Raw genomic sequence first — 72,089 nt, forward strand, 5'->3', positions numbered from 1 at the left:
CTCTCTGGGTCGCAACCATTTTTTTGGTCCTGGTCCCTCCCTTTGCATTCCATCCTTCACTTCCTCATTCGCAGCCTAGAACTCCATTGAGCAGCACAGAGCACGATCAATTACATTTTTCGCATCCACTTTCTTCCCTTCAAAAATCCACGCATTCCTTCGAAGCCATACACCCCATAGCAAGCACCAAAACAATTCCCACCAAATATCCTCCGTGATTGTCTGCGCGAGCTTCTCACACCATTGGGACACTTTCTCAGACTCCTGTTCATTTAATTCCAACCTCAAAGGAGAAAGTCTCCATATACTATGCGCATCCCGACATAAAAATAAAGCATGCTTAAGTGTTTCATCACCATCACCACATACCGGGCACCGCCTTTCCTCTCCCATACCTCGATGAACTAGATTCTCCTTTACAGCAATGCCATTATGGAGCACTCTCCATCCAAAATTTTTAATCTTTGTTGGCAACCTCGAGTGCCACAGCCTCTTCCATATGACCCCACCGACACTCTTCGAAGTCGGCGCGGCCTGGGTGTTCTTCGTCTCCATTGCCTAGTAATAGGCACTCTTTACCGTGAATCCCCCATGTTTGGTCCAGTTCCATGCCCATTTGTCCTCGCCTACAGCACGCGAGATTGGAATAGATATGATAGCCTCGACTTCCCATGGCAGGAAGAGGTCCGGCAACAGGCCCATATTCCAGCTCCCATGTAACATGAGGTCGCTCACCTTCCTCGGTCCCTCTGAGATATCCCTATCCGGCGTCCTCGACCGAAATTCAGGTATGTTGGGCACCCACGGGTCCTTCCAGATATCCATGCTATTACCCTTCCCCACAAGCTTTCGTGCCCCCTTCTTCAGTAACTCTCGTGCTGACAAAATGGAGCGCCAAGTGAAACTAGCTAACGGACTCACCTTGGCATCCATAAATGTAGTATTAGGAAAATACTTATCTTTTAAAGTCTTTGCCATCAATGTATGTGGGTATTTTAAAATTCTCCAGGCTTGTTTAGCTAGGAGTGCTTCATTGAAGGCTTGTAAGTTTCTCATTCCCAGCCCACCCTGCTTCTTCGCCGCATACATCTTAGTCCATCCCACCCATGCCGTCTTCCTTTCCTCTTTTTTTTGACCCCAAAAAAAACTTCGAAACAACCCTTCAATTTCATTGAGCATCATCACCGAGAGTCTGAAACATTGCATTGCGTATGTTGGGAGAGCCTGCGCTATAGCTTTAATAAGTACTTCCCTTCCCGCTTGTGATAAGAATCCTTCTTTCCACCCTTTTAACTTTTTCAGAACTCTTTCATGAATGTGGTTGAAAACTTTTTTCTTCGATCCACTAACAAAAGTTGGTAGACCCAGATATTTTTCGTGACTCTCAACAGCCTTACATGATAACTTCATCTGAAGAATTTGTTGCTTTTCTTGTGCTATATTTCGGCTAAAAGTCACCTCCGATTTCTCCATATTCAATCTTTGTCCCGAAGCAGCTTCATAAGTGGCTAGTATCTCCAAAATCTTTTCAGCCTCAACTTCATTAGCGCGTGTGAACAATAAGCTATCATCAGCAAAAAACAGGTGGGAGATAACATTCACTTTTTTACCTATCTTGATTCCATGAATTTCCTTCCGAGCTTCAGCATCTCGTAATAAAGAAGAGAATCCTTCCGCACAAATAATGAAGAGGAAAGGCGATAGTGGGTCGCCCTGTCTAAGCCCCCTAGTTGGCCGAAATTGCCTCGTGGGTTGTCCATTCAGAAGTATCGCAAAAGTAGATGTGGTAACACACCCCAATATGAGTCGAACAAATCCCCCTGGGAACCCCAGCTTCAATAACATCTCCTCTAAGAAGGTCCACTCCACTCTATCATAAGCTTTACTCATATCCAATTTGAGCCCCATGTACCCTTCTCTTCCTTTCTTTTTTTTCCTCAGATAATGAAAGCATTCATAGGACACCAGAATGTTATCAGTTATGAGTCTTCCCGGGACAAAACCGCTCTGGGACTCATTTATAATACTAGGCAGAACTCTTTTAATCCTATTAGCTAAAACTTTGGAGGCAACTTTATAGATAACATTACACAAACTTATTGGTCTAGAATCAGCAGGGGACTCACATTCTTTTTTCTTCGGAATTAAAACAATATAAGTTTGATTTAACGCACCAATATTACCTCCATTATTCAAGTAGTCCAGGATTGTTGTTGTTACATCATCACCCACCGTATCCCAGTATTTTTGGTAAAACATTGCACACATTCCATCCGGTCCCGGAGCCTTGGTGGGGTGCATTTGATTTAAAGCTTCAATGACTTCCTCCCTCCGGAAAGTTTCGCTCAGCATGTTTACCATCTCATTCGAGAGTTTTCGTTGCACTTTGTCAATCACCGGACTCGTCTCAATCTCCCCATTTGCACGAAATAAACTTTCGAAGTGTTGCACCAACACTTCCGCAATTTCCTCCTCTTCTTCATGAATCGTGCCAGCCGCATCCTTCAGTCGATTTATTTTATTCCGACGCTCACGCTGCTTTGCTTTAGAGTGGAAAAATTTGGTGTTTTGATCCCCATGTTTCAGCCACTCTTGACGGCTTCGTTGTTTCCAATAGATCTCCTCCCTTGCTTCTAATTCATCCATCCGAGCATCAATGTCCTTCATCTGTTTAATCGTGTGAGGTGACGGTTCCATCTCCATCAAAGAGCTCATTTGAAGTTTACATTGTCGCATCTCCTTAGCAAAGTCCCCAAATCTCACTTGACTCCATTCACGAAGCTCTCTTGCTGCTCTCGCCACCTTACCCATGACCTCCGTCTCACCCTCCCACGCCGCTGCTATCACCTCCCCACAATCCGCCTCCCGAGTCCACATTTCTTCGAAGCGGAACAAACGCTTCTTTTTCTTCCCACTCACCAGTTGGAGATGTTTTCGCGCACTAAGAATAAGTGGTAGGTGGTCAGATTTGCGTTTTTCCAGGTGAGTGACATAAGACCCTCCATATATCTCCTTCCAACTAGGATTAGCCACAAACCGATCGAGGCGCTCTTGAATGTTGTCCATGCCTCCCTGGTTGTTCGTCCAAGTATACGGATATCCCACAAAATTTAGATCTTCGAGACTACAGTATTCCAGAGCTTCCCATAGTACAGCCGACTCAGCAAAATTGAAATCATTACCCCCTTTTTTTCCATCGACCACAGCATCATGTTGAAATCACCTCCGCACACGGCACACCCACGGCTTATCCTCCGTGGTCCTCAGATTCTTCAGTAACTCACCTGTTTTCTTTTTATTTTCCGCTTCGGGGAAGCCATAAATACCAGTAAACCTCCACTCCGGATTACCCCCTACTTGTATAAGCGCGTCAATGTGGTTCATGGAAAAAGTTTGAATGTTCACCTCACACTCCTCCATCCATAGTAAACTAAGACCCCCCCTTCTGCTCCGTCCATCTCCCACGCAATCTACAACCAGCATCCCCTTGCACTTAAGTTTTTGTCTGACTCTCTCCATCCCAGTTTGATGTAACCTTGTTTCTTGTAGAAAAATAATTTGAGGTCTTTCATGTATCACAATGCGTCGTAACGCATTGACTGTCGGCATGCTCCCCAATCCCCGGCAGTTCCACACTAGGGTGTCACTCATTGTTCACCGAGAGCCCTATGAGTGGGGCTCGCCACTGTCTCATTCAATGCTAGCATCACATTGGGGCACGTCATTAAACTACCATCCAGCCCAATCTTTTTCTTTATTCCACAAGTTTCCCCTTCGAGGGGTTCAACATTCCTGTCCTCCCCTTCTCTTCATTTCCTTCGCTCTCCACTCACCTTCATCCCCTCGTTTCTCCCTTCCTCCCTTTCTCTCGCTCTCCTTTTCCATCCTTTTCGCTTTGATATCTCACTCAACAGCCCTGTGTCACTCTCCTTTTCAGTGCCTCCATACTCCTTATTCGCATCACTGGCCTCCTCAGTAAGGTCATTAATTGGTTCCTTTGTTTGGATTACGCCGTACTCTCCTTGGTTAACACCTAGATGTTGCTCACCACTATCCTTTTGGTTTATGGGACCCGTGTGCTCTACACTTTCCAAACCACAAACACTCAGCCTGCCTGCCATTTCGTTCACCTTAGACTTCACTTCCACATCCGGATTTTTCTTCGGTCGAGTAATAAACAATTCCCTCGCACAGCTATTACCTCCTCCAGAACCTCCACTTTCCATCCCCTCCCTCATTCGCTTCCATGGTGACGCCTTAAGCCACCCCCCATAATTCACTGGTGGGTCCTCTTCATCTCGGCAGTCGGGGCAATCTTTTGCGCCATGCCCCATTAAACCACAATAGTAACAAAAGAGAGGAGGCTTTTCATATTTAACTTCAAAGGATTCCTCCTCTCCTCCCCACATTTTGACTTTAATTTTCTTCGTCAGGGGTTTACGCACATCAACATTAATGCGGAGTCGGATCGATTTGTCAATGCCTACAGATCCCGAGACATCCGCTTTAATAAAACGCCCTATCTTTTTACCTAGGGCTTCCACATTCTCCCGTTTCAATCGCCCTTTGAATGGAAGGTTGTAAACCCTAACCCACATGGGCAGTTCATACAATTCCATGTTGGAAGGTTTAGTGTTACCACTGATGTCACTCAGCAGTATTGCGTGCCGATCGAAATGCCAAGGCTGCCCCTCGACCACCCGCAGTTTATCCTTCCAGTGGTGGAATTGAAATACGTACGAGTTCTCTCCTATGCTGCTAATGTCCAGACCATGTATAGGTTGCCACACCTTCTTTATTGTAGCCATGAAGGCATTGATATTTATGTTACATTTAGTCCATATTTTGCCAACCAGCCCTAATTCAATACGCGCCTCCTCGTCCTCCCCATCATCCTCATGCCATTCAATCACCTCCTCATTAGAGGTCTGGTTGTCTAGAATCCCTTCGTCATTCTGTCGATTAGGATCCGTCTCAGAGTTACCACTACTATTTTTCACCTCTTCCAACGAAATTAGGGTTTGGTTTTTTGTACCATCCCCCTATTCTCGCTGTTGTCCACCATCGAATTCTGCTCACAATTCTCGAGCCAATCTCGAGAACGCCACCACACGGGAAACCCTAGACAATCGCCTAGAAAACCCTCCCAAGGAAACCTAACTGGAAACCTAGAGGGAACTTTTTTCGTTATATGTACTTTTAAACGAATCTATTAAAATATGGACTTGTCTTGCGTTTGCTATTATATTCTTTATTGAAAAGTACGTCAAATATATTTTTGTCAAATCATGCTTTAATAATGAATGTTTTGTAATCTAACACGATAACTTTTTATTTATAATCGAGAATCTTTATAATAGACTTGGTTGTACCATGCTCATGGTACACCCAAGGCTATTTTCAGCAAATGAGCAAAATCAGCAAAGAGCAAAATGAACAAATGAGTAAAATGGGCAAATGAGTAAAATGAGCAAATGAGCAAAATGAACAAGCATTTATACTCATTTAAGAAAATGAGAACACTTTTACCCAAACTCTGTCATTTGCTCATCATCATCTTCCTCAATTTTAGATCTGGAAATTTCCTTTTTTTTCGCAAATTTTGGATCTCCATTGTTGTGTTTGGAAGGTTTAGAAGGAGGAGAGAGAAGAATTGAAACAACAACAACTGAACAATTAAACAAATGAAGAACAATGAGCAAAATAACAAGAATAGAACAAACGAGCAACAATGGCATCGTCGAAATTGTGGCTGCTTCCTCGAGTTTTCTTCCATGGCTGACATCTCCATTTTTATGGGTTTTGTTTTTCTTTACTTTTTGCCGGCGGTGAGAGATAGAAGAGTAGAAATGAGCAGCGGCAGCATCGCCAGGAAAAATGGCAGTGAAAAGCACACGGGAGAGGAAAACATGGGGAAGAGGAAGAGGAGACAGTAGGCGAAATTACGAACGTTCCCCTGAAGTTGTAGTTTATTACAAAAATACTTGGGTGTACCATGCTCATGGTACACCCGGGTGTGCCATGAGTGAACTCTTTATAATCAAAGTAGTTACTTCAAATCTATTTTTAAAATTAAAATTTCACACATTTTTCTAAAATTATGGAGTTTCCATATCTGTAATTTGTTTTTCTGTATTAGGTCACACTTTTTTTTTCCTCTTAGAATTCATCATCCTATTAACTTCTTTACATTCTCTTAGTCTTTACTCTTTACTCTTTACTCTTTACCGGGCTTTCACGCACTTTATCAATCATGAATAAACCACAGCTGGATTTGTTAGTTTGTGTGTGCAATAGTTTAATTTCTTGCAACTGATTAAGCCAGTTTCAAAGGTTTAAGAATTTCCACTGGTTCCACAGTAACCTTCATTATCGATTGCGATGAATATGTTTTAAACTTTTAATAGAATCATCGAGTTATTAGGCCTTCCTAGAGTTAATCATATACTAGTACTAGTATTGGAATCCGGGCAAATGTCTATCCTCTTTGTGGAGTAGATGTAAACTTTTGAAATTTTCACAATCCCTGTTCGAACGTATTTTTATCCGACGTACAACAACCAAAGTTATAATGTAATAACTTTGAATATTCTAATTCTAACATGAATGAGTTTTGTAGAAAAGATATAATTCTAATTCTACTTATATGATTATAAACTAAATTTAACAAAAAATAATAATCTTTATTATATTATTTTAAACGAGATCTTGCCTATAGTCCCTAAGATTTTAAAGTATCCAAAATTGTGTTATAGTTTATATGATGACTAGAATGTAGCATATTAGTTAATAAAAATATCCGAGAATGAAAACCTACTTAATGGGAGGATTCAAGTCAGGAAGGATGTATATACGTACGAGGCATTGCTCAAGGCATGCTGCAAATCTGGGAGGATGCAAAGTCATGTGGCGGCCACAAATCTAAAATTGTTTCAGCATATTAGTGTGTATTTCATCATATTCTTAAAAGTGCGTGTCATATCTTAGCAGAAAAAACTCTTTGTGCTATTTTTTCATGAGAATAGGAGAATGGTCATTAATAAAACGACATACTGGATCTACAATAATAACCCTTATATTAAAGATAATATAAAACATCAATCTACATGTTTAAAACCAAACTACTAGTATAGATGCTTCGTGAACGCTGTTGTCATATGATAATATTCCATATAGTTCTTTTTCAAGAAGAGAAGGAAAGCAGGGGAGAGAGTAAGTTCGAACCAAGCAAAGGATGAGCCAAAACTGAGCAAGTGAGAAAGGAGATTCACGAAAAATAAAAGGATAAAATCATTCAAAAGAACAAATTAAGTGCCATATAATTTTTTTGAGTCGTTAAATAGGTTTCTTATCTTTAAAAAAAAGATATGTTTCTTTAAGTCATTGGATTAATTTTTGAAGACATGTCCCATAATTTGTAATATTTCTAAAATAATTCAAAGTGAGAATTACTAAAAGTAGTCGATCATAATTTCGATTATTGTGGTCAATTTCCATACACTATTTTATTTTTTTAATTGCCAAACTACAATACTTCGAAAATAGTTGAAATTTAGAATCATACGCATGCTTTGTAATTGCTTCAGATTTCGTTTAATATGTCTTTCTGTATTTTTTAAAAGTAAATATATGTCACTTTGACATCATATTTTAAATAGATTTTTTAATACATAATTATTGTTGGCATTATATATATATATATATATATATATATTATGATCTTGAGTGATTTTAAGGTAATTTTTTAAATATATATAAGTATTTTTTTTTCGTTTATATTTTCCTGCTAATATGATTGTGCGTATTTTCCACTACACTTCTTCGACCTTAAATATCTTTCATTACCTATTAGTTCAAAATTTTAACAATTGATTTATAATAGAGTATTCAATGAGAAGAATCAAACAAGATCCCTAATAACCAATGTTATTAGGATACGGATCCTACTTTCAACCGTAGAATCATAAGATCCGGATAGGAATTCTAACAACAATGTACATGACTATATTTTTCAAAATATTTTTTTTGAAAAAAAGGTTGATAACGTGTTCTACTATAATACCAACTACATTAGTCACTAAAAGCGCACGAGAGTGATTTTCCAGCTTTTTTAGCATGTTAATACATGATGACAGTAAAAATTTTTAAATCATGAACTAATATCACTCTCGACATTTTTGAAGAGAAACATTTTTAAAATCTAAAAATTATCAATATGATCATGAATTATGGATTTAAAATTTACAAGTGCAACTCACGGGTTGTAAGCAATAAGTAACAAGTCATACTTATTCAACTCACGGGTTGCAAGCCAATTTCACCATAATCAACCCGATCAATACTAATTATTACAAATAAGTCAAAAGTCATAATTGTAACACTCACGGGTCGTATCGATTTCAAATTATTCTGAATTAATTTTACATTTTTTACTCTTTCACCTTTATATGCATGCATTCTAATAATAATGCATTTAATAGATTTGGAACAGAAAAAACTACTTAATAAATTAAAAAAATTACGTGCATTATGCACGAGGGGCCCGTTTTCAGCCACAGTCAATTTTATGTTGCCTTTTTCAGAGTGACGAGCAAAAATGGTATGAAATTCCTTCCGTTTGATAAAGAACACCGTGTACGTACAAGTACAACAAATGTAGTTTACAAGGAAGCGTTTGAAATGTATAAATTGATTTGAAGATTACATGTGTAATTATTGTTCTTTAACCAATCTTTCTTTATGATTTTATAATTTTGTGTGATACGGGAAGCTAAGTGATCTTTATTGTGTGACTTTTAAAATATACTCCATAATAAAGCCAAAAACACTCCCGTGCATTATACACGGATCATAAAGCTAGTTTCTTTAAAATGGTAGTAGAAACGAGCACACTTTTCTAGCCTCTCCCCAACCCTAACCCTAAAAGCAGAAAAACACTCGTTGGTGGTCGGCCTAAACGTCGTGCCGCCTGCGAGCCTGCACGACATCAAGTTAGATAGTTTGTAAGCTTCGGGTTTCCCTCCTCGTCCTCCGTTTCGTGTCAATGCTCCGTCGTACCCTCCTTTGTCTGTTTCTTCTCCCCCCTCTCCTCCCCTGTGCATCCCTCCTCCGTGCCCCCCTCCGTCGTATTTCCCCTCCCCGTTTCACCCGTGCTCGTCGTCTTTTGGTTGGCCTGTTCGAGTATCCCCTTTCATCCCCGGCTTTCCTGTTAGGTGTATCGTGTCTCCCCTCCTCATCCCCGGTTTGTGGTCAAGTCTTCCCCTCCCCCTAGTGTTTCGTTGGTCGTGTTGTGAGTCTTCCCATTCCCTTCCCCTGTTTTACGTGGTTCGATCGTCCCCTCGGACCCATTCCCCCGTGTTGTTTCGGTACTAGGTCTCCTTCCCTGCCCCTCTTTTAGTTCAAAATGGTTAGTTTAGTTTCCCTTTTCTCGTTCCCCTGCTGGTTTAGCTTCGAGGTTTCGAAGCTCGCTGTTGGTTGTGAGTTGTTCGGATCGTGAACGAGATTTCTTTTTCCGCCACTTCCATCAGCTTGCCTCAATCATCACAATCATTGAACACCGATGACCTCCAGCACATGCGACTCCTTATCAGTTTTACTTATTTTTGCTTTATATGGTTTGTAAGAGCTAATAAAGATCCTTTAGTTTTGTCTGCTTGGTTTTTTGTTTGGTTGTATTAGCATTAGACTGTACTTTTTTTTTTAATTAATGCAAAATTTTTCGTTGTCAAAAAAAAAAAAATCTGAAATTATTGTACTCAATATTGAGATAAGTAACCAAGTAGTAGTCCAATGTCTTATTTAATTGTCCCATTTCTCCCTTGAAGATCCTAGTTGGGAGGTTGCATCTTAGATTGAGGCTCAGTTTCCTACATAGAAATCCTTGGGACTTTATGCAATCTCGCAGCAACTATTAAGTGTTGGTGTGGAAAAAGATCATGGTGGCAAAGCACTTAACAAAAATGCAAGAAACTAAGTTACAAATTATCACTAAAATTCTCCCAGCAACATTTAGCATATCTACATAATCAAAGTTAGAATTTGTTTTTTCTTCCTTGTATTACTGACTTACTGTTCCTAACTTTTCATTAGTATATCTCCTCTAAAAGAAAGGAATCCAAGTAGATAATTCATGGGTCAACGAAATAAAATTTGGGGAGTAGTAGATGAATATATACTTGGGTGAGTTTGTCTTGTAAGAGACTGCTTACTTTAAATTAAAGAGAATAAGTCCAATAGTGACTAGGTTAATTTCTTTCGATGGCTAGTTTAATTCATTTAGTGATTAGGTTTACTTCTATATTAAAATTAGACCGTTTCTTTTAATAATTTTTGTACTTGGGGATAAAGTAGTGAAGTGAAGCTCAAAATAGCAAAATGAATCTAGCATTTGTCTAACCTTTTGATCACAACATTGAACAAGTCAATAATATAATACTATAAAAGTATTATTGGGAAGTCAATTAAAAATTGTGAACCATTGGTAAAAGTCACTACTTGAATGGTACCATTTAGAATTTTCCAAAAAAACTTAAAAATTTGGTAAAACATAGAGTAATTCGTTATTCTTGAAATTTGGTGCCTGATTTGCACACTCTACGTAGTAGATAGAGGCAAATTAGGGTTTTAATTGTTAGGGGAAGGAAAGGTATGTCGGATTATTTGATTTTTTGTTTTTTAAAAAAAAATCAATTAATCCCAATTATAAATAAACAATATAAGATTGGTTTACTGTTCCGTTTTGTTTTGGATATTTGGATCTAATGATCCAATCCGGTTTGCAAATCTGATTTTTCAAAAAAAAAAAAAAAAACTCAATCCTAATCCAATGTGAACATAATTCGGGCCCATCTAAATTATGATTTAGTTTCAACTCTATCTAGAAGTCTGGATAATCTAAACACTACATGTAACTATATAATTAAAGGAAAAAAATAATTACGAAGCGCAAAAGAAATCCGAATATGTCTAGATTTACATAAATGAGTAGCTATAAATAATGAAGAGGTACAATAAGCCTTCAAGAGAGAGAAAGACGGTGTCAGAGAAAACTTGAAACTTGAAACTGTACGAGGACTCGAGGAGTTTCAAACTTAATCTAAACCTTGTAACTGGTAAGTGCTACTCCTGTATTTGTAGCAGATTGGATTCTATGCAATTTTATAATCTCTATTTTATAATGGTCGTGGTAATGTGAACTCCTGTATTTGTAGCAGATTCTATGCAATTTTATAATCTCTATTTTATAAAGAACAGCATTTTGAGTCATTACGTGATTCTGGTGAATTGAAATTGATTATTTTGGTTTGTGTTAATCGCCATATATGATATATTCCCAATTTCACTTAGCCTTTTGCAGGTCACTTGATGGCTGATTGGTCTATGTTGCCTGATGATGTTCTGGGTGAGATTGCGTTGAGACTAAGTTGTATCAAAGAATTTATATATTTCTCCGCCGTATGCCATTCATGGCATCATGCACATGGTATGGTTAAAGAGTTGTGGACCTTCGGAATGCCATGGTTGTTGCTAGCCGAGACTACTGAAGATAACCCAAATCACTATAGGAAACTATTTTGTCCTATTAATAAAATATGTTACCAAATTAAGCTTCCTGAAACTTTTGGGGCAAGATGTTGGGGTTCGTCTTGTGGATGGGTTGTGACATTTGATCTTAATTTAGAGTTTCATTTACTTAACCCACTAACTAAAGCTCGAATTACTCTACCACCGCAACCGACCATGCCTCAGTATGATGTCTTTGATGGTAATGACTCTCATTGGATGAGACAATATTATGTCGATAAGGCGCATGTTGTCATTGATGCTGAAAGGGATAGTGATGATGATTGGATTGTTATAGCTTCACATGGTTGTTTTGATGGGTACATAGCTTATGTAAGGCCTGGGGACCAAGCTTGGACACCATTAGTAAATTCGGAGATAAATAAAGGAGATACTGTTAGAGCTCGCGCACATGATGTTGTGCAATGGGGTTCACAACTACTAATCATGTTTTATGAGGGAACACTTGGATATTGTGACATGAGTGCACTTCGAGATTCACAGCCTGCGATGATTATGGAATATCTACCAGCTCCATTGGAGATTTTGGAGGAGCTTAGATTAGGGCTTTATAGGATATACTTGGTGGAGTCATTTGGTGACCTTCTTATGGTTCTTCGATACAAGGAGGAAGTTCACGATCCAAATGATCCCACTGAGTGGGATTATACTGTTTGTTATCGAACAGTAGGTTTTGAGGTGTATAAGCTTAATTTCGGTGCCAAAACATGGGAAGAAGTCGATGATTTGGGTGATGTAGCTATATTTGTGGGAAACAACTCTTCTATGTCTGTCCATGCATCAGCTACTTATAATTGTAAATGTAATTGTGTCTATTTTACAGATGATGAATGGCAATTTTGGGGAGAACCCACACTTTTTGGGGGGCATGATATTGGACTTTATGATATGGAGAACTCGGTTATCGAGAAAGTTTATGATGGAGATGATGTGCATTCTAGTTTTTGTGCTCCTTTATGGTTTATGCCAAAAAAGATTTAGATTATGGTTTCTTTTCATTATAAAGTCATCATCTATACGAGGCTCAAGGTGTATTCTAAATAATGTAACTTTTAATAACACATTCATTTGGAATAATATTTATTTTGTTGGATAATGTTTTTATTTGATTTGATTTCTATTGTAAATGAAGTTTCACTATCATTCACCTTGTTGCCGTATAATTTCTCTAATCATACATGGATAATTTTTCGTCGTTTAGAGTGTCCATCATAATTTTATCTATATTATTATCTAAAATAAAATCTTAACTCCTATGTGGCATGCTTATCAACTTATAATCACCAAGTAATTCTAGAGCATTGAAAATTAATAACTCTCTAATAAGGTGTCCACTTGACAATACAGATTATAATTAAAAAAATATGAAAAAATCAGCCAAGATTATGGTAGTGCTGTGATTTATGCTTATAATTTTGGCAATTATCATCATCAAATCTTTATGTACATAATCAATATTAAATTATTGTCAACTTAAATTAGTTTGATTGATACAAAAACGTCAATTATGGAAAGTATTCAAATTCTCAATCAAACTTTATTTTTTAACTTTTAATTGTTAATTAACCTTATTTTTCGAATTTAATAAAAATTATGCTTGCAAGTATAAATAGATATGAGACGATAGCTTACCACTAAACTAAAACACCCTAACAAGGTAGCAGATAAAGAAGCAACAACTACAACAACCCAACTGCAACAATAACACAACGAAAGCATAAACGGTATAGGCAATTTTATATACATCTCCACGCCGAAATGCTTGAGGGTAGGAGTTTGCTATAGGATTCATTTTGTTGTCGGACTTGCAACATTGGGAAAAATAAAAGTGGAGATTGATTATAAGCAAGCAGGAACTATGTGAATCAAAAAATAATAATTAAAAGTTAGAAAATGGAGGAATTAACAACCAAGGCAAACACTTATCAAGACGTAGGTTATGATTGTTTTGTCTACTTCAATTAGTGTAATCTTGCTCTATCTCCCTTCTTCCTTCTTTTTTTCCTTTTCCACCATCTAGATATTTTGCACACACTATCAAATCGTTTTGTATATTCGTTATTCTTATGGTTGAAATTATAACTTATATTCTGCATCATATATTTATTATATATGTGTGTCATTTTTCATATAGTATGTCACAAGATTTTAAGACAAGTAGTTAGTTGACGATTTGAATTATGTGGACTTAGTATAAATTAGTTGTATATTTGTATAACGTAGTATATGTCCTTGAACCACCTGCCAAGTCCATTTGCAATTGCACATTTTCAATTATTTTCATATTTGTATTCTTCAACCTACAATCATGGAGATCAAAATCAGTTTAATTTAGCAATTACTGAGCATAATTTGAGGAGATGATTTGTAATTTTAGGAAATGAATCATAAATAAATTTATATGATTTGATTTAGTTTAGGAAACTGTAATATTTTCAAGCTCATTTAATTTTAATAATTCAATTTTCACTTTTTTCAATAAATATAGGCAATCAGTTGTATCTGATTGTCACCTAAATTATAATTTTCACTAATTAGTGTTGTTTATTTATTTAAAGTTTTAATATACTACAAATAATCCAAATTGGTAATGTTTTATCTGCTATAATTTATTTTGAAGGATTGTTAATAATTCCAATTAACAAGTACAATAACATAGAATTGATATTGGCTAATTTTTTTTGGAGTTAACATATTGGAATATACTAGCTATTAGGTAGATTTCCCTTTTATGAGCGTAGTCCGAACCATCAGGTCCATACTCCTCTGCGCCAAATGTTACCACCTCCCCTCCATCGATCATTTTTTTTAGTACTTTTTTTAGTTTAATTGCAATGTTTTGTTTTGTTGTAGTTGTAGTATGAAGAAGATGATGATAAAATAGGGGGTGGAAAATTGGGAGATGAACTATCATAATTTATTGAAATTGATTAATTAACATAAAACTAATCATCAAATAAATATTGATATTGGCTATTGATTGGTATATATCTTCTATATCTATATTATTATTTAAAGTAAAATCCTAAATCTTATGCGGCAAGCTCATGTTCACCAATCAAATGTAGAGCACAATCAAATCAAAGTTATCACATAGTTTGTCCATTTGTCCACGTGTATTTGTGATTTAGTGCATCTGAAAATTTTAAGTTTTAGGAATTGATTTGCGTAAATTATGGAATAAATATGACAAGTTTATATCATGATCCCCAATCCCTATTTAAATTGGACTGAAAATCATTCACTCCCATATTGACTATATTTTGAATTTCTAATTAATTCAAATATGCGTAATGAAATTAATTTATCTATCAAAATGCTCTATGTTAATTGTCAATCAATCATAGTTGCTTTCTATATTCAAGACCTCTAAGGTAGTGTAGCAACAACATGCACCAAAATAGAAATCGCGAGATTCCAAGTGAAGGACATAGGATAAGGTTTGACCAAGATTATGGCAATCTTTTTTTTTTTTTTTTTTTTTTTTGAAATCCAAGTTTATGGCAATCTTTGATACTCTTATTGTAATTTATTATGTAGTTATATTTTAGGAATTAGTTTCCTTGATTCTCCTTAATTATAGTCCATAATTATAGCTTCTACTAAGCACTAGCCGTGTAATCCTACTGTAATTCCTATATATACTTGGTATCATCAATGAAATGAATACATTTTTCTCTTCTCACTCACTATATACTGAAATCTCCGGATGCAATTTCAGCCATTTCCTCACCACCTGTAGATGAAACTTCACTTTCACTAGAAATTCGGACTCTTTTAACAATGTCAACTAATTCTTATAATACACTGAGAATAAAGGCCTCTATTTTGACTCATTATATTCTTCATGAATGTTAAGATTTTTTTTCTAGACATAGTCGATGATACCATGAAAGAAGATAATTTCGTTTGTTTTGACCTCTAAGGTAGAATCCTAACAGTTTTTGCAATGAACAGAGAAGAAGATATTGATCCTTACTATTTACACAATGTCGGTTCTATGCTATTGTTCGAGGCCATTTCTTGGTGTACTATGTGTACCTATATAAAGAAAGTTCAGTAAAATTACATTTCTATGTATATCTAATGGTTGTTATTGATGCACCTTCAAACTTGAATATTATCATTTTAGAAATTGATTAATAAAAGTCTAAATTTATCATGATTTTATGCAAAAAATTTGCATTTCGATAAATTTTGTTATATAAATGTTTGTGTATTTTGCTATGATTAAACCATAATTATGTTATTATTGAGACTATGATAAGATCATTAGATGTATATGTACATTCAATATTCTGTTAATGCATGATAATTTCTAATAATTGTATATTCAAAAGATGACAATAAAAAAAGGTTGTATTTTTTATGACGCTTTAAATAAGGTTTTAAACATTATATATCTAATATATGTCGAATAATTGAATGATGGACATCTCTAAGATTCGTTTTTGCGTCAGAAATAAAATTATATCTTCATAAAACCTCCCGTGCATTTTTGCACGGGTAAAAAACTAGTAGTCAATATTTCTTTTTTTTACGTCCAATGAAGACACTAAATGTCGACATGTGGTATACAATGAAGATGCCAAATGTAGCAACCTCGTGAGTTGATATTTCTTTTTATACGTTAGTTTTATATAAAATTTAAATATAATATAAACGGGTCTTTTTTTAAAGTAATTTTAAAATAATTTCCAACGGTGCAAAAATTATAATTAATTTTCGGAACTATATATTAAAAGTTATAATTGATTTACTACACTTAAGTATTTAGTGTGAACCCAACTCTATTTCTTCTTATTCTAAACTTTATATATGTATTTTTATCAATTTGGAACTTTGTTTCTGTGTAAATATAATGACACGTCACCTAATAAGCGCGACAAATGGCTTTCAATGAAGTGCAATCACTAAATTATGTTATTAGCTCACACAAAGACTCATGATCAACGTATTAGTACTATTCATCAAGATAAAAGAAATAGACAAGAATACTTCCTTCGTATGATTATGAAGGTGTCTTTTGACTTTACTATAGTCTAATCCATATAGGATTAGGAAAAAGTATAATATAAGTAGCTCTAAACAGTCATGTGATTAATGTAAACACTATGAATTTTATTTTCAATCTCTTACATCCTCCACGTATTTCTAGCATGATAGAAGAAAGAAGAGTTATTTGTAGCTAGCATGATGAAAGAAAAAAGAGTCATAGAGTTTACTTTAGTGATTTCAAATAAGCTGTTAAGAGCCCCATGTTGGAGCCATATATTGAACTGTGGGCGTAAGATGGTGCCTTACGCCGTAGCCTGGATTGACGATGATGTGAAAATCAATGTAGGCGGTCCACTCTCTTATGTGAACCACAAGTACATATTCATGGCTGTTGATTTGAGCAACATAAAGTGGAACAATAATTCGATAGTACATATAGAAATCTTTGCTGCTGCTACAGGAATTGGGAAGAATATGATCAAAGATCGGCTCATATACACTACAGATATGAAGTTGAAGCGCGTACTTTTGAAGAAAGAGAGTTACTTTACCAGCAATACAAGTATGGGCGGGTGTATTCACATTAGGACTAATGTTGTGGACAAGGAGGAGTTCCTTAAAAACATGGAATGTGATGGATATAAACAGAAGCTGAGCATGGAGAGGCAGAAAGAAAAAGAACATATATTACATATATTGTGTTCTTTACTGATTTTATAATTAATAAGTATTACCAGATAGATTATGGTTTTGAATGTACATATATATAGCAAGAATTGTTTTTCCAAGATCATATAGTGCCTGGGAATCTGTCAATTTTCACAACTTTCCAAACATGTTGAGATTGTTTAATACTGATTACTCCCATGGTATACTGATATCTTTACAGACTATTTTTCTATATGTTCATATCTATACATGACACCGTTGTATCAATGTACTATCTTTTATACGTACCATACTGATAGAAGTAAGTTTTATTTCTGAATTTTTGCTTCTTAAAAAGAAGACACTTTGGATAGATCTGGAGCAGAAGTTATATGTTATATCTGAGCACTTGGTGAATCTGATATAATCTACGTACTTTCATTGTCTAATACGTGTGCTATTACTGATATATTGTCTAAGTTTGGCTCAATTTCCTTTGTTCCAACATTCTTAGCTTTGTCTTTCTTTTTGCCACCGTTGCACTTACTCTTGATTCATTCCATGCACCTTTTTTCTTTCTAGCTTCTCCTGTAGCTCTGCTTTATTTTCTGCATTATACTGTACATAAACTTTATCTTTAATCACAACTCTACCCTCTGTTTAGATTTTTTCTCTCTCTAAAAAAATTCTCCCTCCAACCCTAAAATTCTCTCGCCGCACATCGAAAACCGTAGCGGGCTCGACTGTCGCGTGGGCCAACGCGGGCTCCTCACGCCGGCAGTCGAGCCCCGCCTCCTCTCTATTTTAGGTTATTGTCGTAGCAGTCTGGGCTAGCTGGTGCCCCCATCCCCGTCGTCGCTGGAACGCGGTGCTCCCCTCCCGTCGTCGTTAGATTTCCCCCTCCCCCGTCGTCGTTGGTTTTCCCCCTCCCTCGTCGTTGCATCTGCTTGCGTCCCCCTCCCCGTCGTCGTCGCTAGGTCCTTTTTCCTCTTTGGCTTGTCGTGCTGGTTCCCCATCCCTTTGTTTCTTGGTTTTCAGTCGAGTCCGGGAATCCCCCTCCCTTTCCCCCTGTCTGGTTTCACGGTTTCCGGTTGGGCCTCCCAGTCTCCTTTCCCCCTTTGTTATGTCGAACCTCCTTATCCCCTTCCCCCTAGTTCGCATCGGGCCTCCCTTTCCCCTTCCCCTTGGTTGTTAGTCACCCTAAGTGGGTTCCTCGTATGGTTGTTTATCAGTAGTTTCAAGAAGTTTATCAGTATGTTTCTTAAAAATTTAAGAGTCATTTGGTTGGAAAAGGCATGGGGTTTTAATGCAGTCAAATTTGTGGTCTTTTTGGAATTTGTGTTGTGGATACAGGTGAATCAAGTGGCTTGTGCGAGTGGTCGGGGTGATGCACGTTTTTCATGGTTTGGATCTTTGTTTTCCGATTTCGCAAACCGGCGAAGCTAAGTGTTCGAGAGCTCACTTTATTTAGCTCTCTCCCTAGCTTGGCATTGATCTTTTTGATCTTTGCCTTGACAAAATCAAATCTGCAGGCGGCACACCAGTTGTATCTGGTGGTTTTCAGCACGCCCACACGACAGCGTTTCTACCTTCTATTGGAGAAACCTGCAATACTCTCGAGCGAGAGTATCGAGTCACATAAGACTGTGACTCTTCTCAAGATCATGAGCCCAGAATCCCAAGCAATAACAGTTTGCTGGGATTGTTCATGCGGCGAGGTACGACGCTCGCCATTGGTTGTTTGTTGTCCGAATCGTGAACGACAATCGTTCCTCTCACCACATTCATCAGTGATCCACGTTTTACCTCCACTATCACTAACTTTGACCAGCGATGCCCTCCGTCATATACGACTCTTTCTCGTTTTCTGTTGGTTTTGTTTCCTATGTATTGTAAGAACTCTTAAAGCTTCTTTAAGTTTTTTTGCTTGTAGTAGATGTAGATGTTAGTATTAGGCTGTAATTCCTCTTTTAATTAATGTACGATTTCTTGATGTAAAAAAAAATTTATCTTTATACATCTATATGCATATTTTGAGCACTCTCAAATGGTCAAAAATAATAATGTTTTGAATTAGGTTCGCAAAAGTTATATTATTCAATTTACATAATACAATAATTTAGGTTGTTTATTTAAAAACGAAAATCTTATTTGCTCGTTATGCAAAACTCTTTTTATGCATTTAAATATGTGTAGAACTAATTTTTGTTTACCAGATTATGTTCTTTACTGAGTTCCTTAAAAACATTGAATGTGACGGATATAAACAGAAGCTGAGCATGGAGAGGCAGAAAAAGAAAAAGAACATATATTACATATATTATGTTCTTTACTGATTTTATAATTAATAAGTATTACCAAATTATGTTCAAATAAGCTTATTAATGACATGACAGTCCTACTTGGCACACTCTATTTCATAAGTTGTAGAACTATATTGTAAATAGATCTTATTTTGGAGCATATTTCGAGACTATCCAATGGAAAAAAATTATAATATTCTAAATTACGTAGCAAAACTTATTCACAATTTACGTAATATAATAATTTAGGTTGTTCATTTAAAATCAAATTCTAATTTTAGCTTATCTAGAACTCCTTTTGTATATGTAAATAAATGTCTATCCTCTTCATGGAGTAGATGTAAACTTTTGAAATTTTCCCACACCCTGTTCGAACATATTTTGTCCGACATACAACGACAAAATTTATAATGTAATAACTTTGATTATTCTAATTCTAACATAAATGGGTTTTGTAGAAAAAACCTGATTCTAATTTAATTTCTAATTCTACTTGTAGTTTATTACGTTAGAATAGTCGATATTTCTTTTTATACATTATTTCGATATAAAATTTAAATATTATGAATGAATCTTAATCAGTGTGACATATGACGTCCAATGAAGAAACCAAATGTCGGCATGTTACATGAAGTACAATGAAGACGCCAAATTGGGCAACCTCGTGAGTTGATATTTCTTTTTATACGTTAGTTTAATATAAATTTAAAATATAATATAAATGAATCTTTTTTTGAAGTATTCTTTAAATAATTTCTAACAGTACAAAACTTATAATTTTCGGAACTATATATTAAAAGTTATAATTGATTTACCACACTAAAGTATTTTAGTATGAACCCAACTCTATTTCTTCTTATCTGATCTTAAACTTTATATATGTATTTTTATCAATTTGGGACTCTGTTTCTTTTTAAAGACAATGACACGACACCTAATAAGCGTGACAAATGACTTATAACGTGGACGCAAAATGTCGAGACCTCGTGAGCTGGCTTTTGTACTATGTTCTATATATATATATAATAATAATAATAATAATATGAGGTGATATGATATAATGTGCTATGATATGATTGCATTCACTAAATTATGTTAGTAACTCGCGAAAAGACTCATAATCAAGGTATTAGTACTAGAGTCCGTCTTTGGAGAGACGGTCTCACGTTAGTGTTAACGCGAGATCGCTGATGTCATGCTGACATCACACACGTGCATCAAACCGGCAGTAGAATTAGTTAAGCGCTTGCACCTATTAGTTATGCTAGCCTTAGATTGCTTCTGGATGAATTAGTTAAGCGCTGAAGTATATTAGTTAAGCGTTGGAGTATATTGGTTAAGCACCGGAGTATATTAGTTATATCATATATTCCAAATTATAATGCATTTTATTGGCCCTAACTTCAGTAACATAAACATTCTATCTTTCTTCTCTAATCCATCGAGACGCCCTAAAACCTATATTGTTTTCCTCCACCATTCTCTGCATACAATATGCATTGGATGTTTAATTTGGATGTAAGTAAAATATTTGAGCACGACTTTGCAATGATAATGTCCACAACACTTACTTTATTTTTTCACCTGATCAGATGTTTATCATGTTGAAGTGAAAGAAGAGTTTGATACATATTGATCAAAAAGGGTAATATATACCGCCCATTGTTAGATGATAACCTGCACTTGCAAAAACTTTGAAGAAACAGATCAGATCACTTTTGGTACCGAAAACTTAACTTTTGCATTTGAAAGTTTAACTTTTTATTTGAAAAACATAACTAATACCTAAATGTTATTAGTTATTAATTTATTCGTAATAGTTAACTGTTAGAATTGTTGTATTTTCATGCTTAGAAATCATGCACATGCGTTCAATCACAAAATACTACTACATGGATATATGTGCAAAAGGTGGATTAGATATGTAAAGAGGAAAGTGTGGAATCGAGAAATGAATAGATAAACCAATGTGACCACATGGCGATATGAAACCGTGAGAAAATTAGTTTTACAATCTCATTCTCAAAAGTCAAGATAATGAAAATGCAAGAAAGGCACTCCAAGAAGTCTACGAAGATACTCTTGCAATCATAAATAAAGTCTTAACAACAAAACCAATCGTAGAAGAACGATGCTCATCAAGTACAACTACATTGGTTATTTTATACATGTATGGTTCATAAACAAAGAGAGGAAGTGCAAGAAAGAAAAGTCATTTTGAGAAGACTACAAAATAAATTTCCAAGAACCAAACTGAAATGGTACAATAATAACTCAAAATGCTAGGTTGTTTTAAGTTATTTTTTCAGGTTGTCTTTTGTATTTGACATTTTAGATCAGTAAAAAAGTTGTTACTTCATTTATATTAGAAACCAAAATAATGCTCAATTAATCTTAACTAATTATAAAACAACACTAACTAATTTATTGAATATTGGAACTAAAAAACAATGAAATCTGCATAAAGATTACCAGCTGTAAATATTGTGCTAAAATACTTAACTAATTCGCCAAAAATATTAACTAATTCGCCAAAATATTATCGTGAGAATTTGTGAGACGCGATCCGTATTTTAAAAATATATATCTCTTGGTCTGGTCAGGTCTCACGTTAAGACTAACGTAAGACCGTCTTTTTAAGACTTTGTGTTAGCACTATTCAACAAGATAAGAGAAAAAGATCAAGGATAGTTCACAAAGAGTTTGAGGTAGACAAGTATACTTCCTTCGTATGAAGGAGTCTTTTGACTTTGTGATAAACAACCGAGTTAATCTATTTTGGTAAAGTAGGAATGAAAAGTGATTAAATTGGCGTACATATTATTTAATTATGAAATATTTTATTAATTAGTAAATGTGATACGAGTTTATGGAGTATTATTTTACAGGAGGAGACAGAAAGTTGAACATTTTTATTGAAAGAGATAAAGTAAGAGATCCATGCACCTTTGTTATATATATAAGTGAAGAAGAAAGTTAATTATTGCTAGGGTGACCTCAAGAAATTAGTAATTACTCCAAATAAATTAGCCTCAACGTAGCAAATTAATCAAGTCATTAAAAAATATCAAATTCAACCATGCAAGAACCCTGCTTACGAAATCTCGTTCAATATTCTTACCTTTTAACACTTTCAAAATACGTAATTATCATCTGGTTAAGGTCCATTAATTATAGATGAGAAATAGACAATTTTTATTTGAAGAAGACAAATTAGGGAAAATAGGTGGAGAAAGGGCAGTAAGTAAAAAATTCGGCAGATGTGTCTTAGTTGGTCAAAAAGTTTATCCAAGAGTGAATTAAGCGGGTGATTTTTAACGAGTCAGTTGATTTAAGAAGGTATAATTTAAAAAAAATTGTAATAATAATGTGTAAAACATGGTAAAAAAAAAAAGAACATGCAATTATTAAATCCACATTAGAATCATATTTCGCTAACTTTTTAGAAAAAGCATATACTAAATGATCATTAATTAATAAAAAAAAATCCCTTTACAATAAGCATGAGTTCCCGCAAAAATAAATAGAAGTCCTAAGCTTCATTAACTTCCTAACACTAAAGATATCGCCTAATATGAAATATCTATCTCTATCTAATAAAATTCTCTTTAGATAAGGAAACATCTTTTTTTTTTACATATCTTTAACAACCCTAATATAAGGGCTCCTATATCTCCGCTTTCTTTCTTTCTTTATTTCTTCACCTTCATTCATAAAATCTTTCAAGTTTAATTATTTCTTCCAGTAGTGCAATTTTCCCTTCAATTTCTGTGATTCTGCCGCCATGGAAAGATGCAAAGGAAATGATGAATGGACGGAGAAAGAAAAAGAAGCAGCAGAAGCTCTTCTACTGTTGAGCGTCACCACACCTGCTGTTCCTACAGACAACCACAACAATAATCATCTTCTCCCACCGAACAATCTGTCCGAGCATTCGAGTATTGGTGACAATGAGATTAAGCCTGAAAACACATGTTATAATGATCAGTCTTCTAGTAGTGATGATGATGATGATGATGATGATGATTGATCCTAAACTTGTGATTGTGAAAACACTCAATCTGACCGACATGAGCAGGACTCACAATCGTCTTTCGATGCCGGCAAGTCAGACAAAGAAGTTTTTAACTGATGCAGAGGAACAAGCCCTGAAAAACCAGGCCAAGATACAAGTTAAAATGACATGTGGTATATCTGATAAAGAATATGACATGTTTTTAGGTATATGGTATTACTACCGTAAGAAGGGATTTGGCTATGCATTGAACGGGTTTTGGAGTGAATTCCGAGAAGATAATGGCTTGAAGGAAGGAGACACCATTCGAGTCGTCTCGTGTCGATCAAAGGGTCATCTTTGCATCCACATTGATAAGGTGCCATCTTTTCCTGGTTCTTGGAAGAAGAAGAATATTAGAGGTTCCAATAGTGATGACCTGAAAAAAATCAAGAAACCCAAGACTTGCTAATTAGTTCAATTTGTTCATGGTAGGTCCGTAGGTATATTTTTTTTTTTTTTTTTTTTTTTTAAGGTATATTTTAATTTGTTGTTAACTGTTAAATTGAAAGTTTAATTTTTGTCCTGAATTTAGGAAAAGTTTTGGAAGAAAAAACAAGGAACTTTATGAAGTTGATAGGAGAGGATTATTAGTTGATTTATTGTAATTAGTACAAATATTATACCTGATGATATCTAAGAATTATTTGTTATAATTATTTCTATGTTAGTTGTCAAATTAAAAGTTTTGTCTCGAATCTGAAAGAAGAGAAAAAGGGAATTAAGATGATAGATTCACCAATATATATATATATATATATATATATATATATATATATATATATATATATATATATATATATATATATATATATACAGAGTTAAGGATATAGTTAGGGACTAACCTTTTAACCTTTTCACCTTTTAGGTACTCCTAATTTTTTTTCACCTTTTGGGCACTCAACATTATTGTCGTTGAACTCAATTAAAATTTTTACCACACATTTAACCACACCTTGACTTTAATGTATAATACTTCAAAAGGAAGAGTTTTAGTTGCAGTTTCCTTCTAAAAAGGATTAATACAAAACAAATTATGGTGTACAACCATTAGAAACAAGTGGCTTCTTATACTCTACTGCATCAAAACGTCAACTTCCACCATGCAATACTCCAACTTGCAAAATTCTCCAACCTGCAAAAAATCTTCAACCTGCAAAATTCGCCGAAATTATTACATTATAATTTAACATGTTATACTCTATTCATACTCACTAAAGTCTTTAAAGGCAATACATCAACTCACTAAACAACAGCTAATCCCACAAAAAGAACTAATTTGAGTACATGACATTCTTATACATACTCAAAAAGTTACCACAAACTACATTGAAGATAAAATAATAAACAATAAAGCAATAAAGCCCATTAAAATTAATCCCACAAAAGACCTATTATGGTAGTATTTACCTGATTAGTGGCAATAATTTAACTTCAACATCCAACGTTTGCATCTTGACGACTTGATAAAGTTGATCTATTGCTTCTTTGTTTATCACTTGCATACTATTATTTAAAAAACAAAATTAAGTGTATGTTGATTGAACATAATTAATTGCAAAAATTATCATTAACTTACTATAGCTTGCTTCTGGAAATCATTAGGATAGGTAAAAGTAACTTGTGATTGTTGACTAGAGGGAGCCACTGTCTTCTGTTTCTTTTGCTTTTGTTGAGGATTAGGAGGACCTGATGTCGGGGTAGGTTGAGTAGGAACAGTTTTGGAGGAATTGGACATTTTCTTCTTTTGTGACCCTCGTGATTACAGTTGCTGCATTTGTGAACGAGACCCTTCTTTGACATTTTAACTTTGCCGACCTCCCCAGGAATGTTCACAGTAGGTCTATTTTGAACTTTCTTTACATATGGTGCTTCATAAGTGGAAGATGGCCACTGATGAGGACCGTTTAAGGGCTCTAACGACCATTGATAAGCCTTTAGATATGATGCCTTTTTGAAACATTCAGACACATAATGCTCGGGATGTTCAACAGCCTTCCATATTGCTGCCACAACATGATGGCAAGGAACTCCACTTAATTGCCATGAATTGCAACTACATTTTCTTTCCAGCAAACTCACCACAAATTTTTGGGTTGCACCTTCCCTAACCCCATATGAAAAGTGGCCTTCCCAAAAGGCAGACCACCCCCTAGCGTCGACCTTTGCTTTCTCTAGCTTTTGTTGGATTCTTGGACATATGAGAATGTCCTTGCTAGCTATTAAATCTCTTTTTTTATGTAACCTTTCTATCAAACTTTATCTAATATCCTCAAGCATAGTTATAATTGGCTTAGCTTTGATGATAATATGTAAGCATTGAAAACCTCATTCATATTATTGTCTATGCTATCACATTGTGACTGCGGAGTGAAAAATGCCCTAACCCATTTTTTATAGTTCCTCTTCAATAAATCTTGTCCTGCTTCTATAGATACAGATGAGAACAATTCCATATTGGCTTTGAAGTCATTTTCATTTGTGCTCTTTGCTACTTTCCAAAATCTTCTTCTGTAAAGTAGTCCCCCACCAAATACTTGCCTAAAGTTACAATATACATGTCTAGAACATCTAGTCTCTGCTTTAGGCCATACAATGGAGATAGCTTTGAGTAGACCTTTTTGCTAATCTGACATGATAGTGTAACCACTCCCATCTATAGTCCCTAAATCATTAGCAAGAAGCTCAAGAAACCAACTCCAACTCTCCGTGTCTTCAACTTCTACACACGCCCATGCAATGGGGAACATTTGGTTATTCACATCCCTTCCCACAGCCACAAGTAGTTGTCCAATATAAGGACCCTTTAGGAAGCACCCATCAATTCAAAGAAAGGTCTACACCCGGCTAAGAAGCCTTTTAAGGCAAAAACATATGTAAAGTCTTTCAAATACATTGTTATTAAGCTTGAACTTAATTGTGTTTTCAGGATTCGACCTTTTTATCTCTTGTGCATATCTATACAACAAAGAATATTGCTCCTTGTACTCTCCAAGTATCAAATTTTGAGCTTTCCTTCTTGCTTTTAACGCCAACCATAATGATGTTTTCACACCATATTCAGACCATATAGTGTCAACTATTTCTTGACACTTCATGTACGGATTTACCTTAAACTTAGAATGGTACCTTGCAATAAGAAGCCCTAATTTTTTTAACAATTGGAATCCTTCCACAATTATGTGTTGGCACAAGAGTCTTCACTGTAAATGTTGTTTTGCCTTTGTCCACCGAAGCCCATATTCTCCAAGGACATCCTTCGGCCTTACATTTCCCGTGTACTCTCTTCTCATCATTTCTAGAAATTTTCATCTCTGCCATTAGTCACACAATATGTAGTATTGCATTTCTGAACTCAATTACATCCTCAAATTCTTGGCCTAAATGGAAGAAAAAATCATGTTCAGATTTTCCTGCCAACAGTGAACTGGATGTTTGCTTTTTACCCTTTTTCTGGCACGTATGGGAGGAGGGAGGAGGAAACCACACTCATTATCCTCATTGTCTGAATTACATGGACTATTGAGATCAAGAATCATCCTCGTAATCACTGTCCTCATTTATAGAATTCATAGCATCCGAGCCATTAACCTATCCAATGACTCCACCTCTCTATAATACTGGAGCTCTTTCTTTTTATCAGCTTTGATCTTGCTCCTAGCATCTTGCACTTCTTCATCCTCATTATCAGTACCTTCTTCGTCAAAATCTATGTCATCATTCAAATTAACAACTTGTTCATCTAATATGACATGTTCATCTTCAATGTTGTTGTACGTCACTTTCTTCACTACGATCAATCTGACTTTCCCAAGTATTCCCATAAACCTGAGAGTCACCAAAGTTGAAGTGACAATCACCCCTAATTTGACCATTACCTTCAGTGTCATCATCAGAATCATGTTTATCACCATCAAAATGTTCTGTCCAAACATCAACTATTTTATAATTTAACAAAAAATCTGAAACGTAGTGAATGTGGTATTATCATAATCTAAAATTCTGATACCAATCTCAATATCCTTTAAGGGATCACAATAGTGAAGCTTGATCACATTACTATAACCCAAAGAGTTTACTATGCTCTTAAGATAATTCACATCAATATCCACTGGCAAGTCATTGAACAACTTCATTTCACCACCCATATATGTCCAGTTTGGATTATTTATCCACTTTCCACCATGGTGAAGTACAATACAAGGTGAGATATCCATACCTAACAAAGAAAAGAAAAACATAATAAACAAGCAGGAGTCCTAATTCACATTGATTGTAGCTTTGATTGACTGGAGTTTGATTGTCACTGGAGTCCTAATATGCATGTGATGAACAATATTAGAATATGTTAGAAAAACTAGTTTGATTGAGTGGAGTCCTAAGTAACCTGAGACTGCAGGACCATTTTTACGAAATTCCAGTCAATTAAACTAATGCTTAAACTTGAAAAAATCAATTGTTTTTCTAACATATTCTAATGTTTCCCATCACATGCATATTATTAATCATTAATTCAACAATAGAATTTCATGATCAACAGACAAAAGCTTTTGCCTAATTCACTCAAAAATACACTGTATAAACTTCTAATTAATCAGTTGGGAAAACAATTAGAAAGATACGACATCGCAACAAGCAACCAACATAGGATCAATTTGGAAAGAAAAACATGAAATTTAACGTAATTCGTTTTGAGCTTTCAATACCTCAACCCATAAAATTCTCTAATTTGCAGAAAATTGTGAAAACAAATTAAAGAAAAGAGTGATATAATATATTACCTTGAATTATTGGGTAGATAATTAACCTTTAAATTCCTTCTAAATAGCAAGTGTGATAATTTGCCCAGAAGAGTGTTTTGAAGAACAGAGAGAAATATGAAAAGTTGAACTTGTGGAAGGGTTTTGCCAAGTCAATATTTTTGGGGTTAAAATTACTCATATGTGTTTTGGCTTTTGGCGTAAAAAAAATATTATGGCAACTTTTTTCAATTTATAAGCTAAGGCCTACTACTATGGTTAAACTATGGTTAAATTATTAGGAATATGGATTGAGTGCCTAAAAGGTGAAAAAAAAAATAGGGATACCTAAATGGTGAAAAAGTTAAAAGGTTAGTCCCTAATTATATCCTTAACTCTATATATACATATAAAAGTTAAGGAGGAACTTTTGGGAGCAAAAACACGCCACGTATAATTGCCATGTCATCAAATTTTATTTTAAGTTTTTACAAAAATAGAGTTCTACATATATTTAAATACACTTATGGAGTTATAGATATGCTAAAATTAGAGTTTGATTTTGCATGAACAACAATAATCATATAATGTAAATTTTGTACAACTTTTGCTATGTAATTCGAAATATTATAACTTTTGTTCCATTGGGATAGTGCGCGCTCAAAATATGCTCTGAAATAAGATCCATTTACAATATAGTTCTACAACTTATGAAATAGACAGCGCACGTAGGATTACAATATTTTAAGAAATAGAGTCCTACATATATTTAAATACATAAAAGGAGTTTTGATAAAGAGAACTCTTTTACAAAAATAGAGTTTACATAGATTTAAATACATATAAGGAGTTCTAGATAAGCTAAAATTAGAGTTTGATTTTGCATGAACAACCTACATTATTATATTATGTAAATTGTGTACAACTTTTGCTACGTAATTCAAAATATTATAATTTTTTTTCCATTCGATAGTGCTCGAAATATGCTCTGAAATAAGATTCATTTACAATATAGTTCTACAACTTATGAAATAGAGAGCGTCACTCTGATTGTCATATCATTAATTCTTGTTTCAAATATTTTTAAAAATAGAGTTCTAAATAGATTTAAATACAAATAAAGCTAAAATTATAGTTCGATTTTGCATATATAACCTAGATTATTAATTATGTAAATTGTGTATAACTTTTGCTATGTAATTTGAAATATTATAATTTTTGTCCCATTGGATAATGCTCGAAATAAGATCCATTTACAATATAGTTCTACAACTTATGAAATAGAGAGCACACATGGGATTGTCATCTCATTAATTTTTATTATAAATATTTTAAAAAATAGAGTCCTACATATATTTAAATACATAAAAGGAGTTTTGGATATAGAGAACTCTTTTACAAAAATAGAGTCCTACATAGATTTAAATACATATAAGAAGTTCTAGATAAGCTAAAATTAGAGTTTGATTTTGCACGAACAACCTACATTATTATATTATGTAAACTGTGTATAACTTTTGCTACGTAATTCTGAATATTATAATTTTTGTTACATTGAATTTTGCTCGAAATATGCTCTGAAATAATAAGATCCATTTACAATATAGTTCTACAACTTATGACATAGAGAGCGTCATGTAGGATTGTCATGTCATTAATCTTTATTTTAAATATTTTAAAAATTGTGTTCTACATAGTTTAAATACATATAAGAAGTTCTAGATAAGTTAAAATTAGAGTTTTATTTTGCATGAACAACCTAAATCATTATATTATGTAAATTGTGTATAACTTTTGCTACGTAATTTGGAATACTATAATTTATTTCATTATTTGATAGTGCTTCAAATATACTTCAAAATAAGACCCATTTATAATATAGTTTTACAATTCATAAAAATATATTTAATTAGATGAATGGTAAGGCATTATTTAGTCTTTCTTTTAGATAAATATAATAATAGTTATAACTATAGTGTTATATGTGACAAAACATTTTATCATAGGTTCAATACATTATTACACATAATATCTTTCAAAACCCCAGTCTTATTATTTCGATCATCTAGAATTTTAATAAATTTCAACAAGGTAGAGTTGTATATGAACCATACATTTTAAAATTAAGAGTGTGTTTTAGTGATAAGGGGGTAGATTTTGATAAGAAAAAATAGAGTGGGTTTTGGAAAGATAATATATGAGCTATTGATTTTTTATTCAATGTTGATATTGCTCAAACTCTACATTGTAGAGTTCTTTTAGAACTCTATAGTATCCAAACACCAGCCTTGCTCAACTGAGCCAAAATAATTTAATATTCCGACAAAATTATTAAGGAAATTTTGTTGTTACAACAAAAATTAAAATCTCGAGCAATATAATGAAAAACATTAGAGCATGATTTTACAAAAATAACCTTAGAATATTATAGAGAGCTCCACCCAAGCATGACATGTCATTCCTTTTAATTTTTTTTATAAAAAAATAGTATTTAACATAGATATAATTTTATATTAGGTGTTTTTAATATGGAATTACACTCTAATTTTGAATAAACAACCTAAATTATTCAATTATGTAAATTGAATATACCTTTTGCTATATAATTCGCAATATTATATTTTTTACCATCGAGAGTGTTTGAAATATGTTTCCAAATAACTTTCATATACAATATAATTTTACATCTTATGAAAATATATTTATTTAGATGAAACATTAACATATTATTTGTTATTTACATATGAAATTAACTATAAAATAGTGTTATATGTAACAATAGCAATTTTGCTTTTCAAAATCATACTTTTAAAAATTGATTTATATAAAGATAAAAAATACAAACATATAGTTTTGACCCTATAGCATACAACAATGACATTAAATGAAGAATCAAATGAAAGTTTGTCAACGATATTGCAGAGGTATTATGCAATTGACTAATTATTTTATTCCCATAATATTTGTTAACGTTGTATAAATGATTATCTATTTTTTATTTTTCATATATTTATATGTCATATCTTATTCTTTTCGCAATGAACTTAATTCTACTAAAAATAATTGGAAATTAAGGTTCGAGTTTCTAGACTATTTGAGATCGCAGATCATAAAGAGGGGAAGTTTGATAACTCTTGATATGCTCATGACTGATGCATATATTTTTCTCTTAAATGTATATTCGATTATTAATAGAGCGAGGTTAGTTTTATATTTAATTTAATTTAATTTATTCATGATACCATCATTATGATCTTGTTTTTTGCTTCCTAATCTTCTATTCTATATTTATGTGCTATATAATTAAAGGTTGAAGTTGTGGCTGACCCTCATATTTTTTCTTTATTCTTTATGTCCTGCATCTATTAAATTTTTACGCTCTACTTTCTTAAAGTATCATTTGGGTATTTTTCATGTTAAAAATATTTTAGCTATTGCTAGTCATACCAATGATTGGGATACTATTTAATAATAGAATTAACTACGATATTCAACTAAACATTAAAAATAGAAAATATATATATCGCAATAACAAATCTAGAAATTAAAGTATAACGACAAATACTTTTTGGCTTTTTCTACTGCAACAGTGAATTTGGGCATGGTTTGTAAGAAAATAAAAAAGGATAGTTTAACATAGAGGGTTAAACTAGATTAGGGGATAAGTAAATCCTTAATAAAGTAAACTTAACTTTATGAGGCAATTTGAGTAATTAGTGGTGGTTTTATTAACATAAAGTAAATGCGATGATGTCAACTATAGTTGTTTTTTTTTTTACCAAAAGTGAAGTGATTCAAATAGATGAAACTACTGAAAGTGGTAATTGTTGCAATAAAAAAAGAATGGAGAAATTATATGGCAATTGTGTTGAAAAATCTCATTTCACATCAACAAAAAATCAACAATATAACAAAAAGTTTCCAAAAATAAAATAAACGACAACCCGTGCAACGCACGGGCTTCAAAACTAGTATTTAATCACAAAAAAATTAACAAGGGTAAACCCAACTATGGCCCCTCTTTTATAATAAATTCCAACTTTTGAATCCACAACAGTCCTAACTTTCATACCATTTGACATGCGTGTTCATTCAGGTAATTAACTTGTCGATGTAGTGAATTAGAGTCATGTGAGCTAATTAGTTGAATCACATGACTAGCCTTTCCCCCTCCATTCCCCTTATTACGTGTGTGCAGTTAGCTAGGGTTTTAAACATTTTCCCTCCCCTATACAAAGCAAAGTTCTTTCCCCTCAAATCATCTCCCATGTCAGCGCAAAACACAATCGGTTTTGCGCAAGAAATTTCTCACTAAAGTGCAAACATGACATCCCAAAGAAAATTAGGACTTGCAAAATTCGATTGAATTTCAAACAGATTTAACGGGTACTCAATGTGGCCTGTAATTTGTTAAAGGTTATGTCTTTGGTAACATGTTGTGGTTTTTATTGGACAATTGCACATTTTTGCTTCATTATTTTCCTTTTTGATGGTACATCTTTTTTATGGTTTTTTAGGAAAGAATAAATTAGGGTTTGAATTGAATGCAGGTCCTATCTTATTGTGGTTTCTTCCAGGGGAGTTTAATGGTGAAATTGGACCTTTCAATGGGTTTGAGGAGTTACAAGCAAAATTGCTGGAGCAATACACATATGTTTCAGACCTAGAATTGCATTTTAAGGTGGTGGAGGAAAATTTCCAAAAACTCAAATTGGAATAAGAACAAATGGAGGAAGCAATGGAAGAGATGAGGGAAGGAATGAATGCAAGAGATGAGGAAGAAATGATGAAAATGTGGGTTAAACCTATAATGAATGCTAAGGGACAAAATTATGCTATGATAAGCTTAGGATTATCTTAGTTTTTATTCGCAATTGTTGCTGTTTTTGTTATCTAATTTTTATATAAGCTAAGGAAGAAGCTAGTGTATATATTGTGTTGGCAAACAAATGGATTTGTAATGTAGTTCAATGGACTGGCAAGTTTATCTTTTGGTTATGAAATGAAACGCTCTTTTGAACATCATTTTGGCATGAATTTAGGTTGTTCTGAAAGGTTTCTATTAAGTGTAATTCATTTTGGCATGCTTAATAAAACATCACATATAAAGATGACAAAACAAGCCTTCAACATAAACCAGACTAGCTTATATTGGTAAAGGGTCACTGTATTAAAAAAATAACATAAACCATACCAAAACAGAACATAAGCCTATAAGATCACAATATGAATTGCAGCTAATAGGATTGGTTTATCAAAATATCAAAAAACAGACTTCAACATTAGATAGTTATGGATGAGTTAAGAAGATAGGATGGATGCTTGTCTTCCTATATCTGTATGCAGTTTTCTATTGACACAAGTTGATCCATCAGTTGACACAAAGACACCCACTCCTGAAGGTACTTGCATACAAAAGTGAGATTGTTAAGTAGGCATGGATATAAGCATAATTTACATCGTCAAGAAATAAAACACTTACACTTGCCTTGCCTTCATTCCTTCCACCCCTGCATGTGGCCCAACCTCTTAGTCCTCTAAACCCCTATCTCCTCTTATTGTTCAGCTATTTCTTCTAGTTCTTGATGGTTGGGCTATGACATTAAGTTCTTGAGTTGAAGGAGTAGGTTGAGCTGATGTCTGGGTAGGCTAGGATATTGCAGTTGAACAAGTTTAAGATGTAGAAGCCTGATTAAATGATTGCACAATTTGTTGCCTTTTTTTTGCCGAGGGCCTTCCTTGTGTGGACATTTAATTTCCTCTTGTTGATTCCGACATATGGCTCAGTAAATATTGCAATGCATCTCAACCCCATGTTTCTTTGGGTTTTCATGAGGATCCTTAATCCTATTTGTCTTTCGTCTTCCTGATCCCACCTTAATAGGATGTGGTTATAGAGGAGAATCTATTTTAGGCCAGTGCCTATCACCTACACAGTGGAATGAAATTGGTGTAGGCTTTTAGGTATGTATCTCTCTTGTACCAATCAACTACATAATCTTCTACTTTATAGTGGTGCATGAAGAGACAAGCCACTACATGGGCACAAGCGCTTGTTATATCCCATCTCCTACACGTACATGAGATGGCTTTGGCGGGCTTTTGTCGTGAAAGTCACCAAATATCAATTTCTCGTACTTTCTTTCACAAATAAATTTTAGGGTTCATATACATTGGAAAAGGGGAAGTGTTTGTATATAATGCAATGGATCATAGATTTCTCTATGTGATAAACAATCAACGCAATGGGAGATTTTAATAGAATAAAAAACTAAGCCAAGCAAACAAGATTGAAATTAGTTAGGGAATTTCAATGATAAAAAACTAGGGTCCGCCTATTGATGTCCAGTTCAACATATTTATTTACCGATTTACTACAAGCCTACTCATTTCAAAACTCCTTCGTTCTCCTTAATTTTAGTTAAGTAAAAAGATATGTATTACAAAACTCTAATTATCAATTGACGTACGGCCTCGTTGTAAACACGCCAAAAATAGCTAAACTACCCAATATGAGGTAAATATCAGGGGCAGATCCAGAATTTATAGTAAGGGGTAGCATAATATCACGATTATATCTAACGCTAAAAAAAATCCACATTTTCATAAGGGGCCTTTTAGAATAAAAATGTCATGAGATATTACTATCTAATCTTCTCTTTATAACTTTCAAATATCTTTAAACACAACACCAATTTTATTTACTCCCTCAAAATTTATTTTCGTGCACTCCACAAAATTATATTATGTGCTTTCTCGGATAACTTTCCATAGCTTCTGCCGTTTCTTTTTGGTTGCATCTAATAATTTTGATTGATTCTTAATCACACTCCACTTTCTATTACGCCAATGTTTGTCTCAATTTAATTATTGTGATATGCTTTTTCCCTTGTAAGCGAGACAATAAAAAATTCAAATATTTAATTCCACCCATAATAGTCGTCAGTGTCAACGTTGGTTTAGTACTCACACACTCCTATCCCATCTGATCAGAAGAAGGCAACAAAAAATCTCCACTTTTCTGGTGATGTTGAAGTTGTTAGAGCTACATGGAAAGATAGAGTTGTAAAAGTTGGTAATGTTGAAGTTGACAGAATTACAGCGAAAAGATAGAGGTGTAAGAGTTGGTCAGGTTGAAGTTGGCAGAGCTACAAGAAAAGACAGACATAAGTGTAAAAGGTAGTGAGGGAGTGGCACACAAACACTAGAAGAAATGATCGACCATCTTTAACATCTTAAGTTTTTCAGTTGCCACATCTATTGCAGTTTTCTTCAACAGATTGAGGAACCAGTTTGGCGACTGATAGACCGGTCGCTAAGATCATTTGTGACCGCTCGAAGCGGTAGCTAAATTTTTTCTACCAATCAAGCGGTAGCTTAACTAATTAATTTTTTTTTCAAAAAATTTTAGGGACAGCATGTCCTACCCCTTGTTACTAAGTAGCTGCGCCCCTGCTAAGTATAGTTTCGAATCCACAAGAAACTAAGGTTAATCAAGGGTTAATTTGCTAACAACAATGGGCTAAATCTATTTTTGGGTTTTTTTTGAAAGATTAGATACTATTCTAAGGTCTAAGAAAACTAGTAAACTGGTAAAGCAAATTAACAAAGCAAGTAAAGATGATAAATAAAGGTAAGGGAACTAGAGGATTAGGATCACCAACATTCAATCAATGGATCCAATCATCAAAGTCATGGGAAACAAATGGGGGATAACAAGGGGAAATCATGCACATAAGAACTTTGATTACTCTCTCGAGCTAATTAGAGGAGCTTGATTAGTCACTCATAACCTATTCTCCAGACATGAGCAACCAATGTAGCCAAATCAAGAATAACATGATTAATCAAGCTTCCCTAAACTAGAAAATTAAATACATATTTTGATGGAGATCATAGTCTAACAACCAAACTTAATCTATCCCTAGCTTCATCTCTGGATCCTTCACTAGGGATTCCGAATATGCAATTCAAGTGGTGATCAATCATCCAACAAACCAAATCAAGCAAGTTTAATCAACAAGTTTAACCCTGAATAATGCTAACCCCTAACTTAGATTTAGGATCAATTTAGGCTATATCCCTTCCCCTAGTAAGAAATTACTCACAAATCATGGAAATAAAGCAAACTAAAACTTGAAATAACATCATGACCATAACCATGGAGGAAGAGAAAAAGCAAAAAATAAGAACCTAATAAAATTAAATTTACGCAAACAAAGGATGAACTAAAACAGGTTGGAGAAAGAGAAAGTGAAATAAACAACGAAATTACCAACTGTTAAGCTTGCATGAATCCGAAATGGAGTTCAAAAGTTTCAAACCTCAATTTCTCTCTCCAAGGGTTCTAAGACTTGAATGCTAAACATAAAATAAATCTCTCTCTAATTAGAATGTAAATTAGCTTAACCTAAAATGAGAGGAGTTTTCACTTTATAGTCCTAAAACTAGTTTTTTGGATCCGTGCAAAATGCACGGGAAGTTTTTATTCAATAAATATACTTATATTTTAATGATAATGATTGCCTATTTTTTAAAAGTGATTGCATTCAAATATGATATATTAATATGATGTACAAATTCACAAACAATTAATAAAATAGCAAACAAATTTAATTGTAAACTAAGCAATTAACTATATTAACTATGTTACAAAATAAAATCATCACACTGGGTAAATAATTTAAAGTACGCGTTACCCATCTAAGTAAAGTTTGCAACGAATTACTTCTTACAATTACGAATGTTAGCTCAACTATATGTGCACGAATACCCAAATATTTACACTCCCATGAAACTTATTTGAGGATTAAAAGATAAATTTATAATTATGTATTACAAATTTTTAAGAACTTCAATAGTAATTTAATTAATAAATATATTTTATCCATTCTAAAATACACAAAACACTTGCTGTTTTAGGATGTTTCATAGTAAATGACACGTTACTTTAATTGAAAATACTCCCTCTGGTTTTATTAGTTTGCCCACTTTCCTTTTTAAGCTGTCCCTTATTAGCTTATACATTTTTTTTTTCTGTTTTTTTGGAATGGTCTCACTATTTGTTTATTATTATCTTTACTTTCTCACTCAACTTTTGTTGGCCCACAACATAATACGATATGCCAATAAATTAATAATTTATCTTTCCTTCTATGACCCACATATCTATTTTTTTAAAACTCTATGCCGATCCTTTCATTAAAAAAAAAAAAAAACTCTATGCCAAAAGTAGTGGGCAAACTAATAAAACCTGGAGGGAGCACTTCTCTCTATCTCAATCTTTAACTCTATCTTCATCACACGATTTCCTCTTTTTATTTTTCTCTATTTCTATCCTCTCCTTAATCCTTGCCCCCAGTCCCCATGTTCCATTTATTTTATAATAAATGACATATTCATTAATAATTTTAATCTCTATGGTGCAGTTAACTTAGCAAATAATTTTGCTAATATTTTTTAATTTTTAGTAAAGATTTTTCTTATAGATAATTTGTCTTACTCCTAGACGTGTTTTCTCGTTATACTGGTCCCACTTGTTATTTCCTAAATCATATACCATATCCAAACACACAAATAGGTAATATTGATCATATTCTCTTCAAACGTTATGTTTACGGCTCACACCATCCTCAATTCTACTGAATTTCCTTATCCATTAAAAAAAAAGCATCCAACAAAATTCTTGATCCTAATCCTTTTTCCTTAAATCTAAATTAAAGACATCAATTTTGGACAATTCAGGCAAAGCAAACAACGCTCTCTATCTTTTATTAGATTTTGTTAAACTTTGAAGTGCAATCCCCCAACTTTGCATGTCATTTTAATTTTCTTTAATTTATTTTGATATCCGAGCTGATGAATTCTATGGATTTGAAGGTGATTTTAGAGAAGGACATAAAGAATTGAGTCCAAGTTTGAGACGATTTCTTGCCGTTATCAATTATTAATTTATGTTTCCAAGGATTTACTATTTTATTATGTTGCCCTCTATCTTGTGTCGTCACGCAAGTTATCACTTATCCCTTCAATAATAAATTTCATTATACTTCGTCTTAATTGTTTTTATTCTGTTTTACTATATTATTTTGGAATTTGTTCATCGCTTCTTCTATATACTTTAATCAAATATGCTAATACATATTCATAAATTGATTTACCTGTAATATTCGGATTAGCTTTGTTATTTGAAATTATTTAGCATTTATGCATCCATAATTATACATCGTTTAGTTGTTAATTAGTTGTGTTCATTGCAAGCTTTTTCCTTTATCTGGAAGTTATGCCGTTTTTATGAAGAAAAAAAGCAATAAAAAAAAGGCTGTTGTTTTTTCTTTTTGAAAAAAGTGAGGTTTTACGAAACTTTAAGTTTTCAAGTTGATTTTTTTAATTGATAAAATAAAATATGTAAATTCGTGACTATTCTCATTTTTTTTCTTCATGTAATGGGTGCAAAGCATCTTTAAAATTATTAGAATGGGACTTTTACATGTACTCCCTCCGTTTCCTAAAGATCTTCCCTCTTTCCGTTTAAGAGTGTTTCCAAAAGATCTTCCCTCTTTTGCTTTATTCCTTATTTGGCAAAACAAATTTCCCTATTTACCCTCTCATGTCACTATCATATGGTCCACCATTACATTATTAATTCAATTTTACTCCCTTTCTCTCTCCTACTTTAACCCCTTTTTATTTGTTTATTTATCTTAACCCCTTTCTCTCTTCTACTTTACTCCCACCATGCCCACACAACTTGATTTTCCTTGGTATCTGTAGGAACAGTAAGTGGGAAGATCTTTAGGAAACGGAGGGAGTATTTGTATATATCGCCAACTGGTAAACTATCTGAATTGTAAGTTATATTATGAAAATTTTTGTTTCATAAATTTAACATGTGATAATACAATCTTGGATATCATGGTGTAAATACTAATAAATATTAAATAAAATATTTTAAGACATAAAAAAGACGACAAAATAATTTATCCTATGTACTAATATAATTTATCTAGTAGGGAAACGCAATTAAATTTGTATTTTTAATAACAAATTTATCTAATGCGTTATCCTAAATAGTTTTTTAATGTGTCTTTGTTAATTTATGGTAAATTTCATTTTTTTTTGTCAAACGTAATTTATGATTTGCATTGATTGTGTTATAAATTTTATGTTATTAGGCCTTGATAGGCAGTGTATTTGTTTCCTTATTTTGAATTATATGTATTTGAATATGACATGTTCACAGTTGTATAAGATTGATTTTTTTTTTTAAAATTTGCAAAAGTTTCCTTATTATGGTATATGCTTTATTTGAATTTGTAAAATATATTTATTTGCTAAGGTAATGTGAAGGATATTTTGGAATTTTCTAAGGGCCTGTTCTCCCCAGCTCATTTTCAGTTCAGTTTAGCTCCAATAAGTTCAGTTCAATTCAGTTCAGCTCAGCTCGATTCTTTTATAATCATTTTGTTAAATATTATTATTATGTTGGTATAATTTATTTTACTAATTACTCTTATTATTATTAATATTATTATTATTATTTAAATATATATCATTACTATTAAGTATTATTATTATTATTATTATTATTATTATTATTATTGTTGTTGTTGTTGTTTCTATATATTATTTTGTTTATTATACCTTTACTCATTATTATTACTATTATTATTAGGAGGAACATGGTTTAGGTCAAAGCAAAAATAAACCCACTTTTTTTTTAGCCCATAAACCAATCAAATCGCGTCAAGACGTTTTATGATGTAATTTTCGCGGTCCAACCCAATCATTATTTTTATATTATTAATTTAAATCTAATTATTAAAATAGTTATATTAATTTACTTCTTAGATATTATTGTTATTATATATCATCATCAAGTATTAATATATTAATACAAATAATATAAAATAATTATTATTAATTATCATTATTATCATTAATTATTATTATTATTAATTTATGATTATTAATATTATTTATTTATAACTATCATTTAAAAATACTCAAAATACTATTATTATTATTATTATTATATCATTATTATTACTTATCATTATAGTTATTATTTAATATTCATATTATTATTGTTTAAAATATTATTTATATATTTATTACATTCAATCTAATTCAATTTAATTTAATTTAATTCAATTCAATTCAATTCAATTCAATTCAATTCAATTCAATTCAATTCAATTCAATTCAATTCAATTCAATTCAATTCAATTCAATTCAATTCAATTCAATTCAATTCAATTCAATTCAATTCAATTCAATTCAATTCAATTCAATTCAATTCAATTCAATTCAATTCAATATTCAATTCAATTCAATTTAATTCAATTCAATTCAATTCAATTCAATTCAATTCAATTCAATTCAATTCAATTCAATTCAATTCAATTCAATTCAATTCAATTCAGTTCAGTTCAGTTCAGTTCAGTTCAATTCAGTTCAGTTCAGTTTAGTTTAGTTCAGTTCAGTTCAGTTCAACTCCAATAAGTTCAGTTCAGTTCAGTTCAGCTCCAATAAGTTCAGTTCAGTTCAGATGTTTTATGCCGAAAAGAACATGTCCTAAGTGGGACACCATATCTTCCCCTTGGCTTATATAATAGAGATTATTTCGATATTAAACAAAAGCTTTATCATTGAATGTAATAATTTATTTTATAACGAATCAAAATACCTTCAAGATTTATATTTGAAAAGGTAAAATGCAAATATAGAGTAACATAAAATTCAATTAGATATTGTCATAAGTTGTAGTCATAAATCTAAAATATTCATCTAAGGAAAACAATTTTCTATGTTTTACAAATATACTAGTTCTTGGACCGCGTGCAAACTGCACGGGAACTTTTTAGTCATTTTTTTTTGGGCTAAAATCATTGAACAAATTAATATACAACATAGACGTGATAATATTAGGATACATATAAAGGTATCATCAATTTCGTAACAGATTTAATAGCTATTTTATTGGAAAGAAAGTTAATAAGGTGAACCTTATATACTTAAGTGCTGAATTTAAAATTAATAAATAACAATTTCCATAAATATCCTTCAAATAATTTATATTAACAAATTAGGCAACTATCTTCATTAGTCAGTCAGTACTTAAACATTTTGAAACACTTCTTTGTACACCACGTTAGTGGTAATATTCGACTTTGCTCGACTTTATCATAGATTAGAATCTTCAATCCTTTTTTGCTCGTAACTCTTGAAATTGTCACATTAAATTGTCCATGGCTGAAAACCGGCGGCCTAGGAAAACCAACATGAGATAGAGATTGCCCTTGTCTTTTTAATTGTCATTGCAAAGCAAACAACCAAAGAAAATTGTCTCCTTTGAAATTTAATAGGAAATTTTGTTCCATCAGATGGGGTTAGTGTCATTCGAGGAATAAACACCTTGTCGCCTACGTTACTTTGATATGACTACAGCTTCAACGATGCGATTACCAAGGTGTTTGACAACCAAACGCGTACCATTACATAACCCATAAGTTTAGTCAATATTCCTGAGAAGCATTATCGGTGCCCCAACCTTTAGTCTCACACTATGATTTGCTAAACCCAGGGCATTTGATTGTATTAAGAAATTCGTTTGAATATACTTCATGTACTCCAAAGTTTGCTCTTCTTTTGAAATTGTATCAAAACTAAGGTAAGTTCTTTCTTCACCAGGCAATTGGGACAACACATGATCGTTAACCGTCTCAACTATGTCATGTGTTGGCGCAAGTATAGCTCTCTCTTGGAAATAAGTTGCTTCCCATAAATGAACTTCTAGGTCAGGATATGTGTTATCGACTACGGCCGCGATAGGGTCATCTCCTCCATCAATCAGTATATCGTCAGAAATTTCTACACAACCCTCCCCATCATTAGGCTCTCCCGCCTCCCCATCATTAGGCTCTCCCGCCTCCCCATCCCCAATATTTAATATCCACTCTGAGAAATCTCGAATTTCAACTACAAATAAGGATCACACATGTCAATAATATACTATTCTTTGAGAAATTCATTTGTCTCTGTTGAGACATTTGACAACTTTTTAGAAAGTGATGGTTCTCCTAAAGCAATCCTCTTGTTTCTTAAATAAAAAATTAATCATTATCGAAGCGCAATCTAATATACAACATAGACGTGTAAATTTTGCACTTATAATATCATGTTTGCATATGCATAAACAAAACAATGCACTTGCAGTTTGTCATACTTACCTACTGAAATTGTTGGCTATTTTTTTTATTTTTTAATAATCTAAATAATATTGAAAAGATCCCTCTTTTTTTCAAATTTGATTTTCAGTGAAAATCTAGGTATCAAATATGTGATTGGCATTTTTCCTTTTATTAAATATGTGATAGTTAAATAATGCGTTTGATCATACTTTAAACTATTATATATGATTATATTACAAATGAATGATGGTAAATTTAAAAACTTCCATTTCGCAATATTCATATATAAAATGTTCATTTTCAAATTTTTTAAAAATTAGCAACATATACATGTGACTATTAATCAGTTAAATTGAGAATATGGGAATTTAATTTTGTATATCACCAACATAAAATGTGCTAAGTTTTGTATATTTATTAGTTAGAATTGAGAACATGTGCTAAGTCATTAATTTAATTTCTTAGAATAGTGCTTGTACGACAGTAACATATTTGCCTTTAAGTTATTGATTTTTGTTTTCTTCTTTTTGGTTAGGCAGCTGAATCATGATGTATATACAAATCATATTATAAATCGTCATCTTTTAGTATTCATAAGATTGCAATAATATCATGATAAGATTGATCATAAGTGGTTAGGAATATTTTTTATTGCAAAAAATTATGTTTAAATGTATATGGTTGACTATAAATATATATTGTTTAAAAGAAACCCAAAATCTACTATATCACATTATACTATACTGTACCATATGAGATAAATTGTTTTTATGGTAAAATCTTAACATTATCCTATACAATTCATCGTTTTCTTTACTAATAGCTTAGTGATTCCTTTATTTTTTGAAAAAAAAAACATACTAACACGGTTTATATGGAAGCACCTTTGCTTGAAGTACTTTATCTCTGGAATATCCTCATTAATGAATAGTCTTGTTGCATATTGAGAGTTAGAAACTCGAACCTCCCCTACACCACATCATATAATTTAACAGTGTGTATTGATATGTAATATATATGTATATATGCATATATGTATATTTAGATTAATAAACTTATCTAATTTTTTTGTTTTTAATGTAAATCGAATATAATTTAAAAAAGGAAAGTTCTACGGGATATTTGTTAATCATTCTAGAAAAAAAGGGTTTACTTAGAGTAGAGGAATCATATTAACATACCTTGATAACTAATTCTTTGTCCTAACTGAACCCCAATTATAATTGGACCCTTTTCTCCATTGATAGATGCATAAGCTGTAAATTGATCCGCATACATGCCCCATATTACATACGTTATAGTTCTATGCCTGTCAAAATTTGAAAAAAAAACGCAGGTTGAAGTCCTCCTTCTTGCATGGTTAAACAAATGTTGAACAAAACAAATTTGTTAGTGCTTACTCTAAATCAATCAATTCCAAAGTCATAAATCTCAAATTATCATTTATAGTAATAGGACTGTAAGTTGTTACTTCTCCCATAAAATCTGCAAAAAAAGGATTTTTGAAATAGTTAATTGACACACATATTTAGGATAACCGTTTAGTAGTTGAAGAAAAGTTAAGTGTAAAATACCAATGTAGTGGACAATTGGAATCTTTTTTGATAAAATATCATCAAAGGAAACCAAATTTAGTCCATGCTCAGGTATAGCAGACTCATCGGAGTCACTAATTTGAGAACAATAGTTAAGTGTAATTCTGAAGTCATTTCGAAGTCTCACCGATCCTGAATTCTCATTCACGCCAAAAGTTCGGAACTCTTTAAACGCGCCTTGCTTTATGAGATTTTTGAATGTATCAATTAGATTCTTTCGGCAAGATATTTCAATCTTGTCTCCCTTATTTAACCATACAAAAAGTGAAGAAAACAATTATTATAAATGAACATTTGTAATATAGGATAGATTAAGACAATATTAAAGATGAAAAAAATGACTTTAGTTACAAACCTGTTCGCCCATCAAAATCAGTTCTATGCTACTAATTTTTTCCTCTTTGTTATTTTCATTTTTTTTCTTTCCACGGGTACATGATTCTTATTCCTTATGCCACGTGTATCTTATTAAGTAATGAGATGATTTATGTATTGTATTGTAGTCATTGTTAAAGAATTGATATTAGTATTATATAGGACCCATAATCGATTGTGTTTTTTTAGAATAATATTCAAAAAGCTTTGCTTTTGCTTTCGAAATTTATATAGTTTTTTGGAATGAATTTTATGAAATAAAATTGCAATATTTCGTAACATTATATTGGTTCTTTTTCTTTGATTGTGAACGAATTTCTATCATATTGCTTGATACTTGCACCAAATTTGTTCTATAATCTAAAATAAAATGTTAGTATTATTACCATATGTCCATATTTCATAAATTACGCCAATTCATATCCCATATATTTTGAGCATATGTGGCTATTTTCATTGGATATAATTCCCCAATAATATGTAAGATGGTGTTACCTTTTCAAAAAAGGTAACGATTTTTTCAATAGAAGAAATGGTCGTAAAATTAACAGTTATACAAATAAGGAGTACATTAAGGCTTAAGCCATGTATTTTCAGAATATGTGGGTTTGCTCTTTAGGTACAATTTCTCAAATTAACTTTTACCAATAAGCAAATAATAAGGCAAAATCATATTCAGATTTTAAAATAGGTACATACATTCTTTGTGTATGATTGATGAAATTAACATTTATAAAAAAGTTGCTAAAGATCATGTTTACTTTAAAAATAATTAACATTTTTCTATGATAATAATATTATAATTTCCCTTAGTTACATTCTTTTGATAAAAAGAATTATAGTTTCCAACTGATTGAGCTCCATAAAAAATGGTCATGAAAAATTGGTAGTTTTACAAATTAGGAATACATTGATTTGTATCAATTAAGAATCCTAAAGATAGTGTTCGGAATATATTGTATCAAATTAGGAATATATTGATTTGGGAGAATGCCACATGTTCAAATACTGCAATGTTTCAATTTTTTGGCGTGAATTGTGAGGCCTCGTTTCACTGCTGACTGCCACATTGGATGATTTTTTCTTGCTTTAATATTATATATGATTGCAATACTTTAAGAAAAAAAAATGAATTTTCGCAAAGATGAAGAATTTGGCAGCTATTATAGAAAATAAATGTCTTTGCTACTATATTATGGTTGTGTTGAAGAAGAATGCGAGATTTGGAAAGAATCACCAAACCATGTTGAAGAATCAATCATAATATAATTGTAGCAAATATGAGAATTTGGAAGGAATTGATTTGTTCCCATACATGCCTCATTGCCTCAATCAAAGAGGATTTGCAAAATATTACTTCAATCAATGACATGTGGCAAGTGAATGAGAGGGGTCGAAAAATCAAAGGATCAATGAGAGGCGAGAAAGAATATGGAGCTGCCACGTAGGCTAAATTTTTCTTGCTTTAATATTATATATGATAAACTAAGTTTAATCACAATAAAACCCCCATACAAAAATTGAAAGGAGAAGAAAATGTTCTGGAAATACCAAGCGACCCGGGCGGGTGACCCAACCTAAGCGTGCGGTGGGCCCGAGCAGGGTGGTTCAGTTGAACAACCGGGCGGGTCACTTCGTCAAAAAGAATTTGACGGCTCCAAAGATCTAACTCGGGGTGGTCAAGTCAACTCGAGCCCTCGGGTCATCTAACACGGGCGAGTTATTTAACCGACTCGGGGGCGTTGTTTCGTCAGTTGAGAAACTGGCTTACTCACTTGACTGACCCGGGTGGGTCAGGTGACCGCGACCCTCAGGTTAGTCCTTGATCCTCTTCTTCTCCTCCTTTGAGCTTCCTTGATGCTTCTCTCTTCGATCCCTTGGCCCCTGGTGTGTGCAAATTCTCTCCAATCATGCTCCTATGCTCTGAAACAAACCAAATTCCAAAGAAAGTGCACAAAGGATGACTATTGCACAATTTAAAGGAAGAGGAAGCAAATTAGCCTAAATTAACCTAAAAGCTGCCATAAAATCTATTAAAAACTGACAAAATAAGTACATAAACCAATCATCATCAATCAACCTCTCCGATCAGCGTCGAGATTCCAACCAGCAATCACATTAAGAATAAAGAACCGATAATATTTTTGATGTTTTAACAAGAGCTAAGCATTCAACAACTTGCCTAGCTTTACTAGATTCAATCAACAATGATAAGATCACGTTAAAACAACCTAGCTTGCTACAACATGTTAGGCATTCAACATCATATTATATCCAAAACCTACCAATAAGGTAATAACTAACATCAACTTGTAGTACTCCTAGTTACTCTAAGTCATGACAATAATAATTTATATCAAAAGCTACACAATAATCAAGATAGAGAGAAAAAGAGTAAATCTTACAATAAACCATCAAAATCTTCAATCAACCGTTCCCAAGAGATTTAAATTACAAGTTCTATGGTTCTTTGCCAAAATACCAATGAGAAGTATATAGAAAACTAAGTGAAAGATGAAGCTAGAGAAACTATAGATAAAGATGAACTAAAGGAGCTTTCCAAAAGTGGCTAAGACCCCTTTAGAGCTTTGAAAATAACCATTGTATACTCCCCTAAGAAAATATAAAGAGAAAAAAAAGAAAGAACTATGAGTTGCTTAAGTCGGCAACTAAATCGACCCTGCCCAACGTCAGGGGTCGTAAGGTGCGATCTCAACCGTCACTAGGTGCGCGCTGAGTCGTAGGTGCATTTTTTTTCTGCCTCGAAGACGGCACAAAACTCCTAGGTCGCGAGGTGTGATACAGATCGCAAAGTGCGACAGGGGCTTCCTTCCTTGATGCTTGGATGGCAAGGACGGTGATGTTGTCAATGCTTGCCAATGATGCCGAGGTGCCTAAGAGGATGCTGATGATGCTCTTAGCAACGCTACATACGCAAGGCTCCCAACAACTCCAAACACTCATACCCTAGAACAACACAACGACTCCATATAGACTTAAAAATGTTGCATCTTAAATATATTATACTTTAAATCCTAAGCTCAGGTAAAGCCTAAAAGTGCGCTAATGCCAACGACTATGACTAAACTTTTCATCAAAAATGTCCAAAACACCGTAAAAACTCTGAAAAATCTGAACACATCAGGCCTTTAAGTTAACAGAAAGAGTGTCCATTTAGTAGCCCACTTGAAAGACAGTAGCTGAAGATGGTATTGGGTGACAAGAGGTAGCTAATTCTTAAGCTTAACTTGGATTCTAGGGCAGACCAGAGCTTCGCTATTTTTAGTTTGTTGTCTTTTAAGAACCATCTTTCGCATAAGTGTAATTTTGATTTCTTGTTTAGGTTTTATGACCTTTCTATATGGGTTAAATTTTTGGGTAGAACGGTTCTTTTTTCAACTTCACTTACTAAAACTTCACTTATTTCAATACTTTCCCCTTTCTGAACAAGATGGCTCCTTTCACTTATGCTAGACTAAGCATCTTCATTGGGCACATTAGGTTACTTCCCTAACTCTAAGGTGGTCCACTTCCACTTAAGAATGTTATGGCTTCAACATTCCTATTGTTAAAAAAAAAATCAACGCACTTATGTTTTATCACTATGACACCCATTTCTAACACTTCCAGGTCCTTATAGACTCTGAATACGTAACACCCCTTGGTGTGCAGGAGCCCACGAGTAGATATTATCCTCTTTGGGCCATAACCCGCAAGGATTTGCTTTGGTGCAGGACCAAAGTCCTACCCAAAAGGCCTCTGCTAGGTTGAGGTGTCTACCTCTATGTAAAGAAGGCTTCATTCTCATCAACTTATAATGTGGGAATAGCTAAGATCTTAGGCACCTTCTCCCCTCCTTTTAAATAGTGTGGATTCCCGTAGGCACTACAAGACACCGGAATGGGCCCTGGCTCCGATACCATTTGTAACACCCCCTGAGTGTGTAGGAGCCCACTAGTAGATATTAACCTCTTTGGACCCTAGCCCGCAAGGATTTGCTTTGGTGCATAATCGAAATCCTTGAGGGCTAGGGCTCAAAGAGGACAATATCTACTAGTGGGCTCTTGCACACCTAGGGGTGTTACAAATGGTATCAGAGCCAGAGCCCATTCCGGTGTCCTATAGTGCCTACGGGGATGCATGCTCTTTAAATGAGGGGAGAAGGTGCCTAAGATCTTGGCTAACCCACATTGGAAGTTGAGGAGAAGAAAACCTTCTTTATATAGAGGTGGACACCTTAACCTAGTAGAGGCCTTTTGGGTAGGACTTTGATCCTGCACCAAAGTGAATCCTTGCAAGGTAAGGCCCAAAGAGGACTATATATATCTAATAGTGGGATCCTACACACCTAGGGGTGTTACATATGGTATCAAAGCCAGGGCCCATTCCGGTGTCCTATAGTGCCCACGGGGATGCAAGCTTTTTAAAGGAGGGGAAAAGATGCCTAAGATCTTGGCTAACCTACATTGGAAGTTGAGGAGAACGAAACCTTCTTTATATATAGGTAAACACTTCAACCTAGAAGAGGCCTTTTAGGTAGGACTTTGAGCCTTCACCAAAGCAAATCCTTGCGGTCTAGAGTCGAAAGAGGACAATATCTACTATTGGGCTCCTGCACACCTATGGGTGTTAAGTAATAACCCATATTCTAACTTCATGTTTAATATCAAGTAGAATATTTGATCTACAACATTATAACCCCCACATTTTTTAACCAACTCAACCAAATTTTACCAACACAACTCATTAGGTTCAACTAAAAAGATACTAATTTCCCCACCAAAATACTCTAAAATACTTAACTTATTCTTCTAAAATATCCGTTCATGGTGAAATGCAAAGTCACATTTTCCTCCATTACAAACTACCTCCTGAAAGAAGACAGTAATTCCATCACATACATTACACCATAGGCAAATGAATATCAGAGATTCATGCAAAAACAATAACAATTTTCTTATACAGATTCATAAACCAAAATAATGGAACTCAAATTTATAAAATCAAGAAAAAGATGCGAATTCTCCCATAGTAAAAAAATAATATATTTAAGCAAATACAAGCAAAATTACAGTATACAACACTTAAATTATAGCAAATATTAAAGTACTGAAATTAAAAACTTACCCAAAATGTGAATTGTGTTGTTCAAGATTATTGTGATGTCAAACTTCCCAAATAAGGCCAGACCAATTTATGCGATTAAACCCTAAACTGAACATCTATGTAACTAAAGTGATGATTGCTAGTTTGGAGAGGATGGGTGCGGTAGTGCACTGTAAACGACAAAAAGAAGAAGTAAAATTGAAGAGGGGAAGCAAAGAATTCTGATAGTTACTTGGGGGGGGGATGATTGCAATGGTGAGTAATTGTTTTGAGTATTCGACTTTTAGAGGGAGTTTTAAGATGTAAACAATGGATTAAAACAAAGGAAGTTAAATGATCATTAGCTGTTTCATCAAGTCCCTAGTCACTGTGGACCACTCGTGTCAAATGGGTATAAAAGTTGGGATTGCTACGGAGTACTTAAAAGTCGGGTTCTATTATAGAAAAGGGAGCATAGTTAGGTCTGCCCTTGTCAATTTTCCTTAATCATATTTGTTTTGATTTTATCATATCCTACATATTACTTGTTATTTCCCTAGGAACACTACAAGAGGGGGGGGTGAATTATAGGTGTAGAAATAAACGTAACTTTTTGCGGAAATTTAAACTTAAAGGAATAAACAAGCTAGAGGAACACAAAGGATTTTTACGAGGAAAAACTTCTTGGGCCCAACAAGAAGAAACAACCTCGACCACTAGGAATTTTAAACTCAACTCTTTCACTAATTAGGCCAAACAACTTTGTTACAACCTAATTCTAACTCGAGCCACAACTTGAGTTCCTAAACTCAAGTTCCTGAGCCACTGTTCCCTTAACAGTAGTTCCTCTCAACTTCACTCGAAGTTTTCTCACTCATACAAGCTTTACTCAAAGCCTCTCTCTTACAGAACATCACTCAAAGTTCCCTTACCCAAAAACCAAAATACAATTGATCGAAATAAGCTTAGTGGAATTAGAGTAAGAAAGCAAAGAACAAATGGCTATTATGAGAGAATGAAGGCACTGACACTTAATTAGTTAAACTCACTTAATTACTTAGTCAGACACATTTTGGAACTCATTTAGACTTCAATATTTATAGTGACAATCACAAAGAACGTGGGAGTAAAACTCGATTTCATGTTAAGTCCATTAACCCATGATGTTCCTTCCCCTAAGGAACACGTTTCTCATCATGTCCCATGATCCCATGATCTCATTTTGAACGTGGATATATTTTAGCCACAACTCCTAAAGTTTAGGAGTTTCTTGAGCTTTATCCGAAAATCAGTTTAAATACCAAAACAGTTTTATTATTAAAAACGAATTTTAATCTTTAAGAAAATATTATCTTTTAAATAAACTCTTTATAAAACCGGATAATATTTTCCTATCTATTTCGAAAAACAAAATATTTTCTTTTAAAAAAAGATTATCTATTTAAAAATTGATTTTCACTTAAGTTAAACTGATTTACTAATTTTTAGGCATGACTTACTCAATTCATTATTGTACCGTTTAACTTACAGCACGCCTAAGTCTAGTTCCTTTATAACCAAGTTCCTTTAACAGATTTGTTTAGTGCCACTTATTCTCAAATAAAACTGCCACTGTTCCTTACCATCCTTACTTTTGTTCCTTTACAATGGAACTAGAAAATAAAACGCCTAGCTTTTATTCTTCTTGATCTAATGCTTGCTCCAGTATCAACTTATAGAAACTGCTTTACTTAGCCTTTGAAATCCTCTCTTGACTTCTTCCTTGACTTCGGATTCTCTTAGTTCCTTTTATTGATACCTTAAAAATCATACACTTAAATAACTCATTAGTTCACTACTTAGTTTGCATCTTTGTTTCTTTGTCATCATCAAAACTAAGATTCAGCAATTTCCCCCTTTTTGATGATGACAACAAAGTTACAAACTAAGGCAATAACAAATAATATAAGTTAATGAAAAATAATATAAGTGAATGAAGACAATAAAACAATAAAGAAGAAAATGAAAAATAAAACACAATTAAGTAAGTTACTTAATGTTTGAATTTTGATTTTTCATTTACCTTAACCTATTTTTGATTTTTCATTTACCTTATCCTAAGTTTTTAATTTTTTAATTTTTTTCTGATTTTTCCAGATTATGTACAGTTTGTTCCTTAAATCCTTTCCCCCTTTGTCATCCTCAAAAAGAATAGACTATGCATGTATTAATGAATTGATTAAACACCTTAAGACCATATGCAAGCACCATTGCTGGTTAAGTTAGATTTTCAAAGAGTAAACTTGCTCAAACATCAATCACATAATACTAGCCATTCCAAGGAAGAAATTATGCATAAACATTCAAAACACAGACATAATAGCAAAAGTCATTGTTTATATATAACACTTGTTCCATAACAAAAACAAAGAAAGGAAAAGAAAAAGGATTAAACAACAGTCGTGTTCCTTGAAAAGGAAACAGGAACAACAACAAAAAACTAAGAAAGGGAAGGGGAATGGTGTTCCTCTACAATCTCTTCTTCAACCACATCCTCTAGCTTCTTCATTACCTCTCCATGATTTACACCAACTTGTTCCTTCAACTCCTCCAAATCTAGGGCCATAATCTCCATCTTCTTTTGTTGCGCAATCACCATATCACTTAGAATCTTCATAAGACTCATCATTTTGTCAGTTTAGCATCCAAAGTCCAGTGAAGGTGATTATAAAATTTTATCATGTGTTGAGCAGGAAGACAAACATCATTAACCCAACTACAGTCATCCGGAGATTCTTGTTCCTTACCCTTAGAACCTGAGGCCAAAGGTTGATTTTGTGGAGGAACTAGGGGAGGTTGAATGGAAGGCTCATCAGTTCCTGGAGTGGAAACAGATGGAGAAGGGTTGTAAAGGGGAGGAAGAAATGGTGGTGTTGGAAGAGTTGTGGAGGTGGAAGCAAAAGGGTTAGGTCCTTTTATTTCATCCTTCAATCTGCTCAAACTGGAAGGAACAGAAAAGGATGAGGGAGAAATGGAGGTCAGTTTTGTGAAAGGAACAGAGTTTGGGGATGTGGTGGAGTGGTTCCTTGAGAGTGGAGGGTTCCTGTTCCTCTACATCCGAAAGGACTAAAGGGAGTCCTTGTTGGAAGGAACAGAAACATAGGAGCAATTTTTAACGATGCTCTTCCTCACTCTCTGAGGAACAGAGGGTAGGCTTTTGGCTATGTGTTTGCGCCTCTTTGGTTTCGGTTCCTCCGGCTTAGGAAATGTTCCTCCAAGATAACATCATATCTTGTTCCTCTATGTCTACCTTAGGCATTTTCTTTGTACTTGAGGAACTAGGAGCTATTCTCCCTTGAATGAGTACTCCTTCTTGGACAGAAAGATCAAGTCCATTAAGAGTCTTCTCATTCAAGATGTTCCCTTGTTTGACTCCTAATGTAGGCCACCAGTGAGTCTTACTTCAAAGTGATGAAGTAGAGATGTATCAAGGCTCATAACCAATAACACAGTGATTTTCATACAATGGGTAGATGTTGGATAAAAGAGAAGGGAATTGATTTGTATGTGGTGGTCTAACAAAACATGTAACACATTCTAAGAGACCCACTTCATTCCTCTTTTCAGTGCGAGGAATGAGTGCTCTCCATACTAAGTTGAATAGACTTTTGTGAAGGGGAGAGAGTAGGTTATGGTTTAATTTTTTTGACCAGCAGTTCCTCCAAAATATTCACAATTTTGTCCTGAGGAAAATTCGGAAAGAACAGTTCCTTTCCGTTTAAAATATAAATCGTTCCTTTGCAAGGAACTTCCCAAACTTTGCCCAATGTGGCTTGATTAAACTTAATTTTCTTTCCCTAACCTCAGTTGTGCAAATCCATCAATTTGAAAATTTGCACAAAATTCGTCCATTGCTAAAGGAACAAGTGCGTTGTTAAAGGCGAATTCAAACAAGAATTCCATGCCTGTTCCTTTAGAATGGTAGTTAATTCATGAAATTCTACTTTATTTGCCCATTCTAGATCAACACAAAACCCAATACATACCTAGATTCGCTTCTTTCAACCCGTTTCTTGGAAGATGAAGAAACAGTTCCTTTGGAAGGAACAGGCGTAACTTCTTCTTCCCCCTGGTTGTTCCGGGGTTTCTTCTTCATCATCTTCCCCAATAATTTTCTTCTTCGCAAGCTCCTTTTGGAGATTCTAATTGTTGTTCTTATGGGGTTTCTTGATTTGGTCGTTTCAAGGGTTTTGGTGGAGAAGGAGAATTTTCCATTTTTGAGGTGTTGGATTTTTGGATGTTGGAAAAGGAGAGTTCGTGAGTTTTGCCATGTTTGAGGAAGAGTTGAGGTTTTTATGGAGTATAAGAGGTGTGATGAATTTTCGGCTATGGTGAAGATGAAGGTTGAGGAACAGGTTTCTAATAATGGTGAATTAAGAAGGATTTTGCATGTAATAATGTTTTGACACGCGGGAAAAAAATAAGACAAAAAATAAAAGAAAAAGAAAACGAAAAGATATAAAAGAATCAAGATTTAATTAAATCTGATTCCTTTATTTTGGATTTTTGGATTTTTCGGATTTTTATGAGTTTTAATTTTTGAAGAAAATAAATGCTAAGGAACTTGTGCTATAGGAACAACTAATGCTACATATCAATGTCCTTCATATCATGCATGTTTCTTACCTTAGGAACAGTAAGGGGAGTATTATGTGACATTTGTGAGTTGTTTAATTTCTTTGAATTCATGTTTATGTTTTTGAACATTCCAATTTGCAATGGTCTTAGGCAATTAAACACAATTATTTTTAGCACACAAAGTCACTCAAATTGATTCAACATGGGGGAATGACATAGGAACAATCACTTAATTTTTATTAACCCTAACTCAAGCCTTAATTTTTCATATCTATCTCTTTGCAAAGGCTTAGTTAGTATATCAGCAATCTGTTCTCAGTTTGACAAAACTCAAGTTTAATCAAACCTTTTTCAACATTTTCTCTTAAAAAGTGATGTCTGATATGTATATGTTTAACTCTGAATGTGACACTGGATCTTTAGAATACTATAGCACTTGTATTTCACAATAAATAGGAACACAATCAAAGTTTATTCCATAGTCACTAAGTTGTTGTTTTATCCAAAGCATTTGAGAGCAACATGCAGCAGCTGCTACATATTCTGCTTCAGCAGTGGATAAAGCAACTGTGTTTTGTTTCTTGGTACTCCAAGAAACTAAACTATGACTAAGGAATTGTGCCATACCTGAGGTGCTTTTCCTATTTACAAGATCTCCAGCATAATCTGCATCTGCATATCCTTTTAGCTGGAATGTATCACTTCTTAGATAGTAGAGTCCAAGATTATATGTTCCTTTAAGATATCTAAGAATTCTCTTCACGGCAGTAAGGTGATACTCTTATGGATTTGCTTGAAATCTAGCACACAAACCAACACTGAAAGCTATGTCTGGACGACTAGCAGTTAGATACAAAAGTGAACCAATCATTCCTCTATATTTTGTTTGATCAACACTTGTTCCTATGGAGTCTTCATCTAATCTAGTTGAAGTTCCCATAGGAGTGTGATTTATCTTTGAATTTTCGAGGCCATATTTCTTTAATAGTTCCTTTATGTATTTTTGTTGGTGAACAATTATTCCCTTTTCAGTTTGTTTGATTTGTAGTCCGAAAAAGAAATTTAACTCACCCATCATACTCATTTCAAATTCATTGCTCATGAGACTTGAGAATTCTTTGCACAATGTTTCATTAGTAGCTCCGAATATGATGTCATCAACATATATTTGAACAAGAAAATATCAGTTCCTTTAGATTTTAGGAACAAGGTTTTATCAACCTTTCCTCTTTTAAAATTGTTTTTCTAAAAGGAACTTATGATAATCTCTCATACCATGATCTAGGTGCTTGTTTTAACCCATAAAGAGCTTTATCAAGCTTGTAGACATGATTTGGGAGATTATTATTTTCAAAGCCGGGGGTTGTTCAACATATACATCTTCATTTAGATAGCCATTTAAAATGCACACTTAACATCACATTTATAATTTAAATCCCATGTAAGCAGCAAATGCAATTAAATTCTAATGGCTTCTAATCTAGCTACAGGAGCAAAGGTTTCTTCATAATCTATTCCTTCTTGTTGATTATAACCTTTTACTACAAGTCTAGCTTTGTTCTACAATGGTTCCATATTCATCTAGTTTGTTTCTAAACACCCATTTTAAGCCAATTACTTTTTGTTGTTTAGATGAGGGAACTAGATGCCATACCTTGTTTCTTTCAAACTCATTTAATTCAGCTTGCATAGCAGTAATCCAATCAGAGTCAGTTAAGGCTTCTTCATGATTTCTTGGTTCCATCATTGATAGGAACGCATGAAATGCAAAAAGTTCCTTAACCGAGATCTAGTTTGCGTACCTTTGGATATGTCGCTGATTATGAGTTCCATGGATGTGACTTTTGTGTCTCCAAGGTTTTGGTTGAAACTCTCTTATAGGAACATGTTGTTCCTCATGAGTTCCTTGAGTAGATGAGGAACTCTGATCAGTTGTTCCTCTTTAGCCTCGGTGGACTCAGTTCCTTCATTTGAGGAACAGGAACATCTTCTCCTCCTTGAGGAACAGGAAATCATTGATGTTATTATTTTCAAATTCCTCGTTCCTTTCCTCTTTCACTTCTTCTTCTTCTTGTGAATCTGCATTCTTTTCACTTGGTTGTACCAACCCAATCTCATAGTCATCAACCTGTATGCTTGGATTGTATTTGTCAGATTCATCAAAGATTACGTGAATGCTTTCTTCAACACACATAGTTCTTGTTATATACTCTATAAGCTTTACTATGTGAGGAGTATCCTAAAAATATTGCTTCATCACTCCTTGCATCAAATTTTCCAAGATTATCTTTTCCATTATTATGCACATAACATTTGCAGCCAAATGTTCTAAAATAGTGATATTTGGTTTCTTTCCAAAATAAAGTTCATAAGGAGTTTTATTAATGATAGGTCTCATCATGGCACGATTAATTATGTGACAAGCAGTATTAACAGCTTCAGCCCAAAAGTTCCTTGGAAGTTCACTAGCAATTAACATGGTTCTAGACATTTCCTCCAAAGTTCTATTTTTCCTTTCTACAACACCATTTTGTTGTGGTGTTCTAGGGGCAGAAAAATTATGATCTAGGCCATTATCTCTGCTTAAGTCATCAAATTTATAATTTTCGAATTCTTTGCCATGATCTGATCTAATGTGCATTATTTTATGACCACTTAAGTTTTGAACTCTTTTAGCAAAGACAAGGAACTCATCATAAGTTTCATCTTTAAGAAAAATAACCCAAGTATACCTAGAGTAGTCATCTACAATCACAAGTACATACCTCTTTCCACTTCTGCTTTGAATTCTCATGGGTCCACATAAGTCCATATGAATTAATTCTAATGGTTTAGTGGTACTTACAATCGTTTTAGATTTGAAAGAGGATCTTACTTGCTTACCTCGTGCACATGCATCACAAACTTGATCAATATGAAATTTTATGGATGGTAATCCTAAAACAAGATCTTTTGATCTAAGTTTCTCAAGTAATGAAAAGCTAGCATGTCCTAGACGCTTGTGCCAAAGAAGTGAATCATCTTCAATAACACTAAGACAAGTTAAATTGATTTGAGGAACAAGGTCAGATCCACAATGTATGTGTTCCCTTTCCTTGTTCCTTCCAAGATAACCTTCTTAGTTTTAATGTTGATGATCAAGCTTTTTCTTTATCAAATTTTACATATTTCCTTGTCACAGAATTGAGAAATACTTAATAGTTATGTTTTAGACCTTCAACTAAAAATACATTTTCAATGGAGTGTAGTGGTGACTTACCAACCTTACCCATGGCAACTATGTTACCTTTCTTATTTTCACCAAATGTTACACTTCCACCTTCATAGGTTGTGAGTGAGAGAAACTTAGTTTTGTCTCCTGTCATGTGCTTGGAACAACCACTATCGAGATACCATGTGTTGTTCCCCCTCACTCCAACCTGCAAAAATCAACTAGTTGTTAGTTGTAGGAACCCCATCTTTCGTGGGTTCCTGTTCTTGACTAGGATTTGTTTTGACAACCCATTTTTTCTTACTTATTGTCACATTTTTCCCAATCATCTCAGATTTTAGTTGACATTGATTTATGTAATGACCTACCTTCCACAATACATACAAAATTATCACTAGGTAGATCAACATATTTCTTTGTCTTGTTCCTTTTCTTGTAGTTTTCAAAACCAAGACCTTCCCTCTTTGGTCTGTGGTTTCTCAATCCACTTAGGAACTGCATATTTTGCCTCTGTTCCTTGCGACAACCAGTTCCTTTTTAAGATTACAGATCTGTTCCTTTAAAAATTTTTTCTTTTATTCAATTTTCAATCTCAGATCTGTATCCTTTCAAAGGGTTGATCTTATATCAAAGGAACTCAGAACAGGGACAAATCTTTCAAGTGTGAAATCTCTAAATTAATTAGATAATTTTCATTTTTAAACTTTCATAACATTCTTTGATTTTTAATTTTTATCAAATAAATCAAAGAATCTTGTTTCAACATCTGTTCTCATTTTCTTAAGCCATTCTATGTGTTCCTTGCAGACCTTTAAGGCTTGTTCCGTTTTTTACTTTTTCACGTTCATCTCTACATTCAAGAATTGCATCATAAAGAAGATCATATATTTCAGCCTAGTTTTACATCTAAGTCTGACTCAAGACCATGTTGACTTACCTCAACTTTTTCTTCATCTTCTTTTTCGTCAGTGTTTGCCATGAGACAAAGGTTTGCTGTTTCTTCAGTTGGTGTTCCTCTTCTTCTTCCGTCTCTGAATCTCCCCAAGCAGCTATCATAGCTTTGCGCACATTTGCCTTAGAGAAAGGTGCTTTGATTCTTTGTTCCTTTCAGCAAAGCGTTCCTTGTTCCTTTCTTTGGTTTTGTCATTTTCCCAAAGAGGACATTCCTTGATGAAGTGATCTGTACTACCACATTTATGACAAGCAGCTTTGTTAGAAAATTTCTTAGTTTTACCTTTGAAGTTTCCATTCTTCATGTTCCTTACATCTTTCGAAATTTTCGAACCATGAGGCTGCTTCTTCTTCTTCTGAATCCGAATCATCTTCATCTCTGCTTTGAGAGCAATTGATTTTGATTTGGAGCTTTCACCATATTCAGTATCAAGGTGAAGCTCATGAGTCATAAGTGACCCTGCCAGCTGTTCTAAGTTGAACTTAGTGAAGTCTTTTGTTTCTTGAGAGCAGTGACTTTGCCATCCATCTGTCCTTAGGAAGACTCCTAAGAACCTTTCGAACCTGTTCCTCAGATGAAATAAACTTTCCAAGAGAAGCCAACTCATTAATAATGTTAGTAAAACGAGTAAACATGTCTCGATGCTTTCCTTAGATTTCATGCAGAACAGTTCATATTGATTCATAAGTAAATCAATTTTTGATCTTTTAACTTCATTAGTTCCTTCATGGGTTACTTCTAGTAAATCCCATATTTGCTTTGCGGATTTGCATCCCATGATCCTATTATGTTCATGGGGTCCAAGTCCACAATGCAACAGTTTAATAGCCATGGCATTTACTTCCATTTTTTCAAAATCAGATTTGTCATAATCAGAGAGGGGTTTTAGAGTTACCTCATTTTTGTCATTTGTAGTTGTGACTTCGAAATCACCAACTTCAATGACTCTCCATACCTGATATTTTCAGCTTTGATGAATATCTCCATGCGGTTCTTCCATAGTTGTAGTACTTCCCATTGAACATAGGAGGCCTTTGAGTGGAATAACCTTCTTCAAGTTTCTCGGTGGTATTCATTGTTCCTTGGATCTTTTTCTCAATAGGGTTTCCTATCTTACGTGAGTTCTGCTCTGATACCAATTGTTATTTCCCTAGGAACACTACAAGAGGGGGGTGAATTGTAGGTGTAGAAATAAACGTAACTTTTTGCGGAAATTAAAACTTAAACGAATAAACAAGCTAGAGGAACACAAGGGATTTTTACGAGGAAAAACTTCTTGGGCCCAACAAGAAGAAACAACCTCGACCACTAGGGATTTTAAACTCAACCTTTCACTAATTAGACCAAACAACTTTGCTACAACCTAATTCTAACTCGAGCCAACACTTGAGTTCCTAAACTCAAGTTCCTGAGCCACTGTTCCCTTAACAGTAGTTCCTCTCAACTTAGCTCGAAGTTTTCTCACTCATACAAGCTTACTCAAAGCCTCTCTCTTACAGAACTTCACTCAAAGTTCCCTTACCCCAAAAACCAAAATACAATTGATCGAAATAAGCTTAGTGGAATTAGAGTAAGAAAGCAAAGAACAAATGGCTATTATGAGAGAATGAAGGCACTGACACTTAATTAGTTAAACTCACTTAATTACTTAGTCAGACACATTTGGAACATCATTTAGACTTCAATATTTATAGTGACAATCACAAAGAACGTGGGAGTAAAACTCGATTCATGTTAAGTCCATTAACCCATGATGTTCCTTCCCCTAAGGAACACGTTTTCATCATGTCCCATGATCCATGATCTCATTTGAACGTGGATATATTTTAGCCACAACTCCTAAAGTTGGAGTTTCTTGAGCTTTATCCGAAAATCAGTTTAATACAAACAATTTTATTATTAAAAATGAATTTTAATCTTTAAGAAAATTATCTTTTAAATAAACTCTTTATAAAACCGGATAATATTTTCTATCTATTTCGAAAAACAAAATCTTTTCTTTAAAAAAAAGATTCTTTATTTTAAAACTGATTTTCACTTAAGTTAAACTGATTTCCTAATTTTTAGGCATGACTTACTCAATTCATTATTGTACCGTTTAACTTACAGCACGCCTAAGTCTAGTTCCTTTATAACCAAGTTCCTTTAACAGATTTGTTTAGTGCCACTTAGTTTGTTCCTTACAGAGGAACAAACTCTCATTCACAAATAAAACTGCCACTGTTCCTTACCATCCTTACTTTGTTCCTTTACAATGGAACTAGAAAATAAAACGCCTAGCTTTTATTCTTCTTGATCCAATGCTTGCTCCAGTATCAACTTATAGAAACTGCTTTACTTAGCCTTTGAAATCCTCTCTTGACTTCTTTCTTGAATTCGTATTCTCTTAGTTCCTTTCATTGATACCTTAAAAATCATACACTTAAATAACTCATTAGTTCACTACTTAGTTTGCATCTTTGTTTCTTTGTCATCATCAAAACTAAGGTTCAACATTACTTTTCTCATCTTCTTAATTAATATTAACAACAGACTATTACTTGTTTATAATTGGGTTGAAGAAAGGTTGGGGTTTGTTAATATCCATGAGTAGCTCCATTATAAATCATAATGAACTCCAATTCTAATGGGACGTGTATGTTATGGCTTGGAGAATTTATACTAGAATATCAATGGTATATGCCACGAGATTGACGAAATAATGACCCATGCCAGGTGAGTATTCTCCATGTTATACTTTTTCTAAAAGGGGTACAAGAAGCTAAGGGAGCATTTAAACATTATCATTCACTTGCAAATCAACACCCGACAAAGAAACAATAGAAGGTGGAAAATCAGATCTCCAAACTCTACTATATAATTTCCAAGGAAGGAGATGAGTTAGAGCACGAGCCATCTTATTTCCGATCCTAACAACAAATGACTAAGAAATAAAAGTAAACTAGTAGCAAAGTTTTAAAATTTCATCAATAAGTAAATAAAAAGTACTAAGGCCTTCTTCTCTGCAATTGATCTCATACACCACATGATTCAAGCTATCATTTTCCGAAAGCACGTTTGAAATTCAAACTCCAACGCGATCTTCATCCATATAGAATATCCACTAGTACAAAATCAATGATTTGCGTCGGATGTGAGGCGTCCATTTGCGTCGGACATGGGTGCGACGGCACAGGTCTCGACGCAGATGACAGAGAAAAGATCTGCATCGGACTAGCATACGACGCTCTTTATGAGTTTTTCCAACGTACGACGCCGATGACAATGCCCAGCAAGCCAAATCAACTCTCATCTGCGTCGCATGTATCACAATGTGCGACGCACATGAGTGATATTTTTCCAACTTGTTTTTCTCCCAAACACACAAGCTCGTACTAACATGATTCCAAAAGCAAATAAATAGTTTCTACAATATGAATTAAAAATCACAATCGAATTGCGTAATAATATAGATACAAAAAAATGTATTTCTGCATTAACAATGTCGTATTACAAGTATAATATTACAAACCACTATAATAATATAGATAAAAAAATGTAAAATTAAAATTGAATCTAGAACAATTTCATCTGAAAATAATATCGTTCATTATAAGTAACTATGTATCTGAGTACAATTCTTGTTCCATCTGAAAAGATTAAGGCCGACGTTTTCCAATGTGCTCGAGGGAGACGACTTCGAGAAGAGCAAATTTTCAGATCTGAAAATGAAAATAAGAATTTCAGAATTAAAAGTCAAAAAGAAAATTCTAGATCTGAAAATAAACCTTAAAAATACCAAAAAAATAAACAAAAACAATCAAATATAAAAATAAAAACAGAAACAAAAGGCCCTTATTTTGAACTGCATGAACTAAGTCCTTTTTTATTTTTCAAATGCCAAAAAAGTAAAAAAAATAAATCAGATATAAAAGATTTTATTTTTTAGATCTGAAATGAAAAAACGAATTAATAGAAAATCATATCTAAAAATGAAAAACCGAGATTGAAGACGTTGATGAACGATATTTAAAAAATGAAAAAATTCAAACCTGTCAAAGTCTTACTCATGAAGACACTCGCCGTAAAACGTGAAGGTCTTACTCATGAATGTCTTTCGTTCATTCCCTGGAAGTTTTACGTTCGGTCGCTCGCCGGAAAACGGAAAAGGCGCTCGACTGTGAATGAAATACGATTTTTTGATGCGAACTTGTGAACTTGAGAAAACGATTCGTTCGAATTTTGATGTAGTTGGTGTTTTGGGGGGATTTGAAGGAGATATGAAAGGAAGAAGCGTTCAAAACTGGGAGAGAGATTAGTGGGGTGGGGTTTGAAGGAGAAATGAAAGGAACGGCTGAGAGACTGAGAGGGTAGGTAGGGTAAAGGGATTTAATATGGGCATTATGGGAAGCCCATCTGCGTCGCACGTGAAGACCACTCGACGCGCTTAGCCCATGTACATCACATTCATGAGTCAAGTGATTTGCGTCGGATGGGCCAAGGGTCCGACACACATCCTTGATACGCGTCGCACTTCATGATGATCTGACGCATATGGCTCTATTTTGCATCGCACTCTGGCTCCCGTGCGACGCAAATTAGGTTTTTGCGTCGTTTTCGTTTTAGTGCGACGCACTTGGTGGGACGCAAATCATCCTTTTTCTACTAATGATCACTAGGTTCAACTTCAAGGTATTTAGTGTGCATCAACTGTTGATGAATTTATAGAATAGGACAACCAAGCAACGAGCCATTCGAACACATCAAGACAAACCAAACCCATCCCAACCTCATGCAAGACACCAACATCTCAAATAACCCAACATAAAACCATAGCAATGACTCATAGATCTTCATCCAACTTGTGAAACACGTCAATCACCCAAGCCATGAAAAATAGGAAGAACGACACTCTATTTGTGATATCCTAAAAAATTAAACATGTCTAACCAATAAATTAATTATAATGAGAAGCTCAAGTATATATATTTTTAGGTGTGTTTTTATTTCGCCTACGTGGGATGAGCACATACTTGTATTTAACTACCCCACAGTAAAAGTTTTTGTATTGAAAAATGTTTTGAAGACGCCAACAAATCTTTAGAGGAAGAGTCATAAACCTAATTGGATATCGGGAAATTGTAGGGATAAATTAAGGACTTATCCAATATAGATTTCACCGTCTAGACTCCATAGATGGTCAAAATGAACCAAAAATCGAGTTCAAGGGTGAGGGTACAACACAGTCAGGCTCCTATTGTTGGCCTCTACTAATCATCGATTCATGTCAATGTTTATGCAAAAAATTAACCACGTCATACTTTAAGCACCCTCAAAAAAATTAGTCTAGGCTGGTTCAGAAAACACATAAAAGACTATTTTTTAGTGATATGTTATTATGCAATCAATTTACACGGAACCTAACATATTGTCCAAATTAATCTGATTAAGGTTAGAATAGTTTTCCAGGTCTTTGATTAACAAAATTAACATGTGGGTGATAAAAGCAATAAAGGAAGATAATCATATAATATGCATAGAATAATCAGGTAAGCATATAATGATGTATGAAAATAAATAAAAAAAGAAATAAATGTATGTACAAAGGGACGATTTTTATGTTAAAGATCTACATCATGAAAGAAACAATTAGTAACTTCAATATAAAAATAGGAATTTATTCAAGGACCCTCAGGATTATACCGTGGCTTGGGATTGCGAGATTGACAACCTTCTGGACGAGCAATCGTTAAGCTGAAAATCTAAATGTTTGAAAGATTTGAATGTGTGTATGAAAATATGTGTTTGCATGCCTGAAAGTATGATTTTTTGTAGGGAGCTTTTGTAGAAAGCTTAGTAAATGTATTCGTAGAATTCAAAGTTTTTAATTTATGTGTGAAAAACCATTCTGAAATCTGTACGAAAAATCAGGTGTATTTACAGAAAAATGGAACTGCTTTACGCGCTAGCTATGTTAGGCGCAGGATGACGTGTCAAGCGCAAATCCACGTGTTAGGCGCAGATTGGCGCGCTTGAAGCGACATGCCCAGTAGAAAGCTTACACGTGGTAGTTGGTACGCGCTTGGAAAAATATAAGAAAGAAAAAGATGCGTCTCATATAGAGAAGTGCGCTCGACGCAAGACTTTGTATGACACACAAGTCTACGTGGCAGTATTGGGCGCTTGGTGTATGCTTACATGGCACAATTGTGCGCTTGGCGGAGGCTGTGCGCTCGGCGTACCGCCTTACTTTTGATAGCTTTTTTTTGTAAATCGCGTTTTAAAGTTTGGAAAAAGTATTTTTAAAAAGTTAACCTTTGCGTGTTTTTCTTAAAATAAGTCAACCTTACGATTAACTATGAATAAGTTAACCTGTATCTACTTTTGCTATAAATGAGTTAAATCACAATGTCATCCTATTAAAACGTGACATCTATCATGATTTCAACGTCATTAATTCGTTTGAAACAGAAGTAGATACAAGGTTAACTTATTCTAAGATAATCAAAAGATTGACTTACTTTCAGGAGATCAACCAAAGATTGACTTATTGAAAACAATTTTTCCTTAAAGTTTTTCTTTTATCTTTTATGTTCGAAAATCTGATTTTCGGGATAAAATGCGATTTTAACTAATAAAATATCTTTGAAAATATTTATTTACCAAGATAAAACAATTAATTATTATTAAAAAATTAATTGGACTTTTCAAAGGATTGAGCTCAACATGGAATTAATTATCATCATGAATAATTAATCGGGCCTTAAAATAAGACTTTGACACTTTTTTGAAATAGTTTTGGGATGACTTTTCAGACTGCCCTGCCCTTAGGTCGGACCAATTAGGACCGCAACATGTTTCATCACCGGATCCTTTAATGGGGAGACACGACTATGTGTCTACAATATTATTCTAGAAAAGATTTAAAATTTCGATTGAATAATATAATTAATTGTTATAAAAGGGTAAAATATTATTTTTTATTCATAATTAGGGAACAAGTAAATCATAGTTCTCTTTGCTTTTTTCTTTTAAAATTTTTTTTAAAATAAAAGTTGGTATTCTTTCTATAGAAAATCTTTCGATGTGATATCATCGTTGCCATTGCAAGAAATTCAAAGGAATAGAAAGTGACGGAGAAGGCTAAAGTGCCAAGTTCGAATTCAGATGCAAAGAAAACTAGATCTATGGATGAGATCTTAGGGGGTGTTTGGTTCACTAGTTTTAGGTAGGTATGGGTTTGGAATGAACAAAACACAAACCTAGTGTTTGTTTAACTTATTATTTTTAAATTTTAAACCCATACCTCAAACCCATAAGGTATGGGGTTTAGAAACCCATGGGGGAGGTGGGTATGGCTCATACCTTACCTCTAGGTATCAAATAATAGAAGATTTTTCATTCTCAAGTGAAACCAAACACAAGGTATTAAGTATCAAGTTCCAAACCGATACCATCTTGATTTTATTCCAGATTCCAAACCCATACCATCATATGAACCAAACACCCCCTTAGGCATCTCAGCAATGGAGATTGAACCAGTTATTCATTCGAAGGAGGAGGATCTTAGATAATTCCAAAGGAGTCAACAAACTCATCGACTCTTCTCAGAGTGGTTGTTTGCGATGAACTCGACGAGGAAGGGAGCTTAACAGCCTGAACAAGGTCAAGTAGCTGACCCGAGCGTTCGTGTGGTGGAACTGGTGCCTATTTTGTAGTTCTTTGAAGATAAGGTGAGCTCGATATCTGAAACTGCAAAATCTTAGAACTATTGCAACCGATTGTCAAAATATGGTGAAATTGAAATTCAACCTGAAATCGATTTTTGGTGCTCTTTTGTAATTTGCTATGTCATTGGTGCTAATCGACCTAAAAATGTGTTATGGAAGGATTCCTTAGGAGAATTTGGAAGAATTTTGGAACATAAAAGTTTGCGATGTTTAAGAAGGTGTTTTCATTGTTTGATTTAGAACGATGGAAAAGAGAGATCAGGTCTTGGCCGAAATTTTTGCGTTCTTAGATAAGAAACCTCTAATTGTGAAAGGCTGGGAGGTGAAGATTTTGTTACTCTCCCAACTTGGATTCAACTGTAAGTGGATCTTAAGTATTAGGGAGAGAGGTGTTTGACGAAGCTGCCTTAGAGTTAATCAAGCAACTGCTAAGAGGGAGTAGCTTCAATCTCAGACCAATTAACATTCATTAATGAGAATTGTATTGAGATTGTGTATGGGTTACAGTTTGAATGAAAACCTATAGTTTGTTCCTCGTGCAAGAAGATGGGTCATTATGTGGATGATTGTAGAAATGTGGTGAAGGAGAAGGTTTGTAGACCAATTAAACAACAACAACAAGTTCCAGTTATGCAACAGCAACAACATGTTTCAGTTGTGTAACAACAAAAATAGGTTCCAATTATGAATGAATGGGTACATCCACCTATTTTGATGATACCAACTGCTGGTGAGGTTATAAGAAAGGTTTTGGTTACTGATCCAGATGAGTTCAGGTTGCCAAAATAAGCTTGTAGAAGACCCGAATCTCCAGTCCTTGTGACTGAAGTGAGGAACACTTTTGAGGCTCTTGATTAAGGAAATAATGATGATATCATGATTGGTGAAGTTAGGTGTGAAAGTGGTGGTGATGGATTTGGGAAGAGAGGGGACTCTCCTAGAGGGCATGGATAGTGTGTGTTGCTGGAATGTATGAGGGATATGTAGTGCTAAAAAATAATATTAGAAGTTAAAAAGGTGTTAAAGATTAGATCCCTTGGCATTGTTAGTCTCATAGAGACTAAAGTTAAGATTAATAAGCTAGGAAGAGGTTACCAAAACTTATTTTCTATATGGTGTTTTTGTTCCAACTCCTCTCATCACCCTGGTTGCAGGATTTTGCTAGCTTGGAATGCTCTGGCATTTTAAGTTGATGTGTGTGTCATTATTGAAAAATTGAGACAATATATTTTGTCAGGGATGCTAGTGTTAAAACAGAGTTTTGGTGCACCTTCATTTATGCTCACAACTCAGCTTCTATGAGGGAGTATTTATGGAAGTATATAAGTGAATTTTCTTTGAAAATTAACAAACTATGGATTGTTATGGGTGATTTTAACTATGTCTTAAATAGAGATGAAAGAATTGGAGTTGTGGTAAGAGAGAGGGAGATGTATTATTTTAGAACTTATTTAAATGATTGTGGTTTGGAGGATTTGAAATCTAATGATTGTTTTTGCACTGGAATAACAAGCAGTAAAGGGATGGAAGAGAAAGGAAAACCGGAATGGGTCTAGAGAGAGAAACTCTCCCTTCTCTCTAGAAACACTGTTCCATTGGTTTTGCTCTTTTAGTGTAGCTTAGCACTGACGCCATGGCAAGAGGGCGAGCTAGGAAGAGTGCCCAAAATGGAAAAGGGAAGAATAAGGGGTCCGGTCTGTCATCATCGCCGGTTAGAAAAACGAAGAGTGTTGATGAAATCACTGGTGTTTCGGTGCTAAATGTGCCTAGCCCGATATCGAAAAAGTCGAATGGTGCTGAAAATGAAGTGCTAGAGGAAGGGGCGAATATTCCGGTAACAACGGTGATGGAATCTAGTCAGAAGCTAGGAGAACAATCGGTATTATCGGAATGGCTTCATATTATTCAGAGTAGTGAAAAAGAGTTGGGTGCTGCAAGAAGGCTTTCATGGGCAGAGGATGTAGAGCGACAGGAACACCAAGTGAGTAATTCTTTCAATCTTGTGAAAATTGATTCTGATGACATACAGGAGGAAGTAGAGTTTTGGTCATCTGCTGTTGTGTGTTTTGTACTGGGGGCAAATCCACCATTGTTAGTGATGGATGGGTACTTTAGAAGAGTATGGGGGAAACTTGGAATTAACAAAATAGCTATGGTGGGCAAAGGCTTATTCATTGTGAGATTTGATTCACTGGAATCATGTCTTAAGGTGACGACGAGTGGATTCATGTTTTTTGATCAAAAACCTTTGATCACTAAGCTTTGGGACCCAGATATGTCTATGGATAAGGATAATGTGTCGACTGTGCCTATTTGGATCAAGCTCCCTCAGCTTCCTTTCAAATACTGGGGGGAGAGAAGTTTGTTTAAAATAGCTGATATGGTGGGGACTGTTGTTAAAATGGATCAAGCAACAAAAGAGAAGGAGAAACTGAGTTTTGTTAGAGTTATGGTGGAAGTAGGGATAAATGATGCTCTGCCGGATAGTATTGCATTCTGTAATGAACATGGGAATAGGATGGAACAAAAAGTTGAATATGAATGGAGACCCATTCAATGTACCCAGTGCAAGGGCTTTGGGCATGAACTAGAGGCTTGCAGGAATAAAGGAGGAAAGAAAATATGGGTTAAGAAAGGTGAAGTAGTGAAGGATAAAGATGGATTCCAGCAGATAGGGGTGAGGTAAAAGGAAACAAGTGTCCCAACCCATAACTCTTTTCATGTGCTAAATGAGGAGGCAGAGTCAAGCATGATGGGGAGAAACGAAAGTAGGGAGATGCAGAATGTAATGATGGTAGAAGGAAATAGTGGGGATGATGGTATGATGGATGAATTGGTTGATAAAGGGCAAGGAATGATGATGGTAGAAGGCAACAGTGGGGATAATGGTATGGTGGAGGCACTGGTTGATAAAGGGCAGGGGGTGATAACCCCTAACAATGATGGATAACATCATGGCTTGGAACGTTAGAGGGCTAAATAACAGAAATAAACAAAAATGAAGTGAGAAGGTTTATTGAGTCTCACAACATTAAGTTATTTGGCCTTCTAGAAACTAGAGTTAAAATAGAAGAAGCTAGGGAGTATGTATATGAATGTCTGTAGTGGGTGGTGCTTTACTCACAATTTGAACTGTCATGAGAATGGTAGAATTATGATAGGTTGGTGTCCTAATGCATTTAATGTGGACATTGAAGTGGTGAATAGTCAGTTTGTCCACTGTTGGGTTCAGCCAAAAACAGGGGCTACTGATTTTGAGTGCACATTTGTGTATGGATTTAATGACCAACAAAGCAGGTGTGAACTATGGTCTGGATTGAAACAAATCAATAGAAGGTTGGTGGGTGCTTGGCTAATACTAGGTGACTTTAATGCTGTAAGTAATACTGATGATAGGCTTGGTAGTCATGTGAGAAGAACTGAGCTTACACCAATGCTGGAGTGTATTACTGAATGTCAAATTACCGATGTGAAAGCTACAGGGAGATATTACACTTGGTGTGATAAGCAAGATGGAGATAAAAGAGTTTTTTCAAGAATTGATAGGTGCTAGCTAACCAGTTATGGATGGATAACTATGATAATGCTGAGGTTCATATTCTTCCTGAGGGTGAATATGATCACACTCCTTTGCTAGTTTGTGTGTATCTTGATATGAGCTTAAAGAAACCTTTTAGGTTCTGTAATTACTGGTGTCAACATGATTCCTTGCCGATGATTGTTAAAAAGGAATGGGAGACTCAAATTTCTGGCTGTGCTATGTATAGAATAGTGCAGAAACTGAAGAGTATAAAACTTGCTCTTAGAAGGATGAAAAAGCAGGGATGGGATGATGCAGAGATAGCTGTTAGTAAAACTAAAGCTAGATTGGTAGAAATTCAGGATGCCATGCATGAGAATCCTAGGGATACTAGTCTCAGTACTGCAGAAAAAGAGGCTCAGAGTAGTTATAAATAAGCTCAAAAGATGCTGCACATTAAACTGCAACAGCAAGCAAAATTGAGTTGGTTAAAATGTGGAGATGAAAATTCTAAAGTCTTCTACCAAGCTATCAAAGCTAGGAGAAGACATAACAGAATTCATGCTATACATGACATGAATGGCAGGTGGTTGAATAAAAAAGAGCAAGTAGAGGAAGCTTTTGTCAATTTTTACAAAAGCTTATTTACTAATGTTGAGCAAAAGGAAGCTGTAATGGAAACTATCATGAAAAAAGGAAAAATGGTGACTGAAGATCACAACAGGATGCTGCTAGCTGAGTTCACAAAAGAGGATGTCAAGAGGATGATGTTTAGCATCCCTAATGACAAGGCCCCAGGGATTGATGGTTTCAATAGTTGCTTTTTCAAGCACTGTTGGGAGGTGATTGGTGATGAAGTATGTGAAGCTGTACTAGATTTCTTTAAGACTGGTAAGCTTCTGAAGGTCATTAATGTTACAACTTTAACATTGATACCAAAGGTAAAAGTGCCTAAAATGTTAGTGAATTTCGCCCTATTGCCTGCTGCTCTATGATTTACAAGTGTATTACTAAGCTTATCAGTGAGAGACTGAATAATATTCTTCCAGAGATCATTTCTAGTAACCAGGGAGCTTTTATTACTGGAAGAAGTATACTTCATAATGTCTTGATTTGTCAAGACTTGGTTAAAAACTACAATAGAAGCAAGAATAGAGCTGGATGCATGATGAAGTTAGATTTGAAGAAAACCTATGATTCAGTCAATTGGGAGTTCATACAGCAAATGCTAGAAGGAGTGGGTTTCCCTAGGAAGTTCATTGACATGATTATGGTATGTGTTAGAACTCCTAGGTTCTCTATTATGCTGAATGGTGTGCTAACTGGTTTCTTTGAAGCTCAAAGAGGTATCAGGCAAGGGGATCCAATGTCCCCATTGCTTTTTGCTCTTTGTATGGACTACTTAGACAGAGTTCTATCTTATGTGGAGGATATGGAAGGGTTTAAATTTCACTCTCAATGCAAAAGCCTACATCTCAAGCATCTTTGCTTTGCAGATGATCTCTTAATGTTTTGCCATGGTGATTTCAAATCCATATACATGTTATTACAGGGCTTTCAACTTTTCTCTCACACCTCAGGGATAGAGGTTAACAAGCACAAATTTGAGGTATATTTTACTGGCATGACTCAGAGGGATATTCAAAGAGTGACACGTGTTAGTGGCTTCAAAGTTGGTAAACTGCCTTTTACTTACCTTGGAGTTCCCATATCTACTTCAAATTGAAGGCTAAAAATGGTGATCAGAATAAGGATTTGGGGAACTAGAAATCTATCATTTGCAGCTAGGTGTCAGCTAGTCAATAGTGTGCTCATGAGCATACACACTTATTGGGGACAGCTATTCATAATTCCTAAGAGCATCCTGAAAAAGATCAACTCAATCTGTAGATGTTTTCTATGGTCTGGTACACATAATGATACAAAACCTGGTGCTGTAGCATGGAACAAGCTGTGCAGATATAAAAAAGATGGTTGTCTGGGCTTTAGAGACACAGGTATTTGGAATATGGTAGCTCTTAGCAAACTTGCTTGGGGTGTGGCTCAAAAGCAAGATAACCTATGGGTGAAATGGGTGCATGGGGTTTATACTAAAGAGTCAAATTGGGCTAATTATGTAGCTCCTAGTCATGCCAGCTGGGTTTGGAATAATGTATGTCAAGCAAAGAATCTGTGAATGAGAAGACAAATGGTGTTCAATGGCTTATTAATGGTCAGTTTAGCATTAAACAATACTACCAGCTATTGATGAGAGGCAACAGGCAAGTAGTGTGGACTAGATATGTCTGGAATAGGTATACTTTACCTAAACATCGAATGATTATGTGGCTGGCTATTCAGGATAGACTGAAAACAAGGCAAAGGCTGAAGTTAATGAATGTTTGTGTTGATGACTAATGTGTGCTTTGCCAACAGCACACTGAAACCATTAAGCATTTGCTGTTTGAATGTAAGTTCAGTGAACTGTGCCTGTCATAAGTCCTACAATGGCTAGGTATCACTTGGATA

The 72,089-nt window shown here is 34.2% G+C and overlaps 3 protein-coding genes across 4 annotated transcripts; 2 read left to right on the plus strand and 1 right to left on the minus strand.

Moving 5' to 3' along the window:
• Positions 1–10,963: 10,963 nt before the first annotated feature.
• Positions 10,964–12,679, plus strand: LOC104891433 (F-box protein At2g26160). Of its 2 annotated transcripts, none has more exons than XM_048642827.2 (2): positions 10,964–11,111; positions 11,347–12,679. In XM_048642827.2, exon 2 carries the CDS (start codon positions 11,365–11,367, stop codon positions 12,562–12,564), a length of 1,200 nt encoding a protein of 399 aa, XP_048498784.1. In that variant the 5' UTR covers positions 10,964–11,111; positions 11,347–11,364; the 3' UTR covers positions 12,565–12,679. The 2 variants fall into 2 exon arrangements, with proteins under 2 accessions (XP_048498784.1, XP_048498783.1); XM_048642826.2 differs by having other exon boundaries at positions 11,357–12,679.
• A 29,159-nt stretch (positions 12,680–41,838) lies between these two features.
• On the minus strand, positions 41,839–52,186 carry LOC125491579 (uncharacterized). The gene is made up of 5 exons (XM_048641978.2): positions 52,124–52,186; positions 44,092–44,356; positions 43,918–44,002; positions 43,699–43,826; positions 41,839–42,305 (listed from the first exon to the last, which is right to left on the minus strand). The coding sequence occupies exons 1-5, from the start codon at positions 52,184–52,186 to the stop codon at positions 41,839–41,841; spliced, it is 1,008 nt and encodes a 335-aa protein (XP_048497935.2).
• Positions 52,187–67,694: 15,508 nt separating this feature from the next.
• LOC104899376 (uncharacterized) lies at positions 67,695–68,747 on the plus strand. The gene has a single exon (XM_010686553.2). It carries the CDS (start codon positions 67,695–67,697, stop codon positions 68,745–68,747), a length of 1,053 nt encoding a protein of 350 aa, XP_010684855.2.
• The last annotated feature ends 3,342 nt before the right edge of the window (positions 68,748–72,089 follow it).

Source organism: Beta vulgaris, chromosome 4 (genome assembly GCF_026745355.1).
Source record: "Beta vulgaris subsp. vulgaris cultivar EL10 chromosome 4, EL10.2, whole genome shotgun sequence".
NCBI classification, from domain to species: domain Eukaryota; kingdom Viridiplantae; phylum Streptophyta; class Magnoliopsida; order Caryophyllales; family Amaranthaceae; genus Beta; species Beta vulgaris.

What these genes read in the sequence shown, in the direction of transcription:
- LOC104891433 (XM_048642827.2), top strand. Translation starts at nt 11,365, where the DNA reads ATGGCTGATTGGTCTATGTTGCCTGATGATGTTCTGGGTGAGATTGCG.
- LOC125491579 (XM_048641978.2), bottom strand. Translation starts at nt 52,186, where the DNA reads ATGGAGATTATGGCCCTAGATTTGGAGGAGTTGAAGGAACAAGTTGGT. An exon ending in TCCAATTGTCCACTACATTG is followed by an intron (nt 44,003 to 44,091) that starts GTATTTTACACT and finishes CTTTTTTTGCAG; the next exon opens with ATTTTATGGGAGAAGTAACA. An exon ending in TTGGAATTGATTGATTTAGA is followed by an intron (nt 43,827 to 43,917) that starts GTAAGCACTAAC and finishes AAATTTTGACAG; the next exon opens with GCATAGAACTATAACGTATG.
- LOC104899376 (XM_010686553.2), top strand. Translation starts at nt 67,695, where the DNA reads ATGGCAAGAGGGCGAGCTAGGAAGAGTGCCCAAAATGGAAAAGGGAAG.